Raw genomic sequence first — 61,345 nt, 5'->3', positions numbered from 1 at the left:
GGTGCAATCAGAACCATCTGGAGCTGAACCCACTCAAGACTATGGAGATGACAGTGGGCTTTGGGAGAAGCCCCCCCTCACCATTCTGACCAGCACAGTGTCAACTGTGGACTTCAAGTTCCTGGGATCCACAATCTCATGGGACCTGAAGTGGACTTCCCACATAGACACAATCAGAAAGAAGGCACAGCAGAGGATGTACTTCCTGCGTCAGCTCAGGAAGTTTAACTTGCCCCAGGAGCTGCTGATCATGTTTTACTTATACTGGTCCAGGGTCAGGAAATGGGCAGGTAGCATCACTGCAGACCCCTCATGCCTTGGTCACAAACTGTTCAAGCTCCTCCCCTCCGGCAGGAGCTACAGATTACTGTATGCCAAAAAAACCCATCATAACAACAGTTTCTTCCCCTAGGCTGTCACTCTGATGAACGCTGAACAGTTAAAGAGTGTCAGACCTGTCACTCTGTACATATGTTTAATTTAAATGATTATCTACACACATTCTATAATGTAAATACTGTGAAAGATAACTACCTCATGTTTACTTCATCATCCTTTTGCACGATTCATCACTGTACTATTTTCTTATTTAGTCTTGTACATAATAGTCGTTAAGGACTTGTTTATATTTTTAGTTAATTGTTAATATGTAATGTTTACATTGTATATTTAGGATATATGGATAGATTGCCATTTCTTTTTGCTTAGTAGCTCACTTTTGTTGCTGTAAGAGACAGTTGAAAGAGATACAATTTAATTTGTTTGCCCCCTTTGCCTGCTGTCTTTAGCTTCTTGTAATATGTATTCTATAAGGGATCGTGTATGTGTATACTATTCCTGTATATTTGTGGGCTGCTGACAAATTATCATGTAGCGTTTTTCTTTTTCTTCCTTATTGCCAAAGACGATGTTAAACATAAAAAATAATTAAAAAAATTAATCACAAAAAAAACAAAAAAACTTGAATTCACACCAAAGAAGGAAATGAGCAACTCTGTATCTACTTTGTAACTCAAGATGACAAAGCTGAATCTGGAAACAAACCATTTTGACTTTTTAACATCACATACATTTCTTTTTACAGCCTTGCAATTACCTCAACGGAAACACAAAAAGCATTTTTTAAGTGGATGTATACTGTAAAAACAAATGTTAATTAAATGTTTAATACAGTTCCTTTTTTAAATAAATATACATGATTCAAATGATGAAACCTCCAGGTTTATTTTCTCTTTTCGCAAAGAAATCCAAGCATAAAACATCAAGAAAATGGGTTACCAGAAAAATAAAACAAGTGTAACATTTACATAAAGAGCAATTAGATTTAAAAACAAAGCTGTAACAAATCTGGAGTGTTATTTCCACATACTCTAACAATTGCTTTTGCTGTGCAATCCCAGGAATTCATCAATACTTTTAAGACTAACCTGTGTGAACCAACCAACCAACATAAGGTAAAATCAAATTGATTGACACAAAGGTCACAATTATGGGAATGTATACCAGTGAATCCCTGTCTCATGAATAAAATATACAAATTAGCACTGGCATTATTAATATTAAATACATTCAAATACATGAACTGGTTGACACTTGGAGGTAAAATACTTTTTTGTACTGCCTCTTAAAAAGCGACAATATGTTTAAATCACACTTTAGGTCTCATGTTACATTCATGGTTCAAATTTTAATTGACATATTCTTCATGACAAACAAGATAGTTTTCATGTAGTTAGATCTAGTTTCATGAAAGAGCATTACTCGGTGCATTTTAATATGTCAGATTAATAATGATCAAATAATAATGATCAAATTAGTGTTATACGGTAGATCTTTAGAATAATTGTAAATAAGAGCCATAGGTGTGCACACAGTAACTAAGATACAATTTTCAACACAGATGACTGATGATTAAAATAAGCTGGGAAACAGTGTTTTTTCTCCATCCTTACTTTGTAGTAGTAAGGATCTAAAATAAAGTAATTGCTTTGGATTTTATTCAGAAGTTGGTTGGCTGTTGTGTTGACATCAAACATCAGTTTTAAAAATCTGATGGGACCAAATACATCCACTGAGTTCTATGGAGCCTTTCTTCAGTCCATGATTCACCAACATTTACTGATTTGCAGTGACTCCCTCTCGCTTGATGCACACTCGAGTGAGACACTTGTGACAGTCATAAGATGTAGCCTCCATAAACTTTAATTCTACATAAATACAAACAGAGAATTATTAGAGCACTGTAAATTGTGTTTTTAGTCCATTAAACTCATGCAACAGATTTAATAGCAAGAAGAATTGGAAACTATTGCATTACAGTAAATCTCACCTCTTTTTTCACTATTGATGGCGACGGAGAGGCTGGTGGACTAAATTAGGAGAGATAAAACAAATTAATTACATCTATTTGTGGTTCGAAGCTTAAGGCCACCACTGATCTTTCTAACTGCACCACCACGGTTGTTGTTACAAGCCGACTGTGATTAGAATGGGTTTTAATGAAATAATGTTGTATGCGTTATATATTTAATGTTAGTGACCCCAAGAACAAAGCGGTAAGTCTTTGCAATGAACCTGGGCTAATAAGGCAATAAGACAGAGGAATAAAAATAATAATTCATTGTGTGTCACTGCAATCTAATCTTTGGGGAGTTTAAAACTAACAATTTGATTTACTTTTGCCCAAGTATTGGATTATACAGTGTTTTTTAATAGTCTGCTGTAGAGGTTCAAGTTCTTCCAACGTGGGTTTACAACTACGATCTGTTTATCCTGCCCAAAGGCCAAACAAAACCTTTGTGCATCTGCACCTCCCTGTTGGACACATTAATGTGGCCTGTAACAATGATGAAGGAGACTACAATAAAAAGAGAGATAAATCCTCTTTGATAAAACTCCCACAAATTCTTCCCACTCAGGTATTTTTCATTTACAGTGCTCATCAGTGCCTGAGCAGGGAGGCCTGCAAGGCTTTAACTTGGACAATCACAGCAAAAACATAAAAGAGCAGATGTGTGTCCATCTTAATTACATCATCAATCGGGGGAGTTGGACAAGAGAGAGAGAGAGAGAGAGAGAGAGAGAGAGAGAGAGAGAGAGAGAGAGAGAGAGAGAGAGAGAGAGAGAGAGAGAGAGAGAGAGAGAGAGAGAGAGAGAGAGAGAGAGAGAGAGAGAGAGAGAGAGAGAGAGAGAGAGAGATCCTCTTAAAAGATAAAAAATGAAAATGATGCAATCAATGTAACTCTTATTATTCTGCCCCTTTGTTGTGGTTTTATTTACCTTTCCCTGCAGTTGCCTGAATAAAGAGAAAAAAGGTGTTTACATACCTGCCAACTTTTCTGGAGGCATTTTCAAAAAACTTGGTTTTGGAGGCCACACTGCAGAGAAAAAAAAAGAGAGCAGGCTTGTTAGTATTGCAGATTAATGTATGGGCGCAGTAACACTGGCGTCTGTACCGTGCCCAAGCATGCTTCACTCCTAAAGTCCAGTTCATTTGGTCAGTGTGACCGCTTTTTCAATTTCTCACTCATTACATACTATATGGTTCTAAACCATTATTAATCCTAGTGTTTGTGTGATATTTATATATAAAAGCAGTGCCAGGCAAAGTTTCGGTCAGACCTTTAAGTGGAAGGTGATGTGAACATGAGACATTTTATTGCAATTAGTAACAAACTTTTTTGAAAGAAGCATTCTTTTGTTATCCCAAAATCAAATTAATGTAATATGACGAGATAAAGTATAGATTTTCCAATTATCTTGCTTACCGATCTATAAACATGAACCTGTGACCCTGTTTTGTGTTGACCTTCTAGTGCAAGAGACAGTAAATGCAAAGTTCATCAACAGGACCCAGATGTTCAAAATTAACTGAAAAGGATTTAAACTATTGAGAGGGATTAAATCTTAAAATCGGGTTGTTGAAAAGAAAAAAGGATTATGTGATCAGATAAAATAAGGTAAACAAATCCTGGTGATAATCCGGATAAACCCATATTTTGGGTTGTTCAACCCTTTAGAGTAAAATGACTTTGAGTGAAAGAATAATGATCATATTATCCAAGCAGGGGGCTGGAGTCAGACAGTTACAGTGAAAATAGGCAATAAAACTAAGAAATGGCTCAAAAAATATAACATCCGAACAGGGTTTTGGAACACTTTTTTGAAGTATTTATTGCACTAGATTGCTGTTTTACTTCAGTGACAAAATGGATGAGGTATGAAAAAAGGGTTGTAAAACAACAAAGGATTTGTCCTCATAAAAATATTTCAACCAACGTGTCATAATCTGTCATAATCAAACATTTAATAAGTAATTCAAAGCAGCTGTCTGGGTCTTTTTGTTTGTAGGGATGTTGACACCCCTTGTGGAGAATGTAAGTCCCCTTTAAAGCAATCTGGATTTAAAATCTTTGAAAGCCTGTGCCTAGATCAGGGTGGTCCTACCTAGACTATTGGGATTAAAGTGAGCTGGAGTAAATAATCTTTAGTAGAAAAAGTACATCTGGATCATTTTTAATCAGGGTTAAACTGTTTGAACGAATGACATCAACATTTTAAGCACAAAACCAAATAACCAATATCCCCTTATTTGGTAACTTAATAAGATTTCTGTTTACAATAGAGACCCATTAACACAACCAGCAGATACAAAGAAGAGAAGCTTTTATTTTAAATTGTGCCTCTTGCAATCTGATAGTAAATTTAGTAAGCACTCTCCTTCTGCTCTATTTCTTTGTCTCCAACATCTCCAGAGGAAAACATCTGGCTTTCTAGTAAAAACTATGTTCAGCTGTTCTTTGTCAAGTGTACTTACACTGTAAAGTTTTTTTGTTTTAGATTTTTTAGATTGCTACTTTAATTAATTACCTAATAATATAATAAAAGGTGTATAATAATACATCTATTAAGTGATCTCTAGGAGTGGGTGCTACAACAGAAAGGTTGTGGTCAGTAAATACCAGAACAGTTAGTGAAAGCTAAAGTGTTCAGATATCTTGACATCAAAACGTAATTCTTGCACTGTTCTGCAGTGCAGTATTTATCACAATAATCCCGATGGCAGAGGAGACAGAACACCCTGAAAACACTGAAACAATATGGGAGCATCTAAGGTTTCATTGTGCTCGCATCAAAGTGTTACACTGATGTCATTATGGTACAAAAGAAAATGTGATTCACCAGACAACAAGATCATTCTTTAATCACACAGATGTGACCTTTGATTACCAAAGCCTTTAGGGTTCTGAATTAAACAGTTTCATTTGCACTTCTGGCAATATTTTAGGTTTGCTTCCTTTAAGTAGTTTTGGGTGGTTTGCTCTTATTAAAACAGCCAAAACAGTTGTTTAATGATTATTGGGTCTACATGTACATTTGCATACTTTATATGGTCCATAAAAACGTCATAGAGCCCTTACTATGATGTGTTTGTGTCCTCACTGCTGGCTGCACTTGGGGGCTTTTTTGGAGCGGGATATCGGGAGGGGGGCTCAGGAGGCCTTACTGGGGGTCTACATATTGCAGGTTTTTCTGTGGACCTCGTTCTGGTCAAGCCCTCAGAGTCTCCTGTAAGACAAAACAATTCATGTAACATGGAGCATGAGTAATTAAAGACTTGTAAATGACGAAAAAAAGAGATTAAAGGCTGATTTAAATTCAAATAGCAAACTAATCAATTATAAACCATTAACACTAGCACATACTTTTTTTGTTTTTAGCAACAGTGTGCTCTAAATCATCCAGTAGAATGCTTCAGATGATTAAGCACTGATATCCAGTTTCCTCAATACACAATTCAGTTCAAATGAACAGGCTAAAACCAGCCTTCTATTTTGTGGAAAACCTAACTGCGTATGACTAAAATCTTGTTAATATCATGGAAGCAGCAGCTGGACATGTGGCTGTCTGGACATCTGTATTTTGTCCTGCAATAACATTAATAGAAAAATCAACAGATGAGCAGAATTATTTCATTGCTTTGCGATTAAATGTCGCTACAAAAATTGATCAAGGTGGAGGTTGAGGATGAAATGTTCACCCTCTAGCTTACAATGTTGAATGTTATTTTTCTATGGTCCAAAGGGCCACAGAATGCAATCAAATGCTTTATGACATGACGTTACAGTCGTTACTCGTAGATGTAATTTTTTACGAAGACCAATACAAATACAAGTGGTGGGTCAAACCTTCTCTGTTGGCTGGTGTAGCTTTAGGTGGAGGTTTCCGGCCCTGAAAGGAAGGCACTCTGCTGACATAAATTCCAGACTCCCCGTTTGCAGCTGTGGAAGAAGAATCTGGCCTTTGCCTTGTATTTTCTGTCTTGCCAAGGTCAGAGTCTGGTTGTCTGTCCTTACGGCTAGCTGTTCTGGGCAATAATGCTTGTCTTGGAGGAGGTTCTCTCGGAACGAGTGGAGCGCTGCTTGCAGGTTTTGTCCGCTGTAGGGGAATTGGACTCGCTGAGATTTCCTCATCCAAGACAGGGCTGTCGTTCTGTCCATCTGTTACAAGAAACAACAAAATGATTCATGTGAAGTCCTGACAACTTTGAGAGGAATTAGGGTGATGTTTAGAGACCAAAGGCCAGGGTCAAATAATAAAAAAAAAACTTTTATAGTAAATAAGACAGTAACAGGAAAAAAATTAACAAAATTCAAGTAAATGTCGTTTAGATTAAAGCTACAGCTACTCACAACGCTCTTTGTTGGTTAAAGTACGCAAACAGGACCTGCTAATAAATTCATAGCACATTACAAAGTTTTGTTGAATCCTACCGAGACAGATATAAAAAGGTAAACCAAGTATAACATCAAGAATAATTAAACATCACAGAACACAGGGAGCACAAGCAGCAGGTGCTCCAAAAGTTCTCGTTCGGTGTATGAGAAGATGATGACAAACCCACATAATGAGGGGCTTTAGCAGACAATTGAAAGAAAATGATATGATTTAGCTGAGGTGTTGACAAAAAAGACTAATGTGAGATAAAAAATGTAGAGTAGAAAAGTTTATTTGTACTTGAAATATAAAAGCACTAAAAGACTTTCCTTTTAAACAATAATTCAAGACAATTATTAGATTTTGATTTGTTATTCTTTGACAAACAAATGATTTCGAAGAATGATACTCTCGAAAAAATCTTTGATTTATACACACACAACAGTAAAAGACATTTCTCTGTACTCTAGAAGAAGTTAAGAAATTATCCTGCAGGTGTGCTTTGTTATAAATTTCTCCAGAATATATAAATGAAATTAAAAAAAAAAAAATAGGAGTACTGTTCATTTAACACAGACAGTATGGGATAATGATGAGGATGATGATGACAGTCGGGCCAATTGAGGCTAATAATTACTCTCTGTGTGCTGAAAGAGGTGGTGACTAAGCGCTTGATAAACACGAGGTGGCCGCTTAGAGATTGTGATGGGCTGCCGCTTTCTCGGGGTGATCCGCGGGGGAGGGACAGGAGGGGCAGTGCTGTCCTCTGGCACATTACAGAAGATCTGGCATGAAAATAAGAAGTACAGTTACACTGGTTAATTTACCATTTCAGCTATATACAGACTGTTACCTAACTAATGAATGAGATGATATAGTGTACATTAAAAAAAGAGAGTGAAACTACTCATACAAAACAATGTTAAAAAAAACAAAGAATGGATTTAGTGTCTTCATTTCTACGATGGAAAGAAAATGCTGTTGCAGCACAACATTATATGAAGAAACTTTCAATTATAAATTTTAAATAAATGTAGGTGTGCTTGTATTCTTTGTGTTTCTGAGATAATAAGGAGAAGATTGACATCTCTGGTACTAAGAAAGAAGCAACAGCTAACAGTAGCGGCTTTATGCTAGCTTAGTTTAGCATAAATACTAGAAACGGGGGAAAGAAGCTACTTTGGTTAATGCGAAATGTATCGTCTTGGTTGTTTAACAATGATGTTTAAAAAACATTGATTCAACATTTTATTGGGGAGAATGTATTTGACTATTTTTTGGCCAGGTCATGAACAATTCATGGTGCCAGTCAGCTGGTCCACATTAAAGACAAAACATTTAAATCAATGACCTTCAGAAATGTTGTAAGGTTGATGCAATAACCGTAGCATTATTTGGACAGATTGTTTTTTACATTACCTGACTTCATTCTAAGTAGCTAACTAACTAGTGTAGCACTGGAATTAGCTTCATCTCTCGGCATGAGTAAGCACTTTTTTTTCTTCTCCAAGTACAATAAAATGCTAGCTTTGGATGGGCCTTTTATTTCTTGCACAATTCCAGGCACGGTTGTGTTTCATTAAAAAGTACCTTTTTGTAGTCTTCAATCAGGATCTCAACGACAATATTTTGGAACTTGATATCCAACATGGCCGCTACAGTCTCCTCCTTTGCCCTCATCAGTGTGGGTCCGAAGATAACAGCCATATTTGAAGGAATCATCAGGTTTTCTTCACTGTGACTGCACACACTGTCAAAAAAAAAATCTATTTAGGTTAAAAAATAAAAAAAGAGTAATAACACTTTGGCACAGTAATTTAATTACTGTACACAATTTATTTAGGTACACAAATCCTGTGTAAAGTTAAAAGTTAAAACTTTAAATCACGATAAAGCACAATGGCACTTACTTGACCAAGTGTTTAATGAGAATCTCTAACATCTCCCGATTCTTCTCGGGTAGTTTGTAGGTTAGAATATGAATTTCACTCAGCCGAAAGTCCAGATTATCCGACTCTGTGACACAGAGACAACAAAAGTAAAGTAAGGCCCATTTAAATCTTTACACCTGAACCATAAATATACAATACGCCCAAATATCTCTTTACTTCATTTCGGTTTAGGTTTAAATATGCTTCATTTTAATGTACTTGTAATAGCAAAATAATCTAGAGAAGGTCACTTGTAAAAACTCTGTCTATGTAAGAGGAAACCCCCAGACGAAGTTTCCTGAAAGACATTTCCAGGAAATTTGAGCCTGCAGTTGTCTTAGTGTATGTCCCTGAAAGAATGAGGCTGCTGATTTTGAAGTCAAGGCCTTCTCTGTTTTATGATCATGTTATGTGACTGACAATAACAAACAGGAGACTCAGGTTTCTACATGCGTCTCCCAGATTGGCCAAGTGTAGCTTGTAAAATTGCTGAACCTGCAGTCTGCACAGTTTGGGTGTACAGATGCCTGTTGTGTATCCTGCACCCAGATTACTCGAGCCCTGACTTTGTAAATCAATGGTCAGCTACTCTGCATGTTTTCCTGAGAGTCCTAGTGTGTTTTTAATTTTGTTTTAGTTATTTGAAATGGTTTTCAACTGTATTGTGTATGCTCTGAACAGCACTTTGACCTGAAATATGTTTATATGTGTTTTTAAGTGTGACAACAAAGGTTGTTGTTCAATGATAAAACATAAATCGACATGCATTGATAAATGCTTGAAAAGAGGTGGCAGGTTAGGAAGACACACAGTACTCCCTTGACTGGAAAACTTGTTAAAAACAACTCACTTGCAGCACACATGAGGTCTCTGTGTAGACTGTAGGTCATCAGAGGTTCGGATAAACTCCTACAGATAAATACAGACTCATAAAAGAGTTGGACAGCAGTTCAGCATTATTCACCACGTCAAACACAGGAAAAACAAAAAGCAGTCCTCCGCCTTGGCCAGATTTGTTTTTTAAATAACAATTAATCATTAACATTTGTATCCAGATCGCCACAAAAGTATGATATACCACCAACATGTATTTTGGAATGGCACTTACAAAGTAAGAGTTGTGCAAAGTATCAAATGATATAGAAAGGCAACCATCTGAAATGTTCTCATAAACAGAATATAAACAATGAAATAGATAACTGTACATATGTATATTAGTATACTTATTAGGAACATACATTTAAATCTGATCACAAGAATAAATATCAGCTATACATTTTTGAAACTATTGGGTGTTGGTGTTATCGACAAAAACGTACCTCAGATAAAACTTGAGTGCACTTGTGATGGTTTTAATGTCCCAGTCGCTGCTTTGCAGATCCACGTCCCCTGGGTTTGTGGGGTCTAAAAAGGAGATAATCACAACAAACAGCCACAAATATTTAATGCCATGTTGTTACTACAAGAGATATCCTTTCACCTAATGTTTATTCATTTCATCCACAGTTTTATAAATAATTTATTGGGACAAGCCAAGGAATGTTGTGAGTAAGCAACCTGCTGGTGTTTCTCCTTATTCACACAACGAGGCTTCGTGTAAAGTTGCAGAATCTGTTATTGATGTGCTTTAGGGAGGAGACAAAGGGAATGGACAGATGCAGAATATGTTCACAGGCCTATGTACTTACCAAAGAAAGCATTTAAAAGCTTCTGCACTTGGATATTGCTGCCAACTGTTCTGTACACTCCTTCTTGAGCGACTCCTGGAAAGAGGAGAGGGAGAGGTAAAAAGAGGGAGTGTATGATCTGAGACAAACACTGAGCAGTGGAAATATACCACATGCTCCTTTTCTCAACCTGCATGAGCCCAAAGTAGAAAACAGATGTTCCTTTCTGATTATGAACATTTCTTTGAATCACATACTGAGCCAACTGTTTGAGTGACATGTTTATGGGCTGTGTACTTAACTCCATCAACATTTATCATCCTGCCAGAGAAACTACCTGTGACAGGAGGATAACAAGATACAACCACATTTAAGATATGTTTGAGAAGTTAAAAGCATGCTTTCAGAGAATCAATGGCAACAAATATTAGTCAGAAATGTGAAGAAAAAAAAATCAGTCTTTAATATTCAGGGATAAAGGTGCAATAATTAAAGTTCTGTACAACCTGAAATAGACTTATCATTCCAGACAAGAGCTGTCTGCAAGAATGAAATTTACATGTAACCTTGACTCAATTACTCCCCCCTCAGGGCAACAAACGCAACTAAAAGCAGCACAAATAAACCTATGATTGGTGTCCTTTACCTTTCGTTTCGATGTAGTTGATGCACTTTCGCACAAATTTAAATCCAATTTCATTCAGTTCCACTGTAGAAGAAAGAAAAGGGATCAGATTTACCAGACATCAATCATTTTAAGACCAAATTGAAAACAGATGCTTTCAATGACATGAGATGGAAAGTGAGAGATGACACGTCTGTTCACATCGCATTAACTCAGCAATACAACTTCAATAATGGTGAAAGACTTACTTTCCGCTTGCTTGTGGATTGGGGAATGATAGATCTGAAATGAAAAAATTTAAAAAGGAAATTGAAGACGGTGAATGTATGACAAAAATGTGTCTGGGCTTGGATGACTGTGAATAATTAATGAATACAATATGCTTCTTAAAACAGAAGGAAAGAAACACAGGAGATGCTCGTGAATAAACCTATCTCCATAGAGTTCTAGCTTTAAGGATAATTTAAGGTCATTGTTCGCATATACAAGTTCAATTTGAGAGGATTGAAACAGTTACAATACTGTGTTTCTTTTCTCTGGACCAGGTTGTTTAATTAAACCAGACTACTCAGGGAAGAGATCGATTTCTTTCACTCTAAAGACGAATAGGTTCATTTAAAAACAGAGATAACTCATCTTGTGCAGACTGCTATGAAAGTCATTCTCACATTCTTCACTCCGAGTGTATTTAATCCAGTGGGAGAAGATTCAGGGTCCCTTTAGATCAGATTGAACCCCTATAAAGTCATCAAGTCATTTAATATTCGGAATAACAGGTAATGCAGGATGTGCAATATTTCAATGTGTCACTGCTGCAGGAAGGTGTTTAATATACAGTATATGTAAAGTTATTAAATGTTGTGTATGATCTCTGTAATTCTTTTGTAACTGCAGGACAAATGTCCTTTTAGGGACAATAAAGTCGCAGTGGAAAAAGCACAGCAGGATTTCTTGACAATGTAGGAATAGGTTTTGTCACTTTGGTTTACAGGTTCAAAAGACAACTTCTTTGTTTGGAGATGAGACAGATAAGATTGCAATGGACTGATCATCTGATTCTTTACTGCTCCCTCACGTATTCATGAAGCTTGTTCCAAAAGCTTTGGAAAAAAAAAAGGCTGCTTCATCTTGCTTGCTTTGATTGAGGGAACACAGAACAAAGAAGAGCTAGATGTCTACATGTAAATCATTCATTGAGGCCTAAGACCAGTGTGTTTCAGAGGCAAAAACTTGGATCATAAAATATCAATGAAAAGCTGTGATTGAAAGAATCTTGCTAGTGTTGATTAAGATTTTCTAGGGGTAGCCTTAGGGTGAGTGCGTCTGCCACATGTACGAAGGCTATAGTCTTACAAGCTGAATCAGTTAAAGTGGCTAAGAAAGGACCCTTTAAAAGGAACTCCACAAGTGATTCTTTTTGACCAAATTTCCAAATAGCCACGCTTTTTGAGCATTTTGTAAATATAATTGGAACAAATTTAGCAACCACCAGATAGACGGAGACATTTTTGTATTCTGACAAATATTATCTAATGATTAGCATATCAAATGTAGCACTGTGGTTACAAACCCTATCAAGTACACTCTGCTCTGCTCTTGCTATGTGGAGAAGGTCAGTCTGGTTTTTGTTCCCTGGGCTCATTGGGGACTTTTAATACTGTGACAATGGATGACAATGCATGTAAAGGAAACCAGAACCAGTGATTATTTCACATTTTATAGAACAAATTACTTCACAAATCAATTCTTTTTTAAAAAACAGCGGTGGCTTTTGTTAATTGCACAAAACAGCAGGAACTTTACCCACAGGCAGACAGACTGGGTGTTGATCTTGCTCAAGAGTTATAATTTATCTCCAGAAAGTCCCTGCTCGGGGTGTGGTACTTCTCAGAAGGACTGGACAGTATTTTTAAAGTTGTCAATGTTTTAACTGTAAAAATTGGCTTTGAACAATTTTGAAACTTAGGGTTTAATTCTGCTTGGAAAGACCAAAAGGAACAGTGAAAATCTCTTCTAATGCTTACCATTTATCAAAATACTTGCCGGTCTGTTCATAAATCTGTCATCCTTTAAAGTTGTGTCAAAGAGTGTCAAAACTAAATGAAGTTTAGTTTATAAGACTGACAGTCAGGCAGCAGAGTGGGAGGACGTTGGTATTAAGGTACAGAATACAGAGAAACATCCCGATGTTGAAACAAGTAACAGCACAACACACGTGCAGTTTCCTTCTGACAGACAGGAGAGAAGTGGTGTTACACTTTATATTTCAGTGACACAAAGGGCATCGAGAGTGTAACAGAGTCAAAGTGAAAGAAGAGATTATCCTAAATGACTGCAGAGTTTATTCTGGCTGAGGGCTCACAGACTCTGCACACAATGCAGTGATTCCATGTGGAAGATCTTAGCTTGAGAGGATTTGGGCAAAGTGGTTGTGAAACCTACTCGATACAGAAGTCATTAAGGAAGTTGCGCAGAAAGAGGGCAGTGAAAAGTGTGTATTCTGTTATTTTCACATCCTCTGGCAGTGGTGGACATTTGACCATAACTCACACGACATCTGCCCCTAAAGCATAAGATGTAAATCCAATCTGACAACAACTGCAGACGAATCCAAACTGAAAGAGTGCTCGTGTTTAGAGCCCTGACCGGAAAGTTAATTAAGGGTTTGAAATTTGGCTAGCAAAGCAATATGAACCAGAAAAGTTTCAAAATTTTGAAATAAAAGACAGACCATTTCTACATGAACATAACTTTAATGAGGGGGAAATAGAAAACTAAAATAATATCCACTCTGTCCTGCTTCTAAGGGCTTTTTAGTTTATCCCTGTGCCATTGATCATTCGACACTGATGACTTTAATGTGGCTAACACAAACCAAACCCCCTCCCACACATCAGTCATACAAAAACCTTGAGATCATTTACATCAGCAGATCCTCACAAATGTTTTTATCAGATATTGTGTGCCTTGTGATTTTACTGTTAAAACAAAAGCATGACTTGTTGTTTGCATGTTCTATTTTTTCTCAAACACCTCTCGAACAATGATGTTCTTTATTGTCTCTCATCTATTCTCGTCTTTTTTATCTTATGGTGTTCAACAGAATGATATTCATTTAGTGCAATCAAAGAAGCTGCAAATCACGTCACGCCTTCTCATCGTAGCTTCTTCCGGAAGAAAAACAGCGTGCGATTATAAAACGAACTACCGTCCATTAATCAGAGTCTGTATTTCAAGACGAAGGAAAAGAAGAAAGACCAGACTTGGAGTAACTCTTCAGATTCAAAGTGGAAACTGGCTCTGGGAGTTTCATGTGTCAACACAGTAGCTGACTCCACATTGCACTGCAGATATTCTGGCAGTAAAGATGTTCTCACAGACTTTTTATCAAGGAGAAGACAAACCCACAAAAATTATTTTCATGAGAAATTAACTCACTGGCTCTTTCCCATCCATGGCCTCCATCCACAACTTCCTCTCTCCTTCAGAAAGAGCCTGGAAAGTAACGGGTGCGTTTCTATGGAAACAGAAACAAATGCCATTAAATAGGCAAAGGTTGCCGTTAAATTATTCCATCCAGGATGTGGTGCTATCGTATCCAACCATTGTGTCTAAAAGTTGTATAAACCTTAGAAAATGTTTTATGCAAAACAGGTTACCGTAAATTCCGGACTATAAGCCGCTACTTTTTTCTCACACTTCGAGCACTGCGGCTTCTACTCCGGTGCGGCTAATGCATGGATTTTTTATGGGGGACAATGAGCTTCTGCCGCAAAAACATTTGACTTCGTCACGTCGGATCTTAATATCAGTCATTTTGCGCTTCATGCACGCACCCTCATGATGGAAAACACACGGAGAAATACATATGATGCAGCTTTCAAGTTAAAGGCGATCGACCCGGCTGTCAAAGAAGCTAACAGAGCTGCTGCACGTTAAGATGACACTGACAGCGACAAGAGAGACTGAGGAAGTGAGTAATGAAGTCATTCTGAGGCAGTGAATGGATGGACTTTTTCTTGTGAAATATATTACGGTCATCTTTTTCATCAGCCGTGTTACAGACACCGTCGGCTAGGCTTCGTATTGTAACGGTTCATGTTGTAAAGTCAGTAGTTGATAATGTGTTCATAATTCCGATTATGTGGAGAGTCAGTGAATGCACCAGCGAGAACGTGTTGAGTGGCTGTATGAGAGAACGCTGGGGGAGAGAGTTGGATTGTTACGACAAGTTATGGTGTTGCTCTCTGCTGTAAACGGCGTGGTCACGGCCGACAGTGATCGGGTTATTAAAAGTTATTATTTGAACGCTCTCGTCGTCCTTTAACGTCTGTACGGACGCTACAGTATTTGCGGATGTTACCGGTAGCCTACGTCTGTGTAAATAGCTCTTGTTATAGCGTGGACACCTGCGGCTTATAATCAAGTGCGGCTTATATATGTACAAATACATTTATTTACTTATTTTTAGCCGGTGCGGCTTATATCCAGGTGCGCTCAATAGTACGGAATTTACGGTAGAAAGAAATCTCAAAAACAAGAATAAAAGGATTCTGAGCGTTTCATTTTCCTGTGTGGAGAGAGATGAAGGTATAAATGAAGATGAATAAGACAAGCCTGAAGAGATGATGAAACTCTATTGTTGCTTTCTGTGTTCTGTAGAAGACAACAAAGTCTGGTGCCAAGTTCTGCAGCTTGTGGGTGACTGAATCAAATGTTAACTAAGACAACTGTGCTACAAGTTTAAAGCCATGTCTGCCAACTGCACCAAGCCACTTCTGATAAAAAATACAAGTTCTGATAAAAAAAATACAAGTCTTACAAATGTTAAACTGTTAGACTCCACAGTTGATTATCTATTTCTGAAAAATGTAAGTGACATGATCGGTAAAGAATATCTAAATTTGTGTCTATGAAGTCACTTCCTTTTCTTCTGTAGACGTCATTTCAGAACTCTCACACACATCTAATATAAAGTGCATCAGTAGAGGACTGTAACATTAGTCAATGGACACATCTTTATAAGTGCTACAGCATCATATGTAAAAGCAGGAATAAAACTCTAGATACCTTCAATTCTGAGAGATGATCCTATCAGTGCAACAACAGCAGCTCTAACATGATAGAAAAAGCAGCTGAGAAGCCTTTTCGAATGAACAAAGAAATGGCTGAATAAGGTTGTGTTCGACAGAAACAACCCAGTGTGTTTTTTATTGTAATTATTCAGAAACAAAAAAACAGCAATGATGAATGTCATATCACTAGTAAAGATTTTTCTGGAGCAACTCCCTCATTTTCCCCTGTCGTCTATTTCTACTCTGAAACTTCACATTCTGAAAAAATCTAAACAATCGACTGAGAGCACCGACATGATGGTAATAGATAACAGACGAAGTATAATTAATTGTTGAAGAAAATAGAAATGTTCTGTTGTATGCAGACAGAACATAAACAGAAAACACATTTTCTGTCATGTAGGCTGCACTGTGACTGAGTACACATTCCTGTGGGATAGAGCATGCCTTTAAAAAAAAAAAAAATATATATATATATATATATATATATATATATGTGTATATGATACTGGGTGTGATGTGCTGAGATGTTAGTGTATGTTGAGAATGTTTATTGCAAATAGGGCTGAAACGATTCCTCGAATAACTCAAATAATTCGATTACAAAAATTCATCGAGGAATTTTCGCTGCCTCGAGGCTTCGTTAAGTTTTTTTTTTTTTGCGTCATCAAAACTTTGGTATGAGTATAAAACACGTTTAATGTAGCTGCAGCTACCTGCTCCTCTCTCTTACACACAGACACTTCAACACGCACATGCGCGCACACGCGAGCGCGGCGTGCCCCTTTGAACTTTTAGTCAGCACACAGTTGATCCGTGATCCATACGAGCCAGTCGGGAACACGTGATCCGGTCAAACGGTCGGCTTTTCTCCGTTCACTCTCTCCGTGTTTGCAGCTAACATAACGATAGCAGCGTCCTCTCACAGTCTCTGTCATAGACACGTCTATGGTCTCTGTAGTCTGTGAGCGCGCTGAATGCACGCGCTGCAGGAGCAGACAGAGATACACTTATAACAATATACAGGCTGATTATATAAAATGTCTAAAGCTAAATCAAGACAGAACTTGTTTGTGGAATAATAATTTAGCAAATATATATTTAAAGTTTCTCAATTTCCTTATCTGACATAATGATTGATTCTGTGATTGATTCAACAGAACATAATGCTTTCTCAATTAAATGTACTGTAACAGATGTGTAGGCTACACAAAACAGTATTTGCTATTTCAGCCATTAAAACGTGTTTGGCCTGTATTTTTCATCTACCTGCCGCCTTGACCAGTGAATCAGAAAGTGAATTTGGGACCCTGTCAGTAATATGGTGAGTGTCATCAGCAGCTGTAGAGCAGAGGTGGTTGGCTGTAACAAGCAGGCGTTGGTAACTGCAAAGAAGCAGGTTTGTAGGGACGACCCAAGACGAGTTAAACCTTAATTAAGCAAAAGTATGATTTATTCGATTACTCGATTAATCGACGGGATATTCGATAGAATACTCGATTACTAAAATATTCGATAGCTGCAGCTCTAATTGCAAATGTAAAATGTTAGTAACAAAATGTGGTCTTACCAACATGTGTAATGTGTTAAATGTTCAGATGGAAAATCTAAACGCTTCCCTTTGATTTGCTCATGATTTCTGTCTGTCCTTCAGGAAACGTCAGAGGTCAGGGTCCGATCCTACCATTTGGGGGATTTCAGGGACTATCATGCCTCAGCTTCAAACGTCTTGATCTGACAGCATTATCTTTTAGGCTAGACAGCACTGCCACCTTCAGTTTATCAAACAGCCAGCTCTTCATTATCATGTTGTTCAGTTCATACACTCGTTTCTCATCATGCAGAGGTTCTTTCATGCATAATTCAAGCCTCTTGTATTGTCTCCGATTTCAAGAAACCTGAATATGACACAACTGCTCAATTATCTATTTAAACTGAATTGACCTGCTTGTTTAATTATGAGCGTGTTGTTTTCCTTCATGTGAAATCACTAAGTCTGCCATCTGTTTTTCAGCGTGCGCCTGTTGCTTAGGGATTGTTTGGGCTACAGTCCATTTAGCCCTCACACTTTGTCCTTGTGAGCCACCTGTTCAACTCGACGCCTCAACCTGTTTATCCCACAAGGCTCTTTTGTTGCTTCATCTTGCGGTCTCTCCGATTTGTTTGTGCTAACCTCTCAATAGTTTCCACGTCGAAGCAGAAGCGCTTGTCGATGGATTCGGTTTTCCGGCGGAAGCAGGATTTCAGTGTCAGCTGTGTGGGGCCCTGGTGAGAAAGAGACAGATTTGGGAAGTGATTGGCACATGTGACGGTGACAAAAGTGCACATGGATGTTTGTCTGAGGCTACAACTCGTTGATTTAGCCTAAATACCACATATTTCTCTTCAATTTAAGCACCTGTTTAGTTGTAGGCTTCTGCTCACAGGGCACCATGACAAGCAGCCTCCCCTCCTTGTGATACTTGCAGTAATATTTAACCCATGACACACCCAAAGCCCCTGCAGAGACAAAAATAAGAAACAGGATGGGCCTCGGCTGAGAGCATTTATGCAGGTTAAAAGAGTCTTTATTTCTCCCCTGTACACTTACACTTCTCCTGACAGTATAGATAACCCTCCATGGGGAGAAAGCTGTGCATTTTACAGATCTGGTACGGGTGTTTCATCCTCTTCATCAGCTCCTCCATCTCCTCCCGAGTGCTCTCGTAGTTGTTTCTTGTCTGCAGGGAGAAAAAAAAACCAGACAGCACTTAAGATCAAGGAAGTCTGATTAAATGATATTCATAAATGACGGCACTGTCAGTAACAGCTTACATTCTGCAAGCTGAGCTGCAGTTCTTGCTTGTAAGGCATAAAGTCCTGAGTCATCTCCACTGTCAGGTTGTTGAGCGTTAAAATGCTGTGAAGGAAAGCCAGCACCTGTCCAACCAAAGTAGGAATCACATACTTAATACAAAGCCAGAACGCAAAGGAACTATGGCAGAAATGAAGAATGACTCGTTGGATTGTTTTTTTTGTTTTTTTTTCGATCAAGTTCTCGCTCTATATTTCCTCATTGTTTTGTGACAGGTTTGTGTTAACACAGAGGAAGAGAGGCAGACCAGAGACAGAACTCACCGGCTCCACCACATCAAACTTCTTCCTGTCCTGCACCTGATGGATCTGATACACATACTCCACCGACGAGTCATAGAAGTTCACTCGCTCTCTGTCCAAGAGTTCATCAGCCTGGAGTACAAAATTTAAAAAAACCAAAAAAAAAACGTGACATTTCTTTTCTCTGTTGAATATCTCATTGAGTACGAGTATGTGTACTTTACCTCGTGTAGTTGACTCTCTTTCTTCTTGGAGGACAGATTCAGGTGCTTGTCCACCTGAGAGTAATACTTTTCACTGTCTTTCTCAAACTTCTTCTTCTTCTCCTGATCAACAAAATTGCATACAATGAATAATTAAAGCAGGATTACATCAAGTTTGTTTGGGTTTCCTGTTCACGTTTCGATATCCATTCAAATCAAAACTACAACTATTTACCAATGTATGAAGTAGTCAAGTGGTGAGTTTAGGCGCTCCATGTACAGAGGCTGAAGCACTAGAAGCGGGCAGTCCAGGTTCTAGTCCGACCTTTGGCTCCCTTCCCACCATCTGTTCCCCCCCCCACCCCCCAGTTTCGGACTCTATCCACTGTCCTGTCTCTCCAATAAAAGCCCCAAAATACATCGGGGAAAATAAGACTGCAAACTTGAAAAACTATTTTGCTGACCTTAAAATAGTAAATTCTGGAAACTAATTCAAACAATCACATTTTAAACGTGTAATTTGTGAGAAAAAATGTGCAACTGTTTTCCTTAATTTAAAGACTTAGACTGTTATTGTCCTTTACTTTTGGAGAGCGATGTTTTCACTTTTTGGAAAAGGACAGGAAGTCCTTTTTTGTTCAAGGGAAAACATCAAATGTTCTCAGCCAGTATTAATATTTTTAGTTTTTAAAGTGGGGGAAGAAAAGATGTTGGAGGAATGAATTACTTTCACATGTTATTTAGAGCCTGTACAGCATTGTATATCTAAGTTATATTTCAACCATGTATGCAGGTTAAACCTCAACACAGCAAGTTAAAGATTGTAGTGAGGGGGAAAAAACTCTCCTCAGTCAGCAGAGCAGAAACAGAAATAATCACAAATGTCTTGATAAATAATTGAAGAGATTATTGTTTCCTGTTAGTCAAGTCAAATTAAATATTAGTGAAGGTGTACTGGGGGGAGGGGGGTCTAGACTTTTCTTTGGACTAAACATTTTAACATGTTAAAGTCTTTAAGAGGAAGTAGAGATAATGTTCATTAAAGTGTTTATTATGTCACATATACAATTATTAATAGATTTGAGGAAGTGCCGTGAAAGATCCTGTTTGTTCTCTGAAACAAACTCAACAGGTGCTGCATTATGATCTGACCACTTCTCCTCACATTTCACATCACTTTTTTTTCTCTCTTTTTCTTACTTTGCCAGGGTAGTAAAACGTGTCGTTTTGCTGCTTTTGTTTTGACCAGGTGTTTCTTGATAGTTAAGTTCTGGGCTTTGTTGTTCTGTCTTGATAAAAGTTGAATAAAAAAAAAGAATGGTAAAAGAAGAAGAATCCGAACCAGCACTCACTTTTGTGACTCCTAATTGCTCCTTTCTGAACTTTTCCAAGGGCTTGATGAGCAGATCAGAGGCATTCTGAACCTGGACAGACAAACATAAAGAGTTAACATGGTCATCTTATATTTATTATATATAAATACACGTATTAGCAAGAAACCAGAGTGAAGTGGATTATCTGTGGGGTGAAGACACACTAAGAAGATGTCATGAATACTGCTCTCCCACCATGGCAAAAACAGTGTGGCAGATGACCTCCAGTTCTAACATTAGATCACTATCCAGTAAACCCAGTCTAACAGGTAAAGCTACTCCTAATTGTGTGACTGGGTAGCTCAAGTCTAAGCCAAAGAAAATTAGATTGCGTATGTGTTTTATCTGGCATGGCAAAAGAATAGAGAGTGGGGAAACCTAGTAGTGGTCAATAATAAATTAATAAATAATAAAAGATAGAAAAAAAGAATGACTATTAAACATATATAGTATAAAAAAGGAATTAACAACAGAAGAAGCGATGAGAACAACCGGAAAATGTATGAACACACAGGATACATAGAACAAGAAACAAAAAGGGAACAAGCTAACCAAAGGGGAACTGAAAGTAAAATAGCTGAATTTCCCTTTATTATTTGTGTGTGTGTGTGTGTGTGTGTGTGTGTGTGTGTGTGTGTGTGTGTGTGTGTGTGTGTGTGTGTGTGTGTGTGTGTGTGTGTGTCTTGGAGACTTTGAATTTGTAATATAAACCACAAGGTGTTGATACTTCATAACAAACTACTGAGCCAAAAGCTGCATTCTAAATTATCTGCAGATATTCAGTGCAGGATGTGTTAATTGAGTTTCTAACAGCAGCTGAGGGTCACATAGGATGCAAAGTCAGCGTGGAGGATGTTGATAACCCACCAGCATCATCCTGTCGTGCTCCACTTCCTGCAGAAGTCCTGCAAACTCCTGAAACGACTGAGCTGGGGATGAAAACACAATGATGATCAGAATTACCACTTTGCTTATCTTAATGGCCTGTCGCACAACACAACTGAAACTACTGAAGAAGAAATTTCCCAACTTTCATCAGAACACACTTCCTGATTATGAATGAATTCCCAGCTGTCTTTTGGACACAAGCTCAAGCTTGTGTATTTCCAAACCTTAACCCTTTTGTTTCCAAATGTCTCACTCCTACAATCCAGAGGAATCAAGATGTGGCTGTCACAACTGTTCTTTCGACTGAGGTCAAATACAGGAAGACTCATTAAAACCTAAAGTTTGTTATGAATATATTTAATAAACCCTTAAGTCAGCCGGAATAAAGACATGACATTTCCTAAAGGCCCGCTTGCATTCAGTTCAGCGCTAAAACAGTGTGTGTTATTTTACCGATGTTGATCTCATCGTCAGTCAGGGAATCACCGATGACTTCAAACTGGAAATCTCCAAGAGTCTGGGAAAACTTCTGCACTGCCAGAGAATAGCCTGTAAAGAAAGAAACAGGAGTCCATTACACACGTTTAAATTGAGCCCCAAATGCCTCACCTACAATAACAAAGTCTAAAACAAACAATCCTTTACAGATCTTTAAATTCGACTGAACTCTAATAAATATACATATGAGGATTATTTTTAATGTATATTTTATCATTGGTAGGTAGGTAGAAAATGTATTTTTTTGTGTTCAGAAGCACAACAGCAGTGAGATACATTGTTCCTTCTATGACTGGGTTTTACAATTAAAAAAAACCTGTCTGGCTTTTTATCCTGAAGGACATGGCTGACATCATTATTAGTACACTGTACAGCCCTCTTTAAATCTCTGAAGCAGCGGTTTCAAATGTCTTGTTGTACCTGTGACTTGGTTATAAAGTTTAATAATGGTAAACAAAGTGAGGCTTTCACAATATTAGAGATGGGTGAAACTGTGGACAGTACACTAGCAGTGAGTCCTACACACTGGATGGCAGATTAAATTAACTTTCATGAGCATGTGTATGTGCAGCATGCACTCATGACCTCTGACTATTGTCTGAGCTGAATATACTGTGGGACCCTCAGCCCTCTGCAGCACCTACAATGACTGCGTCTGTTTCTCAAGTCAAATGCTTACAATTGCTAATTTGGACAAGCAGAATAATTTCTTGTTGACTCAAAACTAACTAACAAACCCACACGTTTGCACCATATTACGTTGTGCTGTCACTGAGCTGACCATGCTATCAGACAGGCTGGTCCCAAATTACAACCAAGAGCAGAGGGATTGTAAACAAAAACATCATCACAAAGAGGAGGGGAGGGGAGGAGGCAGCTGTGTTGCTGTTTGGAAGCTGGTCATACTGCACATCTGCATCAGATATCGATCCTTTCAAAGCAGCTTGTTTGGGTTTCTCCCTTGGGAGCACTAGCACCCACAATGACCCTATAGGCCATTTGAAAGGCCCACTGATAACCTGACTTAGTCTCTAGCCTCATCACTGCAGTGTGATTTGTATTAAAAATAAATAAAGACAAAGAAGAAGCTGTTACTGACGTAGAAATAAGAGATCACAGTGAAGCACTCTTACCCTTGATTGCAGTAATCACACTGTTGCCATCTTTTATCAACTCTTTGAGGAATTTGCTGGTCCTCTCCAGATCCACTTCATAACACTTCAGAGTCTCCCTGAAGTCCGGACTGTCCAGATAGCATTCACTAAACTCCAGAGGAGGATGCCCCATTTTCAAGACGACCGGGTTTTTAGACAATAGAGACACTGAGTTAGTTTTAGTAAGCCACGCAGCCCACGCTCGTCTAACGCACACTGTTCATTCTGCTCTCTCATCTGCACAGAGGAGCACAAACCGTGGTGTCCATGGGAGCCTGCGGCAGCTACTGCTCAGTTATAAAGTGAACCAAGCAGTGACGAGACGACACTTTGTTTCACTTCCTCCTTTAGCTCGGTTGGCACGCTGTTCAAGTAGTAATTTAATTGTATCCTTAACCTCTTTGACACTTTTTCCTTGTTGCAGCGTCGTGATTAGGACAGCGGCTTGAATCCTTTTGGACGCGTACCATTTCAAAATATTTCAGACTTACATGACACCTTATCCTGACCTTTATAACTTCATTTCAGGTCCGTTTTTTATTTTTAAATTGAGCAGTACGCCAATAGTTAACTAAATTTATGTTTGTAAATATACATGTTTCATATGATATATTATACTACAAAAAGTCTTAAATGTCTGCGGGAAGGTTACGACGAATATGAACCGAACGAAACCAACTGGCTTTCGACTCACTAAAAACTCCCTCCTTTCCACACCCAGGAGGTTCTTAAAGGGGCAGCTGTACAGTTTGGAGCTGGTCTATAAACGATGGTGCAGGATTCAACACTGATTTTCAGCCCATTTCCTCTCTTGTATATGTTAAAAATACATTACAGATCCTTTTAAGTTTAAATTGTATTTAAATTCATCCTTAATGTAGAGATGTAAAACCCTCACTCTATACAGCAAAAAATACATATTATGAAAACAAAAGGCTATAGCATTGATATTAGAGATAAAATCTTCTTTACATGCACTGAATAACCAAGATCATTAGAGAAGCAGAGAAGAAAAGTTTAAATTGTGTTTTACCACTCAAATCAGTAAACACAGAATAAGTATGGGTGTCTCAATAAAGACTCTAAAAGTCTCTCAACGTACACTTCATACAGTTTTCCAGAGTCTTCTTAGATTTCCTTCTTATAAATTAACTGAAACATGTTACCCCACAGATTGAGAAAGGAATAAGATCAAACAACAGGAAAAATTTGTTTGTTGATCATCTCCCAAACTAACTGAAGTGTTTTGGAATATTTTATTTTTTTTAAAAGCAGCTCATGATTCAGACTCACATAAAGACATGTCTCCTTAACATATCGTGAGAACCATGAGATAATTACTCAGAGAGGTAGGTCACACCTGCATGTGACTGGGTGTGTTCCTGCACTGCAGTTTAAGCTCTATAATCATCTGACAATCTCACCAGACTTACTTTACACAAGCACTGCAGTGTCACAGCACACAACTGTTATTTTCTTTCTTTCTTTATGTTTTCCTGTTTTTACTTTTCGAATTTGTGAAGCACCTTGTAACAAATTGTTTTAAAGGTGCTATATGAATAAAGACTTACTTACAACTAACGCTGCAAGATAATCATAAATGAATGACAGAGAGTATCATCATAAATATATTATAATGTCACCAACAAAGAAGAAGATTATGTATAGTTTATTAATCCCACACAGGGAAAATACAGTGTAAAGTCTGTTATTGAACATATGCTACACACACATAGGCTGAAATACAGATATGCACACACAGGATCCTACGGACATGCACTAACTGAGAGCTGTCAGTGTGGTGGCAGTGCTGAGGCTGCAGAGAGAGTTCAGAGATATAGACTATAAAGCTACAAGTACAAATGTGACAGGACATTCAGTTCTGAAATGTTGCAATGACTGTAAATGACCTCCAGGTGTCATCCTTCAGCCTTAACTAAAGCGAGAAGGGAGAGAGACAGAGAGAGAGAGAGAGAGAGAGAGAGAGAGAGAGAGAGAGAGAGAGAGAGAGAGAGAGAGAGAGAGAGAGAGACATAATAATATGCGTGGGACAGTGCTTCAATATTATTTCATGGTCAACCTGCCTCTAAACAAACTTTACATTATTGTAAATCCACAAATAAGGTGATTAAGCAGGTGACTAAATAAAAATGTAAACAACAAGATATGACTGGTACATCTGTCTCATCCCAGTGAGCTACTGGTTGAAATCTTACAGTTCCAGAGCATCGTGATTACTTTATTTCCAAAAAAATGTATTTGTCTTTCAGAAAATTACAAAAAGTATGACAGCATCTCTGAGACAACAGGAAATACTACATTTCATTCAGTTTCCATAAAAAAAAAAAATCTCAAATATTCACAACTCTCCCCCTCATTGTATAATCTCTGTATATCTAAATCACATTACATGAATACAGTTGAAGCCACTTCTTTGTTTGTACAAAAGCTGTTTTCATTGGGGGGTTTTTATTTATTATTCTGTTTGTGGCTTCTTCTTAAGCTCAGCCTGTTTTTGCTAATCACACAAAGCTAGTGTGACAAGAATCAAGGGATCCTTGATTTTTACTCTAACAGATGAATCTATGAAGTTCACTCTGAGGATTGTAAATTTATTCACTTTATGCTGGTGATACAACCATATGAACTGAACGCTTTATTACAGAACCATAATTTTAAAGTGTATGAAAACCTCTAGGCTTGTATCATAAATATACCGGTAAATCTCGACTCCTAAAGTACAACATGGGTGCAATAAACAGCTGGCTGTTGAGGAATTCCTGCTCAGATCTGCACTTTTAGGGGTAATCTTAAAGACACAGCAGATCACTATACACAGAGATTTGGAAATACATTAGAGTTTCCTGTAAACACACGATGAGCATCTTTACATGGAAAAAAAAAATTAAAGTTACTTAAACTTGTTCCATCATTAAAATGAAATAAAAACATTTTACGATCAAGTATTTCTTCCAATTGTAGAATCCAGTTTTCTTCTGTGTTGTGAACTTGTCCTGAGACCACAAACTGTCTGTCTAATAGTATATTTGTTCTCAAGTCTCTTTCCCAAAATATATTTTAATGTCTTTCAGTGACTTTCCAATTAAATAATGCTGAAGCACCTAAATGTAGTTTTTTGCAGCTAAATATGAAAACCTATTAAAGTTAAGTGAGACTATCAACTGGTTTGGGGCTATAAATGACAAAATGTCTAAATTATTTTAAACTTTTGAGAAACTCTTCCACTTCTACAGAGAGGTAACAGTGGAATATTATTTTTCATGTTACTTCCCTTGTAATACTTTTAACATGAAATCTGAGTCACAATTGGGATTAGATGACTACAGCAGAGCTGGTTAGCAGAGGTTGTCAAGATATCATCCTCCTTAGCTGAGGCTGACAGGCTGTAGGTGTGACCACAGTTATTATATGACAGAGCTTTGTTCAGTCCTGTCAAAATGACTGTTTTTGTAGCTTATGCTTAAAGTATCAGGCTGAGCCATGTATTGATGTGTTACTAAAGGTTTAATGTGTATGGGTAACAAATCTGCCTCTATCTTTAAGAAGCACTTTTGGGTTATAACCTAATAACCTTTTTACATCTTGAACCACCGTTACTGTCTTATGCAGTGAATTGGAATTTAGTTGGACAAATATGCAAACTGTCTGCATGGATCAGGGGGGAAATGAAACTTATTGCAAGGATTATTGCAATTTATTACATATCACTTCATGTGTGACTTTCTAAAGGCGGAAACAAATTTGAGGTCACCTTCGTAAGCGTATCTGTCGGATGAACAAGAACTTGATCCCACAGAAATACGTCAAACGTTGCTTGGCCTGCAGTGTTTAGAGAAAGCAGACTAATTATGTTGTCAAATATTAGGCATGGACACAACAATGTGGACTTAAAGGCTGAGGAGGGAAACTAGATGTGAGACTGATTATTATGATAATACCCAGTTGTCTTTCTTATCTTTAGATTTCATCGGTCATTCTTTCTTTCACGCCTTTATGGTTTTACTCCATATTGCGTCAAAAACACCCTCCACTTCCTCTGCAGGTCGCAGCACAAAGAGGACAGACGGCGGTCCCCACACAGATTCCTCAACCGAGCACAAATTAAAACATTTGATCTGAACTCTGTAGCTGTTTGTTTGGCCACTCTAAATGGAGCTATTGTATGCAAATATGGCACCCAGAAGCATATGACCTCTCTAGTGCAGGGCAGTGGCTAGTGTGAGAGAAATCATTAGCAATGCAAAGTCATGGTGCTCTGATACTCTTGTTCACTTTGACGTCCGGATGGAGAAAAAAAATCTGGCAAAGTAAATGTTTCTGGATGTGTTTCATTCCAAACTACAGCTGAAGGTAAGTCTCATTACAACTTGGTAGACGGTTTGTTATTTGTCTTCTATGATTTTGTTGTTGTGTTGCGCTGCCAAAGGATTGGCAGTCAGACAAACTGGTAAAATCAAAACCTTTTATCCTAATTATAGTGTATCTTCCAATTATAATACATTTGAGGTCAAGATCTACAGCTGGTCACAATGAATATGTAAAGTTCATATTCATAGACAGAACCAGATAACTATATTTTGAATGCCCATAAAGACAATTTTGGACCTCACATCCTTTTCCCCAGCTAAAACCTAAATAGTTATACAGTTAGTCTGGGTGTTTGGTTTAGGTGCCTCTTTGAAATCTCCTCCATGGATACTGGTGAAAACATGTCACATGACACATGGTGCCAGACTTCAGTGTTTCACTCTTAAGAGGCCTGCCAGCTGCAGGGAGGTGGCAGAGAGGCTCTCTCCTTTTCCTGATTCACATCCATGCCAAACCAGCGGGTCAACATTGTCCTCCAAGCTGCCTCCTATGCCTCTTACACCTCCAGCTGAGCCGGGTAACAATTCTGACATTTACACTAGACTGGAAATCCAAACAGGCTGGGGACAGAGGACAACACTTCAATTCAGAGGAGATGGAACATTTAGGATGACTAATACATTAAATCTGCACTTTAGAAAATTATGATCTGTGTGGGAATATAAGAAAGAATATAAACATTAAATGAAGATGAATCTTTACTCAACTATCCAAAGCGCTCTCACATAAGCTCAGTGCTTTAAAAAATTCAATTGCAAACGATATTTGAGGAAATTGCCTTGATCTTTTATCTTTCATACTTTCATTCAAGAAGGTGAGTATATTTGACTCGTCAATTTATTTATTAATTATCGAATTAAAGTAAGAATTAAAGTATAAAATAAAGAAAATGTAAATGTGTATGATCACTGCTCTTTCATTTACTTTCCTCTGGAAATTTGTTTCAGGAGTTCCTCCTAAACAGAATTTAAGAAGAGAAAACATGCTTTTCATTTGTTTTTCAGAGAGAAGTTTTGAGTATAATGCAGAGCTGAACATAAAGTTTGGTGGTAGTAATAGTTAAAAACAAGAACAAATTATGGCCGTATCTTCTTTCTTTTTTTTTTCTATCAGAGTGCAACATCAGCTGCAATTCGTTTATCTATTTATCTATTTATTGTTGCTTCTTAATTTAGACGATTATGATATTTTAAATGAATGACAGACATGCCTCTTTGATATTTTTTATCGTAAGGACAATTTCAATTAAAAAATGTTTGAAGAAAGACAAAATAATTATTCAAAAACAGATAGCATTCCTGTTTATAAAGAATAATAACTTTTATGTGAGTGGCAATTTTCTTTACTAAGTTATTAAGTGCTTCACAAACAGCATAAAATAAATTACAATACAAGAAAAAAAAATTTAATTACGGGACAATTAATTTAGAGAAAGGCAGAATAAAATAAAGTTAAAATTTATACAGAAATAAACACCAATCACACAGAGATTTTTTTAAGAAGAGATGTAAAAGCAGAGAGAAATCAACCCCAGAAATTATTTCAGCAGACAAGTTGTTTGGGAGTTTGGGAGCTCGGATTGCAAAGGCCTGACAGCCCTTAGTCTACAAACAGGCTCTCGCTAACAGTAAGGGGCCTCGTCATACAGAGCTTTAAAATGTATCAATACCATTTTAAAAATAAAAGATCTAAACAACTGTGCAATCGGTCACCCTTCCTCACTCCTAGCCTGTGTTGCATTAAGTGTTTTGAGGTAATTAAAAATGTTCTCTCTGATGTGCTTTTTGCATCTTCTCCATCAGACCCGGAACCAAAGATGAACTGGGCATCATTTTATGCTGTTATCAGCGGTGTGAACAGACACTCTACAGGCATCGGTCGCATCTGGCTCTCCGTCCTGTTCATTTTCAGAATACTGGTGCTGGTGGTGGCAGCTGAGAGTGTGTGGGGAGACGAGAAGTCCGGCTTCACCTGCAACACCCAGCAGCCAGGATGCAACAGTGTCTGCTATGACCATTTCTTTCCCATCTCTCACATCCGCCTGTGGGCCCTCCAGCTCATTCTGGTCTCCACTCCAGCCCTGCTGGTTGCCATGCATGTGGCCCATAGGCGCCATGTCGACAAAAGGCTCTACAAACTGTCAGGCCGGACCAACCCCAAAGACCTGGAGCAGATAAAGACCCAGAAGATGAAAATCACAGGCGCTCTGTGGTGGACATACGTCATCAGTTTGTTGTTCCGTCTGGTCTTTGAAGTCACCTTTATGTATTTGTTTTATATGATCTACCCCGGGTACAAGATGATCCGGCTGGTGAAGTGTGACTCGTACCCCTGTCCAAACACCGTGGACTGCTTCGTGTCAAGGCCCACAGAGAAGACGGTCTTCACTGTGTTCATGCTGGCTGTCTCAGGGGTCTGTATTCTTCTCAACATTGCAGAGGTGGTCTTCTTGGTGGGGAAGGCTTGCAGTAAGCATCTGAACAATGCAGGTGACTCGACTATAGGAGCTTGGATCCAACAAAAACTCTGCTTGTATTAACAAAAAAGCAAGATTGAATATCTATAAGAAGTCAAATAAAAGTGACCTTAGATCCTGGTTAATGTTGCCATCATGTAAGGTGCAAATATAAAAGTGTACGTCGCTGTCTAGCATTATGATGACTTATTGGTTTATGATCCCATTTGTTATTGGTTGATGATCAACTTGGCTGGGAAAAGTAGTCAGACAACCAGTTTCAGACACTTTAGCACTACATAAAGGGTTCTATCAGACTAGATATAATGCTTCACTGAATTTCGACAGAAACAGCAAAAAACTACAATGGAACAAAAAACTACAGCAGCGCTTTCTACTGACATGATGCAATAGATGGATGTTAGAAAGCGAGAACACATTTAATGAAACAGTACTTCAACTGAGATTATAGTTTGGAGGAGAATATGGTGACACTTTTAATTTATAAAAATTGTTTTAATATATAAAAGCTCCTTTTAGTTATAGTACGATCTTGAGGAAAAAATGATAATCATTGAGACAAGAAAATGTTGCATTTTATTTTAAAAACATCATGAGTAGACATCAGGTGTGTCATGAACATGTATGATGGAGTCTTTGAGTGACTACTGTTGTGACTGATATAAGCTGGAAAAATCTTTACTTTATTAACATTGAAAAGTGCACCTTAGTCGCAGCAGGCTAAAAAAGAGAGATGGGAGTCAAGTTTTCTCTCCTTCTCTAACTTTTTACAAAAGTATTAATTGAAATAATGTCTGTCATTGACTCCTGTATTTTAGGTTACATTGTACTGGATTCCTATTTTATTTTTGGTCTTATATTATTCACACCAAAGTTGAAAATCCCCCTGAACTGAACAGACTGTGGGTTTCCGTATTTTCTTCAGCTCAATATTTAATTTTATATTAACATGTTGCATTTCACAAGTGTCAGATCACTCAATGTTTGTTTAATAGCCTTTGTTCATTTTGATCCACAAGAGAACTTGAATTGCAAACTTGTTTCCCCTCAATTGTTACTTAGGTTTAACGTGTTATTTAAATTCTTTGAATTTGCTGGATATATTGTTCACAGTGGAATAAAAACTCCAGAGTCTATGCTTGTGTGAAATCTTTACTTGAATTTATCCACTTTATCTGACTTTCTGAAATATCTGTGACTTTTTAAACAGTCTAACATGAATCCATTGTAAGTGTAATACCTTAGATCACCAGAGAGCAGCACTTTTCTGCAGGGAGAAATAAAACTGTGCCACTATGTGATTCTTCTCAGCTGTCAGCAATGGAATTGGGAGAAAAACAAAACAACGTGAATGAAGTTTACACTTTTAGTCTCACCATGTTTAGCAGACAGCATCTTGGAGCCGTGATGCCGTCTGTGAGTAAAGGTCTCAACATGATTAACTTCAGAGTGCAGAGTTTTGGGTTATCAATAGCCTCACCACCTTTAGGGTCAGTGTGTGGGTGACAATGGTTGACCCTGCAGACAGCTGAACCTGTGACCGAGCATTTATCTTTTTATGGCGTCAACAACACACACCATTTGTCGAGCTCAGATTTGAGGGGAAGCTTCATGACAGCACGGGAAACAAAACAAAAAAAAAATCCACTCTGTTATTCTGGTCTGTGATCAGTATTGGTGAGGCCATGTCATCAGAAAAACAATGAGAACCAGTATTAAACAGAGGACAGAAAAACAAATACAAAAGTGGACATCAAGTCATGGAGTGATCAGTGCATGATGCTAAATCGGCCTTTTTCGATGATGCAAATATTAATCATGAAATATCTGTTTTTCTGGCCTGAAAAATGCACCGATTTCCCCTCCAAACCCACACTTCTTTTTAGAGCCCTACATGTTCTGAAAGACGTTTTTGTTTAACACACACATGGTTTGTTGTAAGGGTCAAAAGAATCCTCTATATGGGAGTTCATTAGAAGGAGGCCAAGTTACAGTGTGTTTATAGTCTTAAGGCTGACAGTAGAGTCGGCTTAACTATTGAACTATTTAGAGCTGATCTTGTCTGATGATATGCAAGTTGAGAAAAAGAAGTGGTGTTACAAGCGTGTGCTTAAACACCAAAAGTAAAAACTACATTTTATACCATGTGCCATTATTTTATTAAAGTACAAGGAAAAAGTGAACGTAACTGGAAATTTTGAAGTATTTTTTTTTTCATGTACATTTTGTCAGAAAATACCCGTTCACATGGAAACCAACTTTACAAAGCCTTAAGTTATACATTTTGCCTATTTTTTCTTGAGGTGCATTTTTTGAACCACAGGCTGGATACATATTTCTACACTCCATTTTGTTTGACTCAATCCTGTCTCAATGTTAAGGCCTTTTTTTTTTTTTTTTTATTTTTTTTTTTTATCATAGCCACGCCCTTTTGTCACTAATATCAGGGCTGTAGTTTTCAACAAGAATATTAATAAAGGTGACATCAGACAAGGGATTGAAAAGATCATTTCCTGATCAACTCTTTTTGCAGTAACGACAGTAATGCAGTAATCTCATTTTATTTTGCAGAGTACCTTACTCCTCACTTAAAGCTCCTGTGAGAAGTTTTTAATTGGTTATAAAATAAAATAAAACAAATAAATAAAATAAACAAAACATGATAGTGAGGTTTTTATGGACTACAAAGGCAAACAAAACTATCAACTCTAAAATTATCTATTTTTACAGTTATTTTATTTGCCTCTTGTCCGAGGTAGGTGTCAGACAGGAGGAATTACAGCGCACGGGAGAACCAGCTTTGTTCCATTTTCAGCATCGAATTTCACAGTAAGTGATACGGTTCACGTCTAAAGAAGGCAATGTAAAAAAAAAATGTTAGACAGCACTACTTACACAGCTACAGGACAAAATCAACAAATTGCTAAGACAAATTACTTTGTCCAGAGGGGGCGCCAAAGTCATCATAGACCAAAAGATCCTCACACAGGCTCTAGGACAATATGCGCGTTATCTGTTTCTTATATATGGTCTATGAAGATGTAACACAACAAAATGTCTACACTTATATATTTTGAATGGGATATTTCAAATGAATACTAACTAAGGAATAAAGAAGCATAAAGTTAAAACAACCATAAAAAGTACAAGATTAGACAAATTAGACTATTTTTGTGTCACTTGTGCCTTTGTATTTTATTTGTGTCTTTCTTTGTTACCTGCCTATAGGGACAGCAGATGGAAACGAGCACTTCAGCTATAATTTGGAATCTTTTACAACTGTAATCGTTACAGCTGTTCATTGGTATGTACTGTCCAGAACAAATAAATAAAGTAGAGAACTAGACTTGTGAAATGTTTTGTTGTCTCTACCAGAGAAACACGATGCAAAAAAACAAAGCATTTATGCAAATGCTTATTTGACACAAAGAATAAAAACTTTCAGACAACACAGTGTGAAGAACAAGATCAAGTTTATAGATCTCTCTCTCTGTATGTAGTCCCACCAAAAATTGATGGTCGCCAAACATGCTTACTTCGGCACTGAAGTAAGACTCTCCAGAGTGTGACGTTCCTACACACAGTGAAGGGTCAGATCACCCCTTAGAGTGACAACAAGGCCACTCCCTATACTGTGATTTATATTTAGAGCACACTGACATGTAAGACTAACCTGCATCCTCACTGGACTCTTTAGCTGCCACTCACGTGGAACAGAAACACCTCTCTAGCGAGCAGCTTCATACTTCTCTTCATGTCGGAATGTGTTAAGAACAGATAGAAGTTTAGCTTTTGTGGGTTGTTGAACATTGGGCATTGATCAGGTCAGAGTGGGAGGGCAGCAGGCGGGATCACAGAGTGAAAAACTTTTTCTCTTGGCTTTGCAGTTTCCTCAGTGCTTGAGGAGAACATGGCCTCTGTCTAAACTGAAGAGGTGCAAACGTCAGTGACTCTGGAGCCGCACTGCTGAAGGAGATGAACATTAACAGGTAGGTCTCTTAATGTAAAATACTTAGTTATAATGAAAAGACCTATTGCAGATTTCAAGTTAATTTGGTATACAGTATCTTTCTAGATGCATTTTTAAGAATAAATAAGGATGTGTTTTGTGTATTTATACTAAGGCTACTTCTGCGCAATCAGTGTTTTCTTTAAAAAAAATAAAAATTAAGTATTCCCAACAGGTGCTTAGATTCACACTGTCCTCCCTGAGCCATAACTTCTAAAGGACAAGTCCAACTATTTATAAGCAACTTTTTTGCAATGTTGTAAGCAGTAGGCCTTAAAAGTTAAACTAGACACCTAATTCTGGACCCCGGGAGCTCTGGTGGGTACTGTGTCACAAGATCTATGTCGGCGCTGAAAGTCTCCCCAGCCTGCTCCGGGGCTTTCTTTCACACACAGTCAGCAGTGTCCTGACCAGCAGACACTAAATATGAAAATACTTTCTGATAACAAACAGTGAATTCATGATTAATCAGAGACTCTTTGGCTGATTCTACTCTGGGGGTTTTTGATGTACATTAGTCTTTGGTTTTCGCGTCTCTGGAAAAATTATACTTAAAAGGTGATACACAAGAAATGTCATGAGAAAGTGTTGACCTCATCTACTGATTGATCACAGAGTGAATGACAAGAACAACATTTGAATAAGAACGAAGTTAACGCTCATAGTTGCTTGTAAAATCACGATAAAATATTTTATTTTATATGCCTCAATAACATCGGTAATCACAGTGACACAGTGATACATTAAATGATCACATATGATGACAAAGCGGCCTTTTCGAGTAAGGCACCTGCAGAATCTCACATCCTGTTTTTGCAGCTAATCTTAGCAATGCATTTTTAAGGTTGTACAGCTAACTATTGCACTGTTTCATTTTCTTGTTGCAGCCAAGACAAAAGAAAAATATATATTGCAAACCTGCTGTATGCAAGAGTAAATAGGCACCATTAGTTTATTGGTTTCCTAGAGTGGCCACAAATGCTTTTTAAAAATAACGTTAAATGAATAAATGGACTGCACTCCTTTAAAAAAAAAAAAAAAGTTTTATTGTAGACGATCGGAAACACCCCGACTGAAGCCCACGTTCATAAGAAAAGATGCAATAAAAGTGTAAGTCCATATCAATAATCAAAGCTGTCCAAATGAAGGTCTGGTGTACCCTCTGGAGATGCCAAGTTGGTTTTATGACTACATTCTGCCATGCAATGTCATGTAACTTGTGGACAGGAAATAATTTCCAATGAAACTTTTACATTAACACTTCACCTCTCCTTCTGCTTACAGGCATCTTTCCTGGTTTTTCTGGTAAAAAAAAGAAAAAAGAAAAAAAGAGTGTACGTTTGTGAGCCAGTATGGGGGACTGGAACTTGTTAGGGAAGCTATTGGAAAGCGCCCAGGAACACTCCACTGTTGTGGGCAAAGTCTGGCTCACGGTGCTGTTCATCTTCCGCATCTTGGTGCTGGGAACGGCTGCTGAGAAGGTTTGGGGCGACGAGCTGTCCGGTTTCACTTGTGACACTAAGCAGCCCGGTTGTCAGAACGTCTGCTACGACAAGACCTTTCCCATTTCTCACATCCGCTTCTGGGTGATGCAGATCATTTTTGTCTCCACACCAACCCTTATTTATTTGGGCCACATCCTTCATCTGGTCCGCATGGAGGAGAAGGAGAATCAGAAAGAGAAGGATCTGGCCATGCAGGGTGAAAAACCACAGCAATTACTTGGAAACAAGGCCAAGAAGATGCCAATCAAAGACAAGCAGGGCCATGTGCGTTTGAAAGGTGCACTTCTGCGAACCTATGTCTTTAACATTGTTTTCAAGACCTTGTTTGAAGTGGCATTTATTGTAGCTCAGTACTTCCTGTATGGTTTTGAGCTTAAGCCAATGTACACCTGCGATCGTTGGCCTTGTCCTAATATGGTGAACTGCTACATCTCGAGACCTACAGAGAAGACGGTCTTTATCCTCTTCATGCTTGCTGTGGCCTGCATCTCCCTGCTGCTAAACCTTGTGGAAATGTACCATTTGGGTTTCACAAAGTGCCATCAAGGCCTCCGTTACAGAAGGTCCCGGGCTGCTACTGAATCTCCAAAGGCTATCACTGAGACAGTCATGCCCTTCGTTCCCAGCTATAATTACTTTACTGGTCATCCTGCAGTGCCTGAACCTTTTCCTACAGACCCAAAGTACAGCATGGCAGAGCCAAACTCTGCTTACAGCCCCTACAATAGCAAAGTGGTTTACAAGCAGAACAGAGACAACATGGCTGTGGAGAGGAAAGGTAAGGCAGAGGAAGATGATGTGAAGGACAGGAAAACTTCCCCGGTCTTCGAGATGCTCGCTGAAAATCAGCGCCGAAATAGTCAGTCAAGCAAGCACAGCACTAACAAGAGCAGGCTGGATGACCTGAGGATCTAAAGACCTTATCAAGGAAGGAAGGAACAACAAGAGTATCTGTAAAACAAATTAGCCGGCGATTATGGAAGACAATTAGGGACAAAACTGCAGAATGGATCCAAAACAGATTGCATTTCAGTTGAATTTAGGTGATATTTCAAAATGATCAGGGACAGATTTGTAAATGAAGAACAACTTCAAATGAAGAACAATTTTTTAACAGCCTGACCAACGTTAGGCTAACGGGAGTTTATTTTATGAGAGGCCGTTAAAAATAAGCTTTTACATAAAAGCTTGGACAGTCTTATTCTCTCATGAGCAAAACTGGGAGAACCAGTAGCACACCACAACTTTAGAAGGCGTGTTTAAATATGGTGAGGATTTACACCTGTCAACAATGCTGATAAATTTATATATAAAATAAACTTTTATATTTGTAACTGGAAAGTAAGCAGAAAACTTGAGAATTGTTTTGTTTACAAGCAATTTACTAAAAACTTGAACTGTGAGATGTAAACCAGGATGTTAATTTAAAACGAGAAACCTTTTGCTGGATATTTTTCTGTGGTCCAGTTTTGTTTTTGCTATTGTTTGTTGTAAATGTGAAGCATGTAGAAGAAAATAACTTACATTAACTTACAATAACTTACACTATACATTTCCCAGATGCTGGTAACTTGGACATTTCTTCAATAAAGAACTGCTTTTATCAATTAAATAAATAAATCACACATGATTTGATGAACCTGATAGGTTAAGTGTGTTCTGTTGATAACTTTGAAATCTGTGTTTTCAAGCTAGTACAGAGATGTGAGTTATTCACTTGGCCCATTCACGTGTTCACTTCTTCTCAGATGATAATCTCGTTTGAGTTTGTGTTTCATCCATTCTAAAGATCAAAAATAATCTCACCGTATATGACAAGAAATAGACATCCCTTCTTTTTAACTGAATCAGACAGAAAAAAATCTGTTCACTTGATGTCTACTTTTTCCTGAAGAATTTATAAGAGTAATAGAGCTATGGACTGATGTGATCTTAGATCCTAATATCTGTGTTTATGTCTCTCTAATTGGATCTGTGTTTCTGTGTGTTTTCAGAAATGTTGTTGTGAGAAATTCTGTGTTTTGACCCTCAGGGCCATGGCATGAGAGGGCGCAAAACATCAGCACACGGTGTGTTGAAAGGATCTGTTTGTTTTCTTCTATACCTGTGAAAAAGATGAACTTTTGATTATTGATATTAAATAAAGCTGCTCAAACAACATTTGAACTTAATGACGTTATATTTCCATGAATAGAGGCTTTGTGTCTGAAGCTTGCTTCAGCACAGTGTGAAATGTATTGATGCAGTCAAGGTACTTTTTGTCAGAAGCTAAAGTGAAGTATAGATGGACTCATTTCCAGAACACATACCATCACACACTGGTGAGAGCTAAACTTCAAAGACTTCCTCACTGCTGCTAAAAATAGCTCTCGTACACACTTGGAGAGACATTGTGGGTGAAAAGGGGGGTTGGGGGGACCAAAAGTTTCTCATACTGTCCTTTCAACAAAACCTTGCACGCTGTGCATCAAACAGAGAAGCAGCACTAATATTTGGGATGATGACCTCTTAAAATAGCTTTTAGAGGGTTCTGACAAATTAAACATGATGCCATGTCAACAAAAGCACAGTGTCTTCTATCCTGTGTCAGCACTAACAACTGTAATTGTTCATTCATTCTTACTTATTTGCTGTGAATGATGAAGCTTTGTCCAGCTGAGACGTTTTAAATTTCCATGTGCCCTTGGCATTTCATTTTCCAGTTTATGTTCTTCTATCTCCATGTTGGGTTAACCAAGGCCAGTGTTGTGTAGGATAAAGATCGACACAATGCTTAATAGTAGCAGTCAGCTCGAACATTTTGTGACATTTTGAATCCATTGGCTTCCATTAATGTTCTGAACCTTGACAAGAGCTTTCAAACTTCTGGAGCAGGCCGATCTTGCCTGACAGGACGAGGTGAAAAAATGAACAGGTGAAAGGGATAAAGGTTATGAACTCTGGGTTACAACCATATGCAACCAAATCTCTGCACCAGAATAGTATGAGAAATATGCATGAGACACCGAGTCATGCTGCAGCCCATTAATCAGACAGACGGACGGACGGACAGACGGACAGACGGACGGACAGACGGACAGACGGACGGACAGACGGATAGACGGACAGACGGACGGACGGACGGACGGACAGACGGACAGGCGGATAGACGGACGGACGGACGGACGGACAGACAGACGGACAGGCGGATAGACGGACAGACAACTTTAGGATGAGTCAGTGAGGAGATACTGAACTGTTGATGATTTACTGTTGGCCTAAACCAAGGCCTACAGTATATGGTCCCTGTTTGTTGCTATTTTTGTTGTTTCTGTGTCGCCAGTGAGCGGTAGGACTGTAACTGTCAATCACACAGTCTGCTTTTCAGGTCAAAATATGACCCACATAATGGTGAGCAGTGACCTAGAAAAATGGCTCAAGATTTGTTGTTCTCTTTCACCAAGACATTCAAAAGGTTAAATGTCTACTGAAGTTACATTCCTTGTGTCAAACATACCTAGCCAATAAAGCTGTTTTTTATTCCGTTCTGATTGTAGTTAGATTGGTAACACCTAGATGTTATGATTACAGGCTACACACATTATTTACGAGAACATTTTAACTTCTTGTCATCAAAAAGTGATTTCTAATGCATGTATATCCTTCTACTATACACTTACAGTATTATAACAATCAGGCACTTTACAGAGGGACGTGCCAGTGTGTGTAAATGTTTATTGTTGGTTGGAGGGGACGCCAGCTGTTGTGAGGCGCAAAAAAATGTACAGACCTTTGGCTAAAGTCTTTCAAAGACTTACACACTTACGGTGTCCATAGCTGAGCTAGAGGTTATTGTACAGGCGTTTATTTGATCAAGTCTTGATTATTGTAATTCTCTGTTTTGGACATATTTTGCTGTCCAAAATGCTGCTTCTATAAGGAGTTGACAAAACCATCAATTCAGTCTCATTTCCCACCTGTCCTTATGTCTTTACACTGAAAACCTGTTACTGTCTTTGGAGCCTTGCACGGTTAAGGTCTGGCTTACATCACTGAGCTGCTGAGGCCATATCCCACCAGCAGGTCCCTGAGGTTCTCTGACCATGGGGCCTGCTGGTTGTTCCTCACACAAGAAGACTGGGATAGACTGTGCATTCGATGTTGTGGTACCTACATTTTGGAAGTGTCTTTCTTGGAACTGAGAGCTGTGAACTCTATGCATACATTTAAGAAGCAGTTAAAGACCCATCTGTTTCGACTCGCCTTTGTTTGCTCTGTCTATATTTGATTTTATGTAACTGTTGGTAATGTCTATGCTCAATACTTTATTACAAAACGTTTTATGAACTCCGTTCTTGAAAGGAGCTATTTAAATTATCCTTACTCACCTACTATCTTAAAATAAGCATCTAGTAAGTCATAGCAGACTTAGTTATAGCTAGCATCCAAAACTATACTTCAGAATGATAGCCTGTTGTCAGACTGGACATTTGGCAAATAAAAATATGACCAATACCCCGAGAAAATTTAAAGAACTAAAGTCACCTGCCTTCAAGCTACCACAGTACACTGGCATGTACACAGCAGGGCCTTACCTCACACACTGGCAACAGTACTATGCTGGAGCTGGCAGACCAAAGTAGAAAGCATTCATGATTAAAGGATTCACAGGTACCAAAATGACCATAGCCTATGCAGCAGATGTGCAGTTCTATACACAATGTGGGGAACTAAGCTTTAACCCAGTAGCATGTCAAGAACGAGACCGGTAAACCTTCATCCACGGTCAATCAAATCAATTATTCAATCTTTATTTGTATAGTGCCAATCGACAAGTGTTATGCTGTGCTTGCAATTCATTGAAGACTTTAATTTCCCTCTGGATCAATAATCTATCTATCTATCTATCTATCTATCTATCTAAAGACACTTAACAAAAAGCAGGTAAAAGACCTTACTCTTTGTTATTTCATTTTACAAGAGAGCAGGTAAAAAGGTTTCCTCAGGATGAACCTCAGAGAGCTCAGGGAAAGATGTGGTTAGTAACTGAGATTTATGGTGGTGTTGCAGCAGAATGACTGAAGGAGCATCTTTATGTCATAGCACCAACAACCTTCAACTGGGGCCCTGAAGGAGGCAGAGACTGTAGGCGATGCTAAATCCAGAACCAGCAATCTTAAATCACTGTGACAAAGTGATGAGCACAGAGACGCCGGCTATGCGTTGGTATCACACTGGGTGACAATAACACAGGTACAACTTCACATTTTATGAGTCTCATTCTAATTTATGTCCGTTTAAAATAAGTGCTTTAAAATGAGCCAAGCCTTCTTACTGATGGATTTCGGTTTATTTGGGTGTCTTAGCCAGGGGGGGAAACAAAATCATAATCCAGCAGTTCAACAGAAATACCTGTGCTCCACATATTTTGCAAAATAAGTCTTTAATTTGAACAACAGACTCTTAAAGCTGTAGACTACATTAATACATTAAAGAACACTCAAATAAAGAAGTGGCTTAAGCATTATTAATGTGTACACTTTGTTTACAGTCTGTTCTTAATTAAAATATAACAGCATGAGGATTTCAGATCTGATATTTTTCTCCTGTATCTACAAGAAGCTTGTTTGATTTCTTTCCCCATTAAGAGGCGACAACAACCTTATGTTGTTGGGCTGTAGAAAATCTGAAGTGTCATTTTCTAAATCATGTAAATACAGTGACAGGAATTACTGAAGGACAATTTGGTCTCAAATGCCTTTCTGCATTTCTTCCAGAAAGACCAACAAGTTTGTTTTTGAAAGTGAACGTTCCCTTTTATCTAAATAGTTTCTAATCCTCTGTGCATTATCGTCTAGGCATGCAATTAACAGACATGAAAACTGAAAGGCTACAGCACATTTGATTGTGTGTAAAACTCTGATAACTGCCGGGGAACAGTGGTAATAAAATAGTCAGACCATGTTCACAGGTGATGTTCCCTCGCGGGATCAATAAAGTAAATCTTTTTCTAGAACAGAAACATGGTGGAAACTTTCTTTAAGGTGCTGAACTGAAGTTACTCATCAGGATTTTGAAGAAAAAACATCAAAGATGAGTGTACACCTTTTTTTTACACCAGTCATGTAAACAGTGTAAACATGCATCACCTCAGTTATAATGAATAATCAATGCTTGCATAACGCTCATTTTCGTTCAACAAAATATAACTAGCTGTAATTATTAACCCAATAATTACACAATGAAATACATTTCAGATGGCCCTTATACACATTTGTATGACACAAAATAAGCTGAAAAAGATACAGAAATGAAACAATTGCACTTTAAGAGCTTCTTAAATACTTGTTCTTGACACAGGTAGACGTTAAACTCTAGAAATCAGTGACTTTGGCCCCGAGAGTTGACAAGCTGCAGCTGCAGCTGCAGCAGTCACAACCTTTTTTTTTTTTTTAATTCCGGAAGCCTTGGAGATCTGGCCTAGATACAGGCATATCTATAACTTGTGACTCTCAAACAAATGTGCAAAAGATCCACTGCAGGTACAGGCAACAAGAAAGAAGAGCAGCAAAAGCACAGATAAGCAGAAATCAAAGGAAATAAAGTCAAGTCTGGCTTTCCGAGCAGTTCAGCTTGCAATTCATAGAAGACTAGCATAATGTGATAAAACCTTTACTATGCTACACATGCTCTATATTTCCTTGTTACAGACATTTGTAAGCTTTGTATTAATCAGTCATACACTTTAAAGTCCAAAGTCAAAAAAATATCCCTTTTCTCCCTTTTATTTACACAGATTGCACCCTGAGTTTTGATCAAACAAAATGTCCTTCTGGATGTTGAAGTTTTGTCCACAACAGTCTACTAGCTCGTATATTACATTTAAAGCCTCATAGATAGAATAATCAAACGACTATTGAACTTACGTATACGTACAAGATTCTTCACTTATACTAGAGCATAATATCCTACACATAGATTTTAGATGGACTTAAGCGAACAGTACAATCACCCACACTGTGCAGGTCACACGCAGACACCAGAGATTGCCCTACAGCAGCAATATGAAGTTCCATCTACTGGTACTATGAAGTTCAAATACTGGTATTGGTGAGACAGACGGATGAATATGCTGTGGCAGTACAGCGTCCTCTCAGCGATTATTGCAAATGTATGAATGCCATGATTGAATCCTGCAGCTCTCGATGCAATTAATCTGACAAACGTCTCAAATCAACGCATGGCTTCGAGGGACAACACTGCAGCAGTGCTGTCGATCCTGTTAACAGCATACACTAAAGTTGTGGGACACACAAGCACTTACAGATTTGTTTCCTAAAAGCAGTGGCGAGTTATCTGACAGAAAAAATACACCGAGATGTCCAGAATGTGGCCTGTAGACTCACCTTGTCTCAGGGTTATCTAGCTGTAAATCTCTACCTCACTATGACATCAGAGACGGCAGAAAGGACAAGCCCTTCTATTCCTGAATACATCGGGCAGAGCTCTTTGTCCCTTTCAAAACTATCATGTACACTATATATGCTCCATAGCATGGAGAAGGGCAAATATGATCAGCTTCAACTTAGATGAAACTGAGTTTACTTCAGGGGATCAAAAGTTGAAACCACATTAATCAGATACGAGGAATAACTCTAGTGGGTCATACTTAAAGTCAGTGACTTGTTATAATAGTGTTGATATTGTCTTGAGATATAATCTTTTTATAATCAGCCCTCTTTGCTGATCATCTGCTTGAACTCCCCTCACACACACATTGCACCACAGATTTGAATTCTAGCATCTCATCCACTTCAACAGCACTCCTTCTGTCTTCCTATGTCTCACGAAGAACCTGCTGCACTGTCCAAGAGGAGAAAGGAAATTCATGGTGTCCTCTGGGTTTAAATCAGAAGCATAGCATTAGCTCTACCATTTTGTTTACTTAAGCCTTAAGCTTCAGCTGAGCAACCTTAGCCTGTTCCAGTTTGGTCTGAACATCCACAGGCCTCTCAAAGAAGCTGACAATGGCCGGCTCATTAAGCAGAGAAGCCAGGACCTGCTCGAATGAAAACGACCACTCGATCTCTGTGAGGTCAGGCCCGGCATCCTGGCTGTTGCGTGAGATGTCAGAGCCCTCGGGCGTGTTGGAAGCGTCTTCGGTTGGAGACTCCTCCTCTGCAGAGGACGTAGTAGCGTTGGCGGGTTTTGTGGACTCGGACAGGCTGCTCGGCTCTTGCAGCCTCCGTCCGACCTCCTCCATCCTCAGGAGGAGGCTGGTCACGTGTGCCACGGCTCGGTACAGAACCTCCTCCTCTGGATCACCATGAAATATGTTGTACAGGGTTTTAGAGAACTGGATAAACTGGGTCTGCAATGAAAACAACAACATCAATACAGTAGGATCACAAAGGCTTTCCCCACTTTAAAATAAAGAAATAAAGATAAAAAAAATCATGGGCAGGATTACCTGATTTATTCTGGGTAGGTCTTTGATCGTTTCCTCTTTTTTAAGTATTTCATTTTGCCATTGTTTGAGGTAGGCCTGAAGGTCCACTTTCCCTCTGCCTGTCAATTTAAAACACTAACTCTTCACTATCTTTAACACCAAAGACAAACACAGTTTTGGTTTTACAATCATGATGTGTTTATGTTGCATTCAAGTACAAAAAGTACCTCTTTCAGGGCTTTTCCTAATCACACCATCTTCCGGAAGATCAAATGCTGAAATATAAAAAACAAAATGTAAAAAAAAAAAAAAACTTATCAGGCCAGTGTTTCAGTTATAGTCAATGACATCGAAGGAATCAAGCATGCAGATAGAATTACAGAAAAGGACATGAGTGCGATCTAAGGTTTTGAAGGAGAAGAAAAGAGTAAAGAAGCTAACCAGTGAGTCTACCCAAGTGAGAAGAGTCTTCAGTCACTGGGAGAAAGTACTGGATTTTTTGCTCCTTTAGGTGCAAAGGACTCCCTGTGAAAGCTACAAGAGACCGACTGTGAGTACACTCAGAGGAAAGATGAAGAGACGATTAACAGCAGAGATGACATTATGTTCAAGAAACAGACAGACGGTTGATTTAACATCGAATGATCAGTTTACGTCAATAAAATACATCTGTAAGGGCCTGATTTACTAAAGGTTTGTCTGTCTTAAAACCTGCACACCTGATACGACCCGCAAAAACTGTGCTATCCGATCTACCAACAGCGTGCGGTGAGGATTGCGTCTTTCATATGAGCAAAACAGCACGCATTGTTCGTTTAGTACGTTTGCCCCAACGTGCAAAATACTGGGAGGAGAAAATGTTAGTACACTCATTGTGATTTACAAAGCCAGGCAAAAACCGCGGTGACTGTGACAGTGCGTGAATTTAACACCTTTGAAAAGAACGTGCTAATCCAGGAGCCCAGTGTTACGCACAACAGGCTGCCGTTATTGTAGAGTTAGGAGACGTGACGTAAACAAGTAGAACATGCAAAATGACTTAAATGCCACCTCCTCCACGAGGTTTGCACCTGTTATCTTTCATGCAAATTTTCTTAGATCACCCGCAAAACACCTACAAACCAAACGAGAAATTTCTGGAGTGAACACGCAATTTAGTACTCTTTCTAAAGAGTACCTAGTACTCTCTTCCCTCCCCTCTCTCCCCTCTGCCCCCATGAACACTGAATCACTGGAACCTCCTCCTGTTTGAACATTGAAACAGAACCCTGGTCACTTATTGCACATTGCACACATGCACAAGTTCACTTTTCTTATAAATCTGGTTCTATACTCCATTTTATTTAACTTAATACTTTTGCACATTTAGGTTTATTAATGTAAATATTATTTATCTTTTTACATCTTTTTTACCTCTTTTTACCTTGTTTTATTTTATTTACCTTTTTCTTATCTACATTGCACCGTGGGGAGGGGGGAAACGTAATTTCGATTTCACTGTATGTGTGTATTTTGGAATTGACAAATAAAGAACCTTGATCCTTGATCATTGGAGTCTTAATAAATCAGGCCCTAAAAGTGAAGCTTTTAGGTCAAAGATTCAAATCGTTACAGAATAGTGTTTGACTGCACTGTTCTTGTAAATGTATTTGTTATAATGTATTAATTATAATGACTTTGTTATAAACTGATAACTCATTGTACAGTATTAGAGCATCCAGTATGACATTTATAGACGTCCCGCTGTGTTAACTTACAGAAGCTGTAACAGTAAATTAATGGATTCTGCTTGTGATGCCTCTTGCCTGTGTGAGATGTGCTACAGTGATATCCTCCAACCACCGTCAATAAACACTGTGTGGGGGGCGTGCATGCCTTTGTGGAAGCCGCTGCAGCATTAAACCGTTACCCTCACCAGCCAGGAGTGTCATTATATCTGCCCGATCACTTCGTGCTACATTAGCAGCTCAGCCTGACCACGGCCATGTTGTTTTGTCTTTTAGTTAGTCGGGGCCTCAAAATGAGTTGCTGACATTCAGGAACAGAAGGGACATGTGCTTTATTGAAACGCTTCCAATTTCATCGTGAAATCTAAAACTATTTAAAATCTTGATTTAAAGTCAGATTGTTAAACACTGTCCTGGTAGAAGATGTTTGTCAGGGCTTGAACATTTCTGCTGCCAAATAACTGTCTTTGTTAACAAGATATGATCACCTGTGAAAACTCATTGTGAGGTCAGACACAGGATGCAGTGTATGTATTGCAGTGGTCTGTCATTCTCAACACATGTACGACTTCATATTAATATTGCTGACCAACTTATAAACCATATATTTGTTATTTTCTCGAAGCAGAATCAAGGCTTCACTAATATGTTTCATTTGTTTTCTAACCGTGCAGTAAATCACTTCAGGCTCAGTGGAGCTGAAGATATAAGTTAAAGCTACATTGCACATAAATCTCGGTGCAGATGATTCTTCTCCCCCCCCCCATGTAGCATCTCCTGTCTGCTGATGTGATAGCAGCTGCTGTTTTTTGTGTTTGGCATGAAAACCTGCAGACTCTCAGCTCTAAGTAGCCCGTGACTTTCGTGCTTTAATCGATTAAGCGATTGGTCCAATTCCATGATCAGACTTTGATGTTGGCTCGCTGGATGTCAGCTCAGGGCTGTCCCACTGTCAAATTATCCAATTTAAAGTCTTGGTGGTTTATTTTTCATCCTACTCTGCACACAGCTCTTCTTAAGGGTAAAAAACCCCCACGGTAGGTTGTGACAGTGACGACAGTGTGTTGTTTAAAACAGAAACAATCGTTTGTTGTAGTTTTTGTGATGGCAGTCGATGATGACAACAACAATGAACAACTACACTAAAATCTTGGACAAAGACAGCAAACAAAGAAAGGCTGAATTCCTATTACTACTACTGGTGGAAATGTTTACCCGATGTCAATGTAAACAGGAATATCAGTGTCAGGGTAAAATACAATTACAAAAACGCTGTGCCACTCATCACTCAGTGCTTGGAGTGCACAACCATTGTGGTGGGTGCACAGATGACAGGGGAGGACTGGAAAGAAGCCAAAGAAATGACATACATCACACAAATATTCTTTAGGACTTGTATTGACTTTGACCTATTCTAAACCAAGTCTAGATTATACAGCAAAACATACTTTCTGTCTCCAAAGTAAGAATGGCTTCTTTTCTACATCAACAAAAAATGTAACATCTACGGTTTATTCAAGCAAACTTGTTTTTGTTTGGGTTTTTTTTTTACCTCAGTTTGAATTCAATAAATGGATTCATCATTTCCTTTAGAGTTTTGTTTATCCGGTTTGAAAGCAGCATTTGAAGCATGAACAATTCAGCAACAACAGAGAAGAGAGATATCAGCTGCCAGATGTGTGTTGGAACTGTTTGATTTGTCTTTCTGGAAATCCATTTTAGCATCGTAAAAGTGAGGAGGATATGCATCTTGTTGGTCTAATACTTATTTTGGAGACAACAATAGCCCTCTAGGTCCACTTACATTTTTAAGGATTTGTTTATGCATGTACGTCTATAACAATAATTTTTTTTTTTTAACTTTATTGACCCCACGAGGGGAAATTCGGTTTACACTTCTTTGATGGACATGAACACACACGTAGGCTGAAACACACTCCAGCGCAAACAGGAGCCTTCGTGACATGCATTAATGGAGAGGTCTTAGAGTGAGGGGGCTGCCTACCGCTCCAGAGCAGTTTTTGGGGTTCGGTGCCTTGCTCAAGGGCACCTCGGCAGTGCTCAGGAAGTGGACAAACCAATTTCCGGACTTGAACCGACAACCCTCCGGTTCCCAACCCAGGTCCCTACAGACTGAGCTGCTGCCGCCCCTCTCTTATGTATGTATGAATGCATGGATGCATGGGTGAACGGATGAATGGATGGATGGATGGATAGATGGATGGATGGATGGATGAATGGATGCATGCATGGGTGAATGGATGGATGGATGGATGGGTGGACAAAACCTATTTGTCAGAGATTAATTAAGAAATTACCCAAAATGAGCCTGCTTCACCGTCTCTGTTGAAACAACAACACATGTTTCAGAGACATCTGCCTAAAAGAACAGAAGACACTGTCCAAGATTCTTTTTGGTCCCGGCATCGTTGCACTGTGTGCTACAGTACATGACAATTGCAGAAGCTAAACACAAAAGAAAATACTTCATGTTGGATTCAAAGAAGGAAATACAGACTGTGAAAAAATTGTGTTCACATCTAGAATTTCTGCTCACGAGTCTTCACTTTTATATGAAATCAATGATTGCTGTGAAACGTGAGCCGCTTCCAGGGTTTAAGGACAGTCCAGTGTCCACTGTGTGAAGGATAACACAATGGGAAGCTCTGAAGCTCTTCACCTTCACATCAAGAGAACTTAACACGCTCTTATTGGAGCGGCCTCTTTTATTTGGTTTCACACAGGTCTAAGCAGTAAAACTACCAGATCATAGTCTGAATGTGGGTATTAAATGATTAATTTGGCCTGTGGAAACTCGATGTGGCCTTCCTCTGGACTCGAAGCATGAAACAAGCTTTGCTGCTTGATGTTCACTTGCAGAGCCACTCACAAACGGTGACTCAGTGCTCTTCTGATGGTTATATGTCACGGGTAATCAGAGCAATTCTTCCTCATCACAGATCCTCTCTGTGCACTAGCTCACTGCAAAATAGCCTCACCGCTCCTAACACCCCTTGTTGCCATGGCAAAGTTCATTCACCCAGCACAGACTATATGACCTATTCTTACCCCAGCTTCTCAGCACGCAGTGACACGTCACACAGACAAGAGACACATATTCAAGGACAGCTCGAGTCCCAAGGCAAAGTGCTCCGTCGACAAATACTGCGTCAGGGACTGGAATATTGAAAAGGCAACTCAAACATTTACTGGCTCTGATGTCTCTCTATCTGACCTCATGGGCTATCTCTGTCTGCGTCTGTATGTTGGCTGCAGTTGTGTCATTGTTGAAGTCATGTGAAGGTTTTGACGTACATTTTAGAAACTGTTAAGAATGCAGCATGACAAACATGTGCTGTCTTTGAACTCTGAGCGTGCAGGAGTATGGAGGGTCATAACTGTCGCCATGTTGTGAGAGAAATGGGCCGAGGCTAAAGGTACACTAACAAAACAAATGGGTTAAGATAAGGAGAGGTCACGTTTGAATCATCGAGTGTCTTTTAGGATCACGTCCTGAACGCTTTGTGGGTTGTTTGTGACTCACCTGGTGGCAGGTGAAGCTTGAAGAGAAATTTCAGCTTGTTTGTGAAAGATCCACTGTACAAAGTGTCTGCAGGAGAAGAAAAAAACATATTCATTCAATTTCAAGTATTCTGCAGAAAGGATACTGAGCTTAGCGGCTACACTGATAGAGAGCAGAAAAATGAGTAAAAACTACCAAGAGCGTAGCAGAACTCTTTAAAGTTAATAAGGCCGTCCTGATTCTCGTCAATCAGACGGAAGATCCACAGGGAGAGGGTGCTCTTGTTGCTACAGAATGCCCAGGGCTCCAGCAGGGAGAAGAGCGTGCTGAACTGTTGAAAACCCAGCTGGTACTGCTCTAAGTAAGCCAGGCTGGGGTCGTGATGGATCAAAGCCGGGCTCTTCATTGTCCAGTAGCAGCTGAGGAAATGCTGCCTCTGAAGATGAAAAAGGTAAAACATGACCTGACAAATCTCATTTTTATAAAAGCCGTTAGCACTGTGTCTTTAACTCACTTTGAACAAGTTATAAAGCTTGTCAAGCTGTGGAGCAGTGAATCGTACTTCTTGAGACACCACTCGAATCTGAAAACACAAATAAATTCCTCTTTTATATCATCAACACAACACATTGACACCAACTACAGTGACTAAAAAGGCTACCTACAACATTTTGTTTGGTTGTATCCTCCAGCGTCTGGATCACATGTAGCTTGTTTCTTTTACGTGAACTTTCGACTTCCTCTGTCCGCATGTTTCCGTATTTCTAAAAAAAAAGAAGAAAAGAGCAGCGTTATCAGTTCATTAATCTGTTTAATCAGCACAAAACTAACGCAGAGGAATATTGTAGTACCTCATAGGCCTCTCGGATAAGCTCGCTGATGTCCACATTGAAGTGGGATGCTTTATCGTTGTTGCCCACAGGAGCTTGCTGCACGGTTGGAGGCAGCGGACTGTCTTTGTTCGTCACACTGTCAAAGAATCTGACACCCCAAAAAGAGACACAGTAAAACACACAGTAATAATGTCTAAAAGACATCAGGCCTGCTTTGTTTGTGTTCACAGACTTGTTAAGGGTGGTGACGGCCTCTGCGTCATCGTGGCAGCTGATCAGAGCCTCCATGTTGTAGTCCAGCACAGCCAGGCCAAGTTGCAGAATGGCTTTGATCCCGTCATAGAAGAAACAGTCGACCACATTCACAGCACTCTCGATGGGTAGGACACTGATGAAGAGAGTGAGGAACCAGGACAAGGAAACGGACGAGAAGAAGCTCAGGTCCGTCATGTGCTCCACCAGCTGAGGGAGGTTTTCCCGAATCAGATCCTCGAACACGGCCTGGTCAACCAAAGCGCCTGACGAACATGAGCAACATGTACAAATAAATGAAATCCTTCAAATTGACCCAACAAAAACAGTCAATCTTCTGCTTCCCCTCTCACCAATAATTCTCCGGTTAAAGTAATCCGGTAGCATCCTCTCACAGACGGCCACCAGCAGCCAGAAAGCCTCCTCTTCTTTAGCGTAGAGCAGGAGCACTGAGGTGAGAATGTTCATGGCCTGAATCAAAAAAACAAAAAGAAACCACAAAAGGTGAAAAGAGAGACACTTCAGTTGTAAGCAAAAGGTTCACTGCAGAAAGCTGGCCTGTGTAAAAGTGTGTGAGTGTTAACAAGGATCCTTTTTAGGAGCCTAACAGCCTCAATAAAAATGTTTTCACAGGTTGTCGATCTCCTGTGGCCTTTATTTAGCTCTGGACCTTTTATCCTTGATAAATACTAAGCCTTGAAAAAACTCTCTTCTCTTCTGTGGTCTCTATTTATCACTCTCAGTACAGGAGACTGGGCTTTAAAACTATTGGGTGTCATTACTTTAGTCTTTAAAATAACTATGACCACAGCTGTGATTGTAAAAACAGCAAGATGGTCTCAGAAACTTGCAATAAACACAAGAAATTATGAATGGGAGAATATTGGCTGGACAGTTTCTGTTAGCTATGTTTTTAATGCATGTTATATTTTTCTAATAAACACATTTCCTTTAATAATCTGTGACTGACCCTAAGACAGACTGTGTGTTATCACTGTGATCAACCAGCCTGAAGAAATCAAAGTACCTGGCAATATCCAATTTTTGGGTTCCTGTATGCATAGGCTGTGAGGACTCTTCTCAAAGCTGAGATTCCTGTGTCGCTCTGAAAGGCGGGGTGCTCTGGAAGTGAGCGATGCAAGTCTCTCTCGATCTCATCTGTAGCCAAAGTGCTTGTGCCCAGGGACTGTTCAACCAGCTCAGTGTAGTACCCGGGGTGAGTGGCCATGTCATTCACAGCTCCTACAGAGGCAGAACCACAGGAAGCCTAAAACATGCAGCTAAGATCCTACACCAACCATGTTGTGCTTAATTATGAATGTGGAACGAGTGTTTGAGGACTTAACAGTGTCAATCATGCAGGGCTGCAGATAACTGGCATGTTCGTACATACCTGAAAACAGCATCCACAGCTCTCCTCTCAACGCTTCAGGAACACCACGGACGATCAAGTCTCGCGTCTTCCTGGTGAAGAACATACTCGTGCCGCGTCCGTATTCAGAGAAGTGTATGTTCCAAGACTGTTCCTTCATCTTTTCTTTCAGCTGTCAATCACGCAGAGAACACAGTAGAGTTTTGTTGCACAATCCTCTTTGCTGGTAAAAACAGATTCATGTTACATTTTTGTTCAAGTCCACCCCTGAACTGCTGACACATACTCGCAAACACCTCCGTACAGCCAAGCATGGGAGGGTTTCGTTTATTGTGGTGTATCTTTCCATTTGAATGACAATGATGTTTACCATTTTGGGGTCAAGGTTTTCAACATCCTGTGGGTGGAAAACGGTCATGAGAGCCTCTGTGCTCACAGCCTTGCTGCAGTCTTTCTGTCCCACCATCAGTGTGACGTCCTCTGGGTTGTCCTCAAAGTGGTTGATGAGTGACTGGCACTCACCCCTTATAGCCTTTGGAGAGAGTTAGAAAAGCCTGCGTTACTGCCATACATAAAACAAAGTGGATAATACAAATAAAAAGAACAGGTAAAAGAGATTACCTCTGTCGAAGCAGAGTGTTGAGGACTTGGACTGATGCCACACCTGCTGCGGATTGTGTTGGCAAGCCGTTGATATTCCCGCACCTCCGAGAAACGGAGTGCCCTCTTTCCACGCACACACACTGTCAAAGCCCTGCTGCTGGTGTCTGGCTTCTCAACATTTACAACCTGGGAGGAGATAACATTGAAAGGCCGGATAGTTCCTTTTTTTAAAGATTTCTGCTGTACATTTGTATGGTGCGTTTTAAAACATTACTTTACTGAAAGTGCTTTTGTACCACATTTATTCCATTATACCTCTCGCATTGGAATAATGACATGGCACTGGCTGCCATCTTGGCTGGCGAAACACAGGTAGTTCTCGGACAGACAGATCTTGCCAAGCGTGTTGAAATGACTAAAGGGAACCCACAGGAAGCTCTCATGAACCTCCAACAGATTTTCCTCTTTGGGGAGCCTGAAAAATGTCCGAAACTGCTCACTCTTTGAGTGAGCTTCTAGGCCTCTGTGGGGGAAGAAAAAAAAAAAAAAAAAAGGAAAGTCAAGGTTAAAAAAATCATGATGAAGCTTTCCTTATTCATCCCTAAACAGGCCTCCAGACTCATGCAGCGCAGACAGCTCCCGTCACGGCTGGACGTCACTTTACATACTCGTATTTTAAAGGGACTGAAATATATTTCTTTGCTTTCTAGTTCTGTCAAATCGGAATAAAAAGAGAAAAAAAAAAAAAAGACTACTGTAAATTGTAAATCAAAGTGTGGTTGGATGCATTATTTGGATATATGGTTTCTTAATTGCCCTTGTGTGAATCTTTATTCTTAATTTACAGCAACCCAAATTTAAATGAATACACTAAGCCTTATTTTGTTATGCCTACATAAAACTAAAGCTAGAATATAGCTCAAGTGTTCAAAGTGAACGACAACGGCTAGTTGCTTTTAAATGACCTGTCACTGTTGTTTTTATGTCTGACCTGCCCTGCCACTCCAAACAAATTAAAACAAACACAGATGCAGTTTGACTCAGGTCACACTTTATGTTTTCATTGCTTCTTCAAGCTGTCAGCCTGCGCCTGCAGCACGAGGCAGACCGTACCTCTTGGTAATCTGCAGAGGGTCTGAGAGTGCTGGCTCTCTTTGGAAGGCCTCTTTATCGAAAAGGCGCTTGATGGAGTAGTCGGCCAGCTGTTCCATGATGACAAACGTTTCATTCAGGTGCAGCAGCATGGAGAAGTAGTGATCCTCCCCGTGAGCCAAGACGTGGATGCTCTCAGTCAGGATCACATTAGAGGTTTTTTCCAGCCTCCATATGTCATCCCAGGAAATGACCAGTTTCACTGCAGAGTCATAACAAGGGAAAAAAGGGATCAGGAAAATGGAGCTAAAGGGGAGTTATAATCATGCACTAAGTTTTACACATCCACATGTTTTATAATAAAACTTAAAAGCTTTAGCGCAACACCATTATTTCCTAAAATGTCACTCTTTGAGGAAATTCAGTGTTATCCATTATTCATTATTATCCACACTGCCTTGATAGACTGCCTCCCATGTTGGCCTTTTTCTTTACCATTACCTAAGCTGTCATTAACTTGCTGCCTTTTGTAATGAAAATGTGTTCCATTAAAGCCGACTTCAGTGGCTGCCACTGCCTTTTGTTATCACCAGTTCACTTTATAGGGAATCAAAATGTCAGCTCATGTCAATTAAACACGAACAGAAAAGTCTCACCCTCAGATCCCAGCAGATATGAATAGAAGCACAGGAAGTTAGTGCTGAGGTAGAGCCAGCCCTGGCACGGCATGCTGCCTTTCCAGTAGCTGCATGAGTAATATGTGACCAGCTTTTCCTGGGGCGGAAGCTCGAACCACTTCTCGAACCTCAAAAATGCTTCTCTGAACTTCTCGGGATCATCCTCCAGCACCATGGACAACTTTCCTTCCTCGGCAATAAGACCCTGACACATTAAACATCACGTCATTATGGGTCATCAAAAAAGACAGTACTGAGAGAGTTCCTGCTCTTGACCCGTCACACAGAAAACCAGGTTTAATCAGGTTTAAGTTGCTGACAGTCAGAGAGTGATGAGGTACAAGAATTAAGAGTTCATTATCACATTGAGCGTTACAATTACATCCCTGCTGAGAGATGATCTTGTTAGCATATTAGCTTTTTTGCGGCGTCTGAGTCCCTGTAAGTTCTTACTCTAATCTTGCCCTGTACAAAGCTGGTGATGTCTTCACTGGAGTCAAACACGGAGAGGGTCCTCATGATGTTCTGCTGCAGCCAATCCCAGTGCTGAACGATTTCCTCATTGGTGACACCTGAACCAACATCAAGGGTGGAAAAGTGTTATGTGTTAAATACCAAGCCAGTGCTTATGTTTACCTGAAAAATATATATATGTATTTTACAAGTAATATTTCTCCTGTACACGGACTAAGAATATATGATTTTAAGTCATTTTGTCTTTAGTACAAAACTTTTATGAATCTTTTATTTTAAGAAATGACTCAAATGTGCATCATCTTCTGCGTGTATCACTTTTGATATGTTTTTGAGAATGATGCTAAAAGATGTTGACATACCACATGCTATCGACCAGTACACCTGTGAGTCTGGTGTGTGATGTAGAATCCTGAACGGAGCCACTTTGGATGTTGAGTCCAACATGGTGTCAAGTGTTCCGACGAGGAGCCCTACAACAAAAGATATATTCACATCTCAGATCAAATTATCACACATGGAAGAAAGACAAGTATCAGACCCTTTCCTAATATGAACTATGGTTTAACAAAACAATAATGCCATTATTTGGACACAAAGAATGATTGACATCTGACAGCGTTGAATATGTTGTGTTATCTTCATTCTGGAGAAGAATTGTTGGATGTCTCTGCAGCACTACAGGGCTTCATAACCTGTTAAGACTCACATTTTACACTAAAATACAAAGTCTGCTAAACATTTTATTGTAAGTCCATTTATAAACAATCCCCACTTGCAGCTCATAATACAGTTATGCTTTTGAGTTTTTACAACTATTTCACATAAAAAAAGATCACAACAAGTGTGTTTCTGCTGCGTAGTGAAGCGTCAACCTTAATCAACCGTTTGTCCATCAAATGACAGTGACAGGATCCCCCACAGTTTTGATATCCTGCCTGTCATTGTCTTACAGCTTATTGTCTGTTTCTATGCCTGCGCTCTTTAAAGCTGTTTTTCTCCTCTGTTGTTTCTAAAAACTTGGATGTGGGTTATTTACCCATCAAAGAAAAGTTGTCCGTTTCCAAGACAAAAGTGACAGAATGCACCTTCATCCACAAAGTCCATTGAGAGCCAGCAATTGTTTCTCCTCCTGTGTGGGCTGGTTTTTCATTGCTCGTTAATTCTATTGAAATAACAATCGTTTAAAATCAACCTACGGCTCTTATAACAAAGTGACTTTTGGTTCGATAATGTCTTTTAATTCAGCTTTATAGCTATGCTTCTAAACTGACCAGAGAGATACTTGCCTCTGAAAAACAATTAAAGGAATCAAAAATGACATACTGTAGTGTCATGCCACGTGTTAGTCTGTGTATTCAAAGACATGACACCAGAAATGAGAGATCCCACTGCTGAGCTGCACAGCTAAAATTAGCCAAATCTGTTACCTGTACCACTTCTGTGTGACAAGCCCTCCATGAATAATTAACAAGGTCGATTCATGCACCGCATCATCAGCATTACACCGGCCTGCCTTCTGACTGTGGGTCAGCTCCCACATGTTGTAACACTGAGCTGCCAAGTAGGGTATAGGATTCACAGGATCAAACACAGTTCAGATAAATGATGTTCTCATCAGAGCAGAACAACGGCCCACAGGAGAGGGCCGACTTAAACACACCCAGAGAAACCAGACATAAACGGCTCTTCAGCTGGAGAGGGCTTCAAGTGCAGCATGCTGGATGTACAATCAGGTCCTATTTAACCTCCACTGTCAGATCAACGACAGGTCTTCAGCTACAACACCAGTCATTATCATTCATTATAGTTAATTACCTAACTGCTGTCACATTTGGACTGCGATTAGAAACTGTACGTCACAAGTGGTGTTGTGCATTACTTCTATACTGTCAGGTGTTTTTCAACAATAGCAAAGAATGTGATGCAGTAACTAGTTTCACATTTCAGGTTGTGTCTGAATCAGAAACTTGCTGTGGGATTAGTAAGATGTGAGAACCTGAGGGCGCACAAGTTGCATCATTAGGAGCGCTGCTATTGTTAAGCGATCACACATTAGTGCTTTGTTAGAAAGCCTGTTAAGCCATTTGTTGGAACATGCAACACTCATTCCTTAAAAACTGAAGGTATACTAATTTATTGAACTTTGTTTTGGGGTTTTTTGTGCTAAAAATCAGTAAAATTTACAAAATTGGAAGGTGCTTGATTCAATTCAAATAAAGAAATAAAAGACATCTAAGCACAATAGATATTATTTCCCTTGGAGAGGTGTGAAATATCAGAACATCAAAGTGATATACTGAAGCATATTAATAAACTGGTTTTGTTAAATTTGACAAATGACTACATCATCTCACCAAAATAATAATATTTAACAGTCACATATTTTGCGAAACACATTTTATGATGTTTTTCTAAAAGAATGTGTCCCTAGTGTGTCTACAAACCCGTTATTTGAAAAGCCCATCATCATTTTCGGGAAGATTTTCTGAGATTTTACCATTATGACATCACAAAGGGCAGTAACCCTTCCTCCAGGTGGGTGACACTCTCACAGCTAGGTTTTTGTTCTGCCCTTATAAATTTGCCTTCTAGACCATAAACAATAGGGCATGGTGCAAGAGAGCCTAAACCCCGCCCTTCAGAGAAGTGTGGTCAAGCAGCTCACCTGTATTTAAAGCGACAGACAGAGAAACAGGCTGTTCTCAGCAGGGCCAGGTAGGAGTTTATAGGCATGTTTCAGTGAGCCTTTAGACTCATTTAATCTGGTTGAAAAGGAGGGTATATATGTCATCTCACTTTATTTTTTTTACTAGTTGGAATATTTAAGGGAAATCCTGGTGTATTTATTATTATTAGTTTTTCATATGTTTTATGCTTTTCAACTTTGTATTCCATGTTATGTTGTTTAGTTACCAACATTGTGTTTGATATCCTGCCGCTGTAACACCACAACTTCCCAGCTTGGGAACAATTAAGTATCTATCGATGCATCTATCTATCTAATCTGTGATCTTTAATTGATTTTGTCACAGTATTGGACTGTGGCAGACTTAATGATATCAGGAAATGCTGCACGGATGTTCAACACGTTCTATAATAACATAGTGTGATAAAACTGACATGTTTACATAGCACAAACACAAGTTCATTTTGAAAGTAATATGCAAAACATTAACTAGTTGTTTTATACTGGAGTGGGTGGGTGCTCATCTATTTGTCTGTAATCATTAAACTGTTAATTTGATTTCCTGTTGGTAATGTTTTGCATTGATTGGCAGCTTGCTAAATTAATCAGATAGAAACTAAGAGGTCAGGGTGATTCTCCTCACTTTAAATCAACATCTCATCGCAGAAAACCTTTGACAAAACATAAATCATATTGAGACTGAAAGCTTGCCTGAGCTTAAATTTCAACATGAAGTAGCAGACACATTTATTGTTCAGGCAGAACCAGTCTTTGACATTGCAGTGACATTATAAATTCAAGAGTTTTTCTAAATGTTCCCAGTCTGAGGGAGAAACTGGCTCCAGGGGAGAAGGAACAAAACAAAACGTCATAGTCCATGTTCACTCCGTGTCATCTCTGTGCTTTGTAAATAAGAGCGAACCCAAGTTAAGTCAATATATTGACCCTGCACTGTAGCAGCATGCTGTGTCAGCATTAGAAACCAGCTGTCACATTCATAAACTAAATCATGTCTGACAGTCCTACCTGTTGCTATGAGAATATTTTCCTGTAGAGACTCTTACACAGGCGGTACCGCCCATAAATATGGCAAACATCACGCTAGCTAAGCAAAGGTATGACGAGTTAACCCGTTCATTACTTAATTGTGTTATTGCTTATTAAGCGAAGAGGCAGCAGCTGTGATACACGCGCGAGGAGGTGAAAACAACCGGTAACGTCACCTGTCAAACCGCCTCCACCTTCTCCGTACCCCCGTCTCCTTTGCAGCACGAAATACTCGTTATCCTTCTCCGTGACCCATAACTTAAAGGCATTTTTCAGCAGAATCTCTTCAGGTTTGAGCCACATGTTTCCAAATGTCACAGAGCTATCTATCTCACTGACATGACACAATAATCCGTTACGTCGCGCGACATCAAGCCCGTGGACATTTGTTTTGTGTCCGACTCCCTCCCTTCCCACGTCGACAAGAAATGCTGCCAGAGCTGCAAGGCATTCTGGGATTGTAGTTTCCGAAGAGAAGGCGGTCTTCTCGTGCGCTCTAATGAATGAGTTGCAGACAAATTAGCCGAAATGATTGTGATTGCTAATTTTTTTTTTTATTCCATATTATTTTTATATACTGTACGTAGCTGAGACAATAGTCCAAAATTCTTTTAAAGAAATCCATGAAAACACTTTTTGACCTATAACTCTTAACCTCGAAATACTCCATGAAGGCCTCAAAAAAGTGGATAAATTCCATATTATGAAATTGCCCTCACTACTGCATATGTTTAAATATTAGCTGTCCACTGTCCATATGTTAAAGTGGCAGACTCCATTACAAGTGGGGGGCTATTCCGTGTAGTTGCTAAATGCATTGTTAGTAAAACCCTCAATTTCTGATGCCAAATAAACAAAGGATTGAAGTTACATGGAATAAGAAACTAAAAAATGCAGCCCTACCACCAACTCTTAAAAAAAGTTAAACAAAAGTTTGGTTTTATTTTTTTAGAACTATAATGATGGAGAAACAAACTTGAATTATTAAAATTAGGCTGGACCTCATTGAGTCTGTAAATTCTCAAAAATCTACACAACTTTTGCACCACTGAGGGAAACAGAGACAATGAAGTGATTCATTTTTCAGGAAGTTGGAGCAATACATTTTAAGAGGTCAGCAGTATCATTAACTGAAATTCTCATTTACCAACTTGTGATTTTCTGGTAGAAGCATTGTGACTTGGGATATCTATAATGCACACATCAAAGGAAAACTGCGTTGATGTTTTACTAAATGACTCTGCAGAGTCATGTCTCCATTTGGACAGTAGAGGTCATATCTCAGATCTCCTTCTTAACAACCATGCTCCTCATATCTTTTAATCCACACATGAATAAAAACAATATTCAAAAAATGTTTATCAAGCGCTGCCTTCTTTCTTTACATTATGCCGTAATAGTCTTTGCAACATCTCTCTCTCTCTCTCTAAAATAAAAAATGATTCACAAATAGGAAAAGATTATTCATTTTTTGCATAATTTAATATTTGTTATTCATTTGACTATTTCTTCAGATATGATATGATGTTAATGATATCTCATCTCTATTCATCTTTCTTTCTCTTATTACAGTGTGTAGCCTATTGTTTATTGTGCCATAGTTTGCGAGGCCACAGGTAATTGCATCCATACATCTATTTAGTAGAAAACTATTGCATTTAATAGATTTAATAGTTTGAACAACAAAATAAGCAACAAACTTTGTCTGTTATTTGCCTATTATGCGGCACTTCAAATTGTTGTTAACAGTCACATACAGACAATAACATTTAATTTAATTAACATCAGCAGGTTATGATGGCAAAACATGTAGAATACTGAACCATATATAGTGAGGTAATTAAAATTTAGTTCTAAACAAGATTGTACCACAAACTCTGAAATAATCTCTCCATGTATGCATTTATGTGATTCAATCATTCATTCATTCATTCAGTAGAGCTGTAAAGAATTGTACAAGAGGCAAGAGTTCTATGCTTTGCCAATGAAAATGCCACATCTCATGGTGATAGCCTATGTAATAACTCCATAAAATAAAATAAAAATTATATAAAGCATTACTGAAGTCTGTGAAAGTTATCAAAGCCAAAGATAAATGCTTGCTATTTCCCTGTCAGAAATATCAGCATGATGATGATGGATAAACCTAACATTAAAATATAGGCGAGAACAAAGATTTTGAAAGAAGTCAGGCTACCTCTAAAAACAAATGTTTTGATGGTGTTGGTCACAATTTACAGCCTGCTTTTGTTCTGCCCCCAAGTGACTAAATATTATGAATTTCAACCCTTTCTCAAATACTAACTTTCAATCCATTAACACTATAAAATATGGTTGGAATTAAAAAACTGACAAAAGTTCCGCTTTATAAAGCCAAAAAGAGTCTTTTATTTGCTGTAAGTGGCTGTGAGCTATATTCCATAGACAAAAAACAGAGTCTAGATGCATTTAAACTAACTACAGTACAAATTCAAATATGTAAAAAGCAATCAGTAAACCTATAGTTGGTGGAGTTGGATCTGTGAGTCTGGAGATTGTCCTTACTCTGTGGAAGACATCTTGTGTGGTGCCAGTCCCAAAGACATTGCACCCAGGGAGCCAAACCACCATGGAGAGGATTATCCTCAATAGCCTCCGCCCCCTGGTGACTTCAAACCTGGATCCCCTGCAGTTCGCCTACCAACCAGACATCGAAGTGGATGACACCGTCATCTACCTGATGCACAGATCCTGGACTCACCTGGACAACACTGGCAGCACTGTGAGGCCTGCACTGCTCAGGGGAAACCTTGAAAGAGCAGGAGTAGACTGTCACCTGGCTGCATGGACAACAGACTACAGTATGTGAGGCTTCAAGACTGTGAGTCCGACATGGTAGTCTGCAGCACAGAGGACAGTGCTCTCCCCCCTTCTTTTCACCCTGTACACCTCGGACTTCTGTTACAACTCTTGGATTTGCCACCTGCAGAAGTTCTCTGATGACACGGCCATTGTGGGGTGTGTATCTAAGGGGAGCGACGAG

The 61,345-nt window shown here is 39.0% G+C and overlaps 4 protein-coding genes across 7 annotated transcripts; 2 read left to right on the top strand and 2 right to left on the bottom strand.

Annotated features, from left to right (window-relative positions):
- Window positions 1–1,199: 1,199 nt before the first annotated feature.
- On the bottom strand, window positions 1,200–23,903 carry ophn1 (oligophrenin 1). Its single transcript, XM_079355456.1, has 24 exons — window positions 23,207–23,903; window positions 22,029–22,124; window positions 21,555–21,616; window positions 20,667–20,738; window positions 19,336–19,437; window positions 19,133–19,243; window positions 18,830–18,934; window positions 18,606–18,735; window positions 18,414–18,514; window positions 18,189–18,280; window positions 14,379–14,457; window positions 11,189–11,222; window positions 10,962–11,024; window positions 10,337–10,411; window positions 9,968–10,052; window positions 9,499–9,557; window positions 8,628–8,733; window positions 8,308–8,467; window positions 7,355–7,502; window positions 6,189–6,500; window positions 5,421–5,568; window positions 3,327–3,377; window positions 2,330–2,369; window positions 1,200–2,207 (listed from the first exon to the last, which is right to left on the bottom strand). The coding sequence occupies exons 1-24, from the start codon at window positions 23,358–23,360 to the stop codon at window positions 2,202–2,204; spliced, it is 2,391 nt and encodes a 796-aa protein (XP_079211582.1). The 5' UTR covers window positions 23,361–23,903; the 3' UTR covers window positions 1,200–2,201.
- Window positions 23,904–27,476: 3,573 nt separating this feature from the next.
- On the top strand, window positions 27,477–30,520 carry gjb1a (gap junction protein beta 1a). 3 transcript variants are annotated; one of them, XM_079356370.1, is made up of 2 exons: window positions 27,477–27,598; window positions 29,419–30,520. In XM_079356370.1, the coding sequence occupies exon 2, from the start codon at window positions 29,433–29,435 to the stop codon at window positions 30,153–30,155; it is 723 nt and encodes a 240-aa protein (XP_079212496.1). In that variant the 5' UTR covers window positions 27,477–27,598; window positions 29,419–29,432; the 3' UTR covers window positions 30,156–30,520. The 3 variants fall into 3 exon arrangements, with proteins under 3 accessions (XP_079212496.1, XP_079212495.1, XP_079212497.1); XM_079356369.1 differs by lacking the exon at window positions 27,477–27,598 and adding an exon at window positions 28,035–28,133; XM_079356371.1 differs by lacking the exon at window positions 27,477–27,598 and adding an exon at window positions 28,142–28,430.
- A 3,420-nt stretch (window positions 30,521–33,940) lies between these two features.
- Window positions 33,941–37,726, top strand: gja2 (gap junction protein, alpha 2). The gene is made up of 2 exons (XM_079356368.1): window positions 33,941–34,081; window positions 35,386–37,726. The coding sequence occupies exon 2, from the start codon at window positions 35,454–35,456 to the stop codon at window positions 36,519–36,521; it is 1,068 nt and encodes a 355-aa protein (XP_079212494.1). The 5' UTR covers window positions 33,941–34,081; window positions 35,386–35,453; the 3' UTR covers window positions 36,522–37,726.
- Window positions 37,727–40,913: 3,187 nt separating this feature from the next.
- tbc1d8b (TBC1 domain family member 8B) lies at window positions 40,914–58,804 on the bottom strand. Of its 2 annotated transcripts, XM_079355375.1 has the most exons (21): window positions 58,500–58,804; window positions 54,950–55,060; window positions 54,567–54,685; window positions 54,093–54,318; window positions 53,458–53,698; window positions 52,660–52,867; window positions 52,363–52,530; window positions 52,112–52,273; window positions 51,763–51,913; window positions 51,397–51,611; window positions 50,723–50,840; window positions 50,350–50,635; window positions 50,136–50,265; window positions 49,950–50,048; window positions 49,799–49,867; window positions 49,480–49,720; window positions 49,306–49,371; window positions 44,476–44,568; window positions 44,262–44,309; window positions 44,056–44,153; window positions 40,914–43,956 (listed from the first exon to the last, which is right to left on the bottom strand). In XM_079355375.1, exons 1-21 carry the CDS (start codon window positions 58,624–58,626, stop codon window positions 43,531–43,533), a joined length of 3,402 nt encoding a protein of 1,133 aa, XP_079211501.1. In that variant the 5' UTR covers window positions 58,627–58,804; the 3' UTR covers window positions 40,914–43,530. The 2 variants fall into 2 exon arrangements, with proteins under 2 accessions (XP_079211501.1, XP_079211502.1); XM_079355376.1 differs by lacking the exon at window positions 44,476–44,568 and having other exon boundaries at window positions 58,500–58,803.
- Window positions 58,805–61,345: the final 2,541 nt, after the last annotated feature.

The sequence above is a fragment of the Symphodus melops genome, assembly GCF_947650265.1.
Source record: "Symphodus melops genome assembly, chromosome: 11".
Taxonomy (NCBI): Eukaryota; Metazoa; Chordata; class Actinopteri; order Labriformes; family Labridae; genus Symphodus; species Symphodus melops.
This window is presented reverse-complemented; position numbering and strand designations above follow the sequence as displayed.

What these genes read in the sequence shown, in the direction of transcription:
- ophn1 (XM_079355456.1), bottom strand. Translation starts at nt 23,360, where the DNA reads ATGGGGCATCCTCCTCTGGAGTTTAGTGAATGCTATCTGGACAGTCCG. An exon ending in CAACTACATCGAAACGAAAG is followed by an intron (nt 10,412 to 10,961) that starts GTAAAGGACACC and finishes TCCTCTTTCCAG; the next exon opens with GAGTCGCTCAAGAAGGAGTG. An exon ending in TACACCAGCCAACAGAGAAG is followed by an intron (nt 5,569 to 6,188) that starts GTTTGACCCACC and finishes TTTGTCTTACAG; the next exon opens with GAGACTCTGAGGGCTTGACC.
- gjb1a (XM_079356369.1), top strand. Translation starts at nt 28,106, where the DNA reads ATGCCTCTTACACCTCCAGCTGAGCCGG. An exon ending in TACACCTCCAGCTGAGCCGG is followed by an intron (nt 28,134 to 29,418) that starts GTAACAATTCTG and finishes CTTCTCCATCAG; the next exon opens with ACCCGGAACCAAAGATGAAC.
- gja2 (XM_079356368.1), top strand. Translation starts at nt 35,454, where the DNA reads ATGGGGGACTGGAACTTGTTAGGGAAGCTATTGGAAAGCGCCCAGGAA.
- tbc1d8b (XM_079355375.1), bottom strand. Translation starts at nt 58,626, where the DNA reads ATGTGGCTCAAACCTGAAGAGATTCTGCTGAAAAATGCCTTTAAGTTA. An exon ending in AACACTCTGCTTCGACAGAG is followed by an intron (nt 52,274 to 52,362) that starts GTAATCTCTTTT and finishes CTCTCTCCAAAG; the next exon opens with GCTATAAGGGGTGAGTGCCA. An exon ending in CAAGCTTCACCTGCCACCAG is followed by an intron (nt 44,569 to 49,305) that starts GTGAGTCACAAA and finishes GGTCTCTTGTAG; the next exon opens with CTTTCACAGGGAGTCCTTTG.